The 67,198-nt window shown below is 50.2% G+C and overlaps 1 protein-coding gene across 2 annotated transcripts; it reads right to left on the reverse strand.

Moving 5' to 3' along the window:
* Positions 1 to 38,894: 38,894 nt before the first annotated feature.
* On the reverse strand, positions 38,895 to 60,651 carry LOC123343374 (mitotic-spindle organizing protein 2B-like). 2 transcript variants are annotated; one of them, XM_044978469.1, is made up of 3 exons: positions 60,358 to 60,651; positions 60,156 to 60,266; positions 38,895 to 39,916 (listed from the first exon to the last, which is right to left on the reverse strand). In XM_044978469.1, exons 1-3 carry the CDS (start codon positions 60,525 to 60,527, stop codon positions 39,757 to 39,759), a joined length of 441 nt encoding a protein of 146 aa, XP_044834404.1. In that variant the 5' UTR covers positions 60,528 to 60,651; the 3' UTR covers positions 38,895 to 39,756. The 2 variants fall into 2 exon arrangements, with proteins under 2 accessions (XP_044834404.1, XP_044834403.1); XM_044978468.1 differs by having other exon boundaries at positions 38,909 to 39,914; positions 60,139 to 60,266; positions 60,358 to 60,644.
* Between the last annotated feature and the right edge of the window lie 6,547 nt (positions 60,652 to 67,198).

A 67,198-nucleotide genomic window follows, 5' to 3' on the forward strand; every position in this document is an offset into this window, starting at 1 on the left:
TGGAAAGTTTTGCCGTGGCATATATTAACGACATCTGCGTCTTCAGCCAGACCTGGGAGGAACACGTGTCCCAGGTTAAACAGGTGCTGGACTGACTCTGAGAGGCTGGGGATGGCAGAAGTATCTTACCTGGGCCATCGGGTGGGGAGCGACTGCCTAGAGCCGGAACCAGCCAAGGTGGAGGTGATCAGAGACTGGCCCGCTCCCCAAACCAAGAAGCAGGTCCAAAGCCTTTATCGGGATGGCGGGGTACTATCGAAGGTTCGTGCCCCACTTTAGCGCCATAGCCATCCCCATCACTGAGCTGTGCAAGAAGGGGAAGCCAGACAAGGTGGTCTGGACCGAGGAGTGCCAGCAGGCTCTCCGGGCGCTGAAGGAGGCTCTGGTTAGTGGCCCAATATTGGCAAACCCAGATTTTGACATGCCCTTTATGGTGTTCACTGATGCCTCAGACACGAGACTGGGGGAGGTGTTGATGCAGGAGGAGGAAAAGGGGGAGAGACACCCCTTCGTGTACCTGAGCAAGAAGTTGCTACCCCGGGAGCAGAACTACGCGGCCATCGAGAAGGAATGCCTGGCCATGGTGTGGGCCCTTAAGAAACTGGAGCCATATCTCTTTGGGCGCCACTTCACCGTGTACACCTACCACTCTCCCCTGACCTGGTCGCACCAGATGAAAGGAGCCAACGCCAAGCTCCTGAGGTGGAGCCTGCTCCTGCAGGACTATGACATGGACGTGGTCCATGTGAAGGGAAGTGCCAACCTGATAGCGGACGCGCTGTCCCGGAGAGGGGGCCCTGAACTTCCCCGGGTCACTGGGCAGAGTGACCCCGCAGCGCCGACTTATATGGGCTCCTGGGGCTTTAGCCCCAGGAATATTCACAGACAGGGGCTCTGCTCCAGCAATATTTGGAGCTAGGTTTCTCCCCTGCTGTGCGCTGCCGGCAGCCCAGAGCCTTTTAAATCCCAGCCGGGGCAGAGAATCAGAGGGCTCTGGGCTGCCCGCCGCGGCTGGGATTTAAAAGGCTCTGGGCTCCCCGCGGTTGCAGGCAGCCCAGAGCCCTCTGCTTCCCAGCCGCGGCGGGTATATAAACGGCTGTGGGCTGCCCGCCGCGGCGGGGAGCCCAGAGCCCTCTGATTCCCGGCCGCGGCTGGGATTTAAAAGGCTCTGCGCTCCCCGCGGTTGCAGGCAGCCCAGAGCCCTTTAAATCCCTGCCGCGGCTGAGTTTTTAAGGGCTGTGGGCTCCCCGCCGCAGCGGGCAGCCCAGAGCCCTCTGATTCCCGGCCGCGGCTGGGATTTAAAAGGCTCTGGGCTCCCCGCGGTTGCAGGCAGCCCAGAGTCCTCTGACTCCCAGCCTCTGTCCGCTGATTGCCCCCTCCCCAGACCCCTGCCCCAACTGCCCTCCAGAACCTCCACCCCCTATCTAAGCCCCACTGGTCCTTGTTCCCCGATTACCCCCTCCCGAGACCCCTGCCCCTAACTGCCCCTTGGGACCTCAGCCCCTATCTAAGCCTCCCTTCTCCTTGTCCCCAACTGCCCCCTCCTGAGACCCCACCCAACTTCCCCCCCAGGACCGCACCCCCTACCTGTCCCCTGATAAACCTCTTAGACTCCCATGCCTATCCAATTGCTGCCTGTCCCCTGACTGCCCCTTCGAACCTCTGCCCCATCCAACTCCCCCTGCTCCTTGTCCCTTGACTGCCCCCCGGAACTCCCTACCTCTTCTCCAACCCCCAAACCGCTTACTGTGCCACTCAGACCAGCGTATCTGGCTCCATGCAGCTCCAGACAGTTGCTGCCATGCTCCCCCATGGAGCCCACAGCCCTCTCCCACCCCCAGCACCTGCCTTCCAGATTTGAACACCTCAAAATTCAGGAGTGCTCAAGCTCGGTTTGGGCAGCTTTTACTTCATTTCTCCCAAATCAGTTTCCCCTGCAAGGTGCCAACTGAAGGTGTTGGAGAACAGAGAGATCAGGTGGCCTCCTAATGCCTGGAAAAGAGACAAAGGCCGGAGGAGGGAGTGTCAGTGCCTGTGCGGACTTCTGGGAAGTGCACGGTGTGGAAGGGAATGCTGTAATGCTTTGGAACATCTCCATACAAAGCCAGTCAGGACTCTGGGGGAGCCTCCTCTCTCGGAGCATACTGTCTCCAGGGCAAGAAGCTTACACCTTCCTGGGTCTGACCTCGGAGCATTCAGCATGCCCTTCCACGTCATGCACTTTCCAAAGTGAGTCTGCCCAGGCTGGTCCTGGGGCAACCAGAGGTCGCTGCACCCCAACTCTGCAGTCAGATGTGACTCTCAGCCAGACAGTAAAACAGAAGGTTTATTAGATGACGGGAACACAGTTTAAACAGAGCTTGTTGGTACAGAAAACAGAACCCCTCTGTCAGGTCCATCTTGGGGGGTGGGGAGCCCAGAACCAAGTTCTGGGTCTCTCCCAATTTCCCCAGCCAGCTCCAAACTGACACTCCCTCCTCTGGCCTCTGTCTCTCTTCTGGACAAGGAGGCCACCTGATCTCTTTGTCCCCAACACCTTCAGTTGGCATCTTGCAGGGGAAACTGAGGCACCCACACAGTATTCAGAGAAAATATTAAGAACATTCCCACTTCATCACAACAGATGCAACAAAATATAATACTGTATATTGAAGTAGGCAAGTGCTGCTTCTGACTTTTCACTTTTAATTGACCCTTGTAATCTTGTGGCACTGACGCGTTGTAGCTTCATTTTATATCGGCTTACAGGGCGGGAGCGGGGGGGGCACCACCATTTTGGGCCCCACCAAAAATTATACAAACCTGCCGCCTATGACCCCGCTCAGTTCAGTCTCGAAGGGGGGAGAGATGTGCTGGAGTAGGGGCTGTCTGTGTGCGGGTTGGGAGAGACGGGGAGGACTTTAGGTGAGGGACAGGTATTCGGCCTGTAACCTGAGCTAGGCATGGGTGAGGAGAGGTCAACACCTCTGCCCGGGGAGCTAGACAAAGGAGAGAGCCGAGTGGCGAGGGGGAGTCAGTTTCGGTTTGGGGCTGGGTGGTGGGAGTTCAGGGAATCCTACACTGGGATCCAAGCACCCTGAACCCCAGAAGGGCCAGATTGAGAGGTCCTGGCTCTGAACACTAGCTCTGCTGTAGCCTGTGCTCCTGTTGTTCAATAAACCTTCTGTTTTACAGGCTGGCTGAGAGTCCCTGTGAGTCCCAGGAAGAGGGGTGCAGGGCCGGACTCCCCCACACTCCGTGACAGTCTCCAACACCTTCAGATGGCACCTTTGCAGAGGAGGGGCCCAGGCCATCAGTTGCTAGGAGACAGAGTGTCAGGCATTTAGGTGCACTGGTCTCTTGCTTTGCTAGATACTTAAGAACTGCATAGGGGACACTGAGGCACCAACACAGCATTCACAGACCCCCAGTAAGAACAGTCCCCCTTCATCACATCTCTCCCCCCTTCGAGACCGAACTGAGTGGGGTCACTTCAGCCAGTGACCTGGGGAAGTTCGAACCCACCTACATTCCCATGGATGCCCCAGGATCCCCCCAGTTATGGGGGAAGAGTTACCCCAGGCCATTCCAGTTTCCTGCCCCCATTTAGGTCGGGGGGACTCAAGGGCACTCGCAGTTGGCAGGTGGAAAGGCTTATGCAGCCCAGGGCTTTTCGTCACTCCAATACCCCTGGGGTTCAAGCTGGGCTGGGGTCTTCTCCCCGCGTTCCAGTCTGGGGGGCTGTGATTTGGGCTCTCTTGGTTCAGAGCCCGCCTTTTGACCCTTGCCCCCCTCTGGAAAGGCTCCTCTGTGCTGGGCAAGGGTCCTAGATGGGTAAAGACCCCAGGCCAGTAAAAGTTCCGTAGCAGCCTCTGCTGGGTACGCCAGGTTCCCTGGTGCCCTGAGAGGAGGATGTCATGGGCCCAGCACAGCAGTTGGCGGCGATACTTCCAAGGTACCACCAGCTGCCTCCTGATCCCTCCTGACTCCATTTTCCCTGGGTGAGCCCATTCTCGGTACAGGAACCCCTTCTCCCACAGGAACCTTTTCCGGCAACCTCTCCACATGGTTGGCCAGGTCCCTTATTTTCCGCAAGGAGGGATCTTTCTGCACCTCGGCCTGGAACTCAGCAGCTGGGACAGGGATGGGGATTTGCTCTCTCACACCGGCTGGGTCTGAGGCCGCAGCCTCTCTGAGCCGTGTCTCTGGGTGTTCCCTCCCCACCAGGTTGGGGCCTGCGCCTCGGGCAGAGTACCGTTCCCATTGTCAGAACGCAGTGCCCTGCGCCGACTCTGATTCCGGGTCACGACCAGGGCACCCCGGGTGTTACTTGGCCAGTCCTCGAGGTCCCCCCCCCATTAACACCTCTGTGGGCAAATGTGGGTGTACCCCCACGTCCTTGGGGCCCTCCTTGGCCCCCCCACTCCTGGTCCATCAACCACAGCCTTAGGTCAGACGGGCACTGCTCATACAGGTGCTCCAGTATGTATAGGTCAAGCATGTCCTCTTTAGTTTGGGCTCCAGCTGTTCACTTGTGGGCATACCCCTTCGCCCGGTTGACCAGTTGTACGTATGGGACCTCACGGGTTTTATGTTGTTCCAGACCCTCTTCCTGTACATCGCAGGAGTCAGCCCAAAGTCGTGGAGCAGGGCCAGTTTGAACAGTTCATAGTCCCCTGACTCCGCCCCTTTCATTCGGCTGTACACCTCCACGGCTGTGGAGTCCAATAAGGGGGTTAGAAACGGGATCCTGTCTGCAGGGTCAACCCTGTGCAGCTCGTAGGTATTCTCAAAGGCCGTCAGGAAGGTATCTATGTCCTCCCGCTCCTTACGCCGGGCCAGGAAGCCTTTAGCAAAGATTTTTGTACGCTTGGGTCCCACCTCGCTCACCGTAGCTGGGGCCCCGCTGCTCCTCAGCCGGGCCAGTTCCAGCTCATGCTGGCGCTGGTTCTCCTCGTGTTTATGCTGGTTCTCCCGCTCCTTCAGTTCTTGCCTCCTCAACTCCTCTGTCATATTCCAACCGCATCTGTTCCAGGGACGGGGAGCTCTGCCGGGACGATCCCCTGCTGGCCGCCGGGCTCAGGGTGCCCTCAGTATTCACTGGGCTTCCGCCAACCCCTCCCCTAGGTACAGGTGGGCAGGGTCTCGGGGTGTCCTCGGCTGCAGTCTGGCCCCTCCCAGCCATGTCAGGCCCCGCGGCCCACACTGTATCTGTTGGGCGGCTTCCCTCTGGGACAGGGCTCGGTTCACCCAAGCGATCCTTCTCCTCCAGCTGGGCAATTAGCTGGTCTTTGGTGGACCTCCCAATGCGCAGCCCCCTCTGCCTGCACAGCTCCACCAGGTCTTTCTTAAGGTGCTTAGCATATATCTTCCTGCTGGCCACTCGCCGGCGTGTGCTCTCAGCTTCCCACCGGTTCCAGGGAGTCCCCTCGTGCACCAGCCCTTCTTCAGGTCACTCCCTCTCGGCCAGGGTCGTGCTGCAGAGTCCTCCGCCCCTGGGACTGCTCCTGCAATCCCCCCGGGGACCCTGTTACTGCAAAGTCCTTTGCGCTGGTCACACGCTCCCGGGGTTAATTGCCTCCTGAAATCGCCCCTTCGTTTTACTGCTCCGTAGTCAGTTACTGCAGGAAGCGCTGTCCACGGGGTGCAGTACATTCCGCCCCTGCCACCAGCTGTCACGGAGTGTGGGGGAGTCAGCGTCCTGCACCCCCAGCTTCCTGCGATTCACCAGGGCAGACCGAGCAGACCCAACCCGCAGAGGTTTGACTGGGTAAAGACCCAGTCGGATGAGGGGCAACATTCCCAGGAAAGGGGGGCTGCCAGCGTTCCACCTGGGAAGGAGGGAGGAGGGCCCCAGGTCAGTTCCTCTTGGGGGGCTGGATGCTCCAGGCTCCGAAGTTTGGGTTTACAGGATGGGCACGGGGCTGCCCCTCCGGATAGAGTGCCTTGTTCCCCTGGACGTAGATGTGAGGAAGGTCACTGGGTACTGGGACACGGGCGCAGCCAGTAAAGCAGGTGGTTTATTCAGATGCCAGGAACACAGTGCAACACAGGTCTTGCAGGCACAGAGAACCAGATCCCCGCTGTTAGGCCCATCTTGGGGCCCCAGGAGCCCCACAGCCCCATTGCGAGATCAGAGCCCTGTCTGTCCTACCCTTCCTCCCCGAGCCAGCTCCAGTCTCCCCAACTCCCTCCAGTCCCTCCTCTCTGCTCAGCCCCTTTCCCCAGCCAGGAGGTCACCTGATCTCTTTGTCTCCACCACCTTCAGTTGGCACCTTTGCAGAGGAGGGGCCCAGGCCAGCAGTTGCTAGGAGACAGAGTGTCGGGCATTTAGGTGCACTGGCCTCTTGCTTTGCTAGATACTTAAGAACTGCATAGGGGACACTGAGGCACCAACACAGCATTCACAGACCCCAGTACGAACAGTCCACCTTTGTCACAAGGGTTGCGGAGCCCTAGCAGGGGTGATGCCGGGAGAGCAGGACCGCGGGGTTGGGGGGGGGGCTCTGTCCGGGGTAGCTGGGCTCTCTCCGGGGTGTCCGGGCACCGGGGCGCCGGAGTTGTGGGGCTCCTGCCGGGAGAGCGGGACCACAGGGTGACGGGATCTGGCTGGGGTGTCGGGGCCCTGGGGCTCCAGCGAGGAGAGTGGGCCTGCGGAGTTGCGTGGTTCTGGCGGGGGAGCGGGACCGCGGGCTTGCGGGGTTCTGGCCGTGGGAGCGGATCCGCGGGACTTGCCGCGCTCAGCTGGGACAGCCGGATCGCTGGGATGCGGAGCTCCGGCCGGGGGAGCGGGACCAAGGAGTTGCGGGGCTGCTGCCAGGAGAGCGGGGCTCCATGGTTGCGGGCTCCTGCCAGAAGAGCGGGGGTGCGGGGTTGCCGGGGGATCGCGGTTTTGCGGGGCTCCGGTCCGGCGAGTGGGGCTGCAGGGTTGTGGAGAGAGTGGTTGCTGCACTTGGTCTGGGGAGTGGGACCGCGGGCTTGCAGGGCTCCTGCCGGGAGAGCAGGACCCAGTGTTGCGGGGCTCGGTCTGCGTTAGCCGGGCTCTGTCCGGGTTGGCGGGGCTCTGTCCAGCGTGTCGGTGCCCCGGGGCTCCGGCGGCGAGAGTAGGTCTGGGGAGTTGCGGACTCCAGCCGGGTGAGCGGGACTACGGGGTGTCAGGGCTCTGACCGGGAGAGCGGGGCTGCGGGTTTGCCGTGCTCCGGTCGGGGAAATGGAGCCGCGGGACTTGCCGCGCTCGGCCGGGACAGCGGGATCGCGGGGATGCGGAGGTCCGGCCGGAGATGCGGGACCAAGGGGTTGCGGAGATCCGGCCGGGAGAACGGGTCTGCTGGGTTGCGGGGCTCCAGCCTGGGTAGCGGGACGCGGTGTTGCGGGGCTCTGGTCGGGAGAGCGGGGCTGCAGACTTACGGGGCTCCTGCCGGGAGAGCGGGGCTGCGGAGTTCCGGGGTTCCGGCCAGAGAGGGGGGCTGCGGGGTTGTGAGCCTCTGACCGGGAGCTCTGGGGTTGCGAGGTTTTGGGGGGTCGCGGAGCTCCGGCCGGTGGGAGCGGGACGAAGGGGTGGCCGTGCTCCCGTCGGGGAAACGGAGCCGCAGGAGTTGCCGCGCTTGGCCGGGACAACGGGATCGCGGGGATGCGGAGGTCCGGCCGGGGATGCGGAACCAAGGGGTTGGGGGCTCCGGCCGGTAGCACAGGTCTGCTAGGTTGCGGGGCTCCTGCCGGGAGAGCGGGGCTGCCGGGTTACGGGGTTCCGGCCAGAGTGCGGGGTTGCGACCCTCTGACCGAGAGAACCGGGCTGCAGGGTTGCCGGGCTCCGGTCCGGCGACTGGGCGTGGAGGGTTGCGGGGCTCCGGGACAAGAGAGTGGGGCTGCGGGGTTTCTGTGCTTGGGCGGGGGAGCGGGACCGCGGGGTTGTGGGGCTCCGGCTGCGAGCTCTGAAGTTGCGAGGTTCTGGCCGGGGGAGAGGGCCGCGGGGATGTGGAGCTACAGCCAGAGGAGAGGGAGAAAGGGGTTGCGGAGCTTGGTCCCGGAGAGCGAGACAATACTGTACCTGTCGCCTATGGTGAAGTCTTACTAATGTGGGACAGCCCGAGAAGAGGGTCTCTGCGACATTTATTGTGGAGATGCACGAAATAGATGTGGTTCTGAAGAGAGACAACTAAGAGGGTTTTGTCACCAAAATAGAGTATGGCTGAGAACGTAGCCGGGAAGAGTTCAGAGAGCGCCTGAGGACAAGAAGTCCATGTGTGGCAGTGACTATTTCAATGAGTCGCTATAGTAGTGTTTATAGCCTGCTCTGTTACTTCGGAGAGAATTAGAATGGATCACCTCTTTTGTAAAGTCTTTCTATGTTCTGGACCCCGCGGACCCACCGAGGGAGCGGGATCCACGCTCCTCCGGCCGGCGCGCGACCCTCCGTATGCGCCCGCTCCCCGGGCAGCTCATTTCGTGGCCTTTTTCTAGTCCATTTAGCAGAGCGCTCTTGAAAAATAAACTACTTCACCGGAGCTTTTTCAAAAGCCTCAAGGAAAGAGCCTTGACAAGGCAACAGCACCCTCTGCTGGTTTCTAGGAAAAACTCTCTCTGTCGTGCAATAAGACTGGCTACAGCAGGGCTCGGCACCGTTTCAGAAGAGGTGTGCCCATCCTTCATTTAGTCACTCATTTTTGAGGTTTCGCGTGACCGAAATACATATCAAGGTTTTCAGACGGTCTCTTTCTTTATGTCTAAAATGTATAACTAAACTAATTGCATCCGAAGAAGTGGGTGTTCACCCACGAAAGCTCATGCTGCAAAACGTCTGTTAGTCTATAAGGTGCCACAGGATTCTTTGCTGCTTTTACAGAACCAGACTAACACGGCTACCCCTCTGATACTAAACTTTGTTTGTATGTATAGTAAATAAGGTTTCTTAAATGATGAAGACGCTTCATCTAAATTGAAATTAAAATGGAGAGCACCCCCCTCCCCACAATCCTCTGCCTCGAATTTGGTGGCGAGGACCGGGCAGTGTGAGTGCCACTGAAAATCAGCTTCTGTGCAGCCTTCGGCACACGTGCCATAGGTTGTCTAGCCCAGGTTAAGAGGAATATGCATTCCAATTTTACTTCATACAGTTCCAAATTGCATAGTTTACTGGGTTTACAGTCAGGATTTCACTTAGTCTCCACTACCTAGGTGTCTGAGTTTGAGCTGTAACAGCAATCTATGTGTATGCCTACACAGCTATAGAGCCATTTTAATCTAGCTATGGCTAAGCTGCTGCTTGTAATATTAGCCTCTCTATCCAGGCCCTTGGAGCTTTGGAAAGAATTAGTCTCTGGAATGAAGTTTCCTAGGCTCATTCTCGTTCCTGACTTTTTAATGCCTTTATTGGAAAAGTCGTCTGTCTTTTTGAGTTCCCCCTTCCTAGTTTCAAAATACGGCTTATTACATTCTTTCTGTTTCTCGAATTCTTTAAAAACAACTTGAGGTATGGAATCTCAGTCGGGACAGGAGTCTTTGAGCAAATCTGCTGTAGAAATGAAGAGTTAGTCGGCCAGTGATCTGAAAGACACCCACGCTCGAATCATAGGGCCAGCTGCAGACTAGAGCAATGTCCAGGTACGAGGGGACAATTTGAAATGTACGCTCTTTCAGAAAAGGACCTAGAAATGGTTTCAAAGCCTGCAGATACCATCAGCCACAGGTATTGGCGCAGGGTTTTGGTTTTTGCCGTTCTGGAGACAGAGCTCCTCTGCAACTACCTAAAGTTTAGTGTGTGCAGATGCAATAGCTATCTATCTATCTAATCACGAACACTAATAAGCATCTTTAATTTTTCTTGTTTAAGCGTTTCCATTTGAGCTCCCTCTGTTCTACTTACAACTTTATTCACTTTTAACAACGTAGCGATCTAGCTAGCTGTCTAGCGATCTAATTATCTATCTAATCACAAACACTAATGAGCACCTTTTATTTTTCTTGTGTACGGTTTACAATTACAAATGGAACTTGCCCTGTTTCACTGACAGCATTTCTCAAGATTTATACAGTTACACTGTCTGTCTGTCGCTCTAGCTCGATCGATGGAGCTAACTAATCACGAACAGTGATAAGAAGCTTTACTTTTTCTCTTTGTAAGATTCCCTGTTTTCCTGATAGCTTTACTCAAGCGTTATTCAGTTACTCGATCTAGCAATCTAGCTAGCTAGCTAGCTAGCTACCTGAATACATAAGAAATTATTAAATAGAAAGAAGGCTCATTAACCTAAGACTTACACTGCTACCCCTCTGATACTTGTCAGTGAAACAGGGGAAGTTCCGCTGGAAATGCGTAAACAAGAAAAATAAAAGCTCATTAGTTTTAGTGATTAGAGAGCTGTCTAGGTTGCTAGACAGCTAGCTAGATCGCTAGATAGATCAATGTGGAGAAAAGTTGTAAGTAGACCAGGAGGAGTTCAAATGGAAATTCTTAAGCCAGAAAAATTAAAGATGCTCATTAGTGTTTATGGATAGCTAGATATGTAGATAGATAAGGTAACTGTAGAACTTTTCAGTAATGTTGTCAGTAAAACTGCCGCAGTTCCAATGGCATTGCTTAAACAAGAAAAATTAAAGATGCTTATTAGTGTTCGTGATAGATAGCTAGCTAGCTAGGTAGATAGATCCGTGCATCTGAACACCCTAAACTTTAGATAGTTGGCTAATCGCTGTCTCTAGAGCGGCCCCAAACCAACCCCCTGAGCGAAATACCTGTGAGCTGTGGGTAGCTGTAGGCTTTGAACCCATTTCTAGTTCCTTTTCTGAAACAGCGTACATTTCAAATGGACTGGGTCCCCTTGTAGCTAGACATTGCTCTTGTCTGTAGCTGCACTATGATTCGAGCGTCTTTAAAATCAATGGCCGACTACCAGTTTATTTCCACACCAGATTTGCTCACCTATATCAAAGACTTCTGTCTCGACTGAGATTACGTCCCTGAAGAGTAATTAGCAGATTAGGTTGTTTTTAAAGAATTCAAGTATAGAGAGTACCTGAAAGCCGTAGTTTTCTGCTAGGAAGTGGGAACTCAAAAAGGCAGACGATTATTAGGAGAGAAAAATCTATTAGTTATGTAGCACTGCCAAATTCTCAGCAGTGCATCAGAATTGCAGAAGGAGGACGATTCCATTAGACTTTCCTCGCTCGCAGAGATAAGGCTCGAAAGGGTCATGTTTTGCTATATTCACGGAAGGAGCTCTAACAAAGGGCTTAACAGTGCAACCGAATGCTATTTTGTGGCTATTTCAAAGAGAAATTCGTACCAATCAGTGAGCTGCAATGACTGGCTCATGTTTAGCAATGTTCACGAAAGGAATCTCTACCAAATGTCCAGCAGGGGATGCTATTGGCTTGTGAAAGACGATTCTCAGATAAATCGGTGCCTAGCAACGTTCCTGAACGAATTTCTCATATTTTCTCATATTCTCCTATTTTCCTTTTCTGAAACAGCGTACATTTCAAATGGACTGGGTCCCCTTGTAGCTAGACATTGCTCTTGTCTGTAGCTGCACTATGATTCGAATTTCTCATATTTTCCATTTTCACACACGCAGATTAGTCTTATGGCCAGCAATGCAACCGAATAGCATTTGGAAAATGGTTCCAGGAGAAAGTGTTGCCTAGCAGTGCTTTGCACTGAACGTCTCCTTTTTAGCAATTTTCACGAAAGGAACTCTGCCAAATAGCCACCAGTGCTTTCGAATAGCAATTGGAGGTTGGTTCAAGGGGAAAGTCGTGTCTAGCACTGATGTGGGCTTAATAATTCTTCATTAGCTCTTTTCACGTGCCTAGCTTACCTTTTGACTGAATTTCTGATGTTTAGCTATTTTCACAAACGGATCTCTGCCAAATGGGCAGGAGTGTAATCGAATAGCATTTTTAGGGTGGTTCCAGGAGCAATTCGTGCCTACGAGTGATTTGGAATGAATTGTTCATTTGTAGCTGTTTTCACAGCGTATCTCGGTCATGTTGTTGCTGTGCATCCGAATAGCAAGTTTAGGATGGGAACAGGAGGAATACTTGCTTTCCAATGGTGTGGAATTCTTTCTCATGTTTAACTGCTTTGAAACATTCGAACAAATCGTACATCTGTCAAATTGACAGCAGTGCATCTGAATAGCATTTGTAAGATGGGTCTAGGAGAAATTCATGACTACCATTAATCCGCAATGAATTTCTCACAGTTCGCTGTTTTCCCAAACGGATCTCTGCCAAATTGCCAGAAATGCATCGGAATATCATTTGTAAAATGGGTCTAGGAGAAAGTGTTGCCTAGCAGTGGTTTGCACTGAACGTCTCCTTTTCAGGAATTTTCACAAACGGATCTCTGCCAAATGGGCAGGAGTGTAATCGAATAGCATTTTAGGGTGGTTCCTGGAGCAATTCGTGCCTACGTGTGATTTGGAATGAATTGCTCATGAGTAGCTGTTTTGGCAGCGTATCTCGGTCATGTTGTTGCTGTGCATCCGAATAGCAAGTTTAGGATGGGAACAGGAGGAATTCGTGCTTACCAATGATGTGGAATCCTTTCTCATCTTTAGCTGCTTTGAAACCTTCGTTGAAATCGTACCTCTGTCAAATTGACAGCAGTGCAGCTTGATATCAATTTTAGGATGGTAACAGGAGAAATTCATGACTACCAATAATCCGCAATGAATTTCTCACATTTCGCTGTTTTCCCAAACGGATCTCTGCCAAATTGCCAGCAATGCAGCATTTGTAAGATGGGTCTAGGAGAAAGTGTTGCCTAGCAGTGGTTTGCACTGAACGTCTCCTTTTTAGCAATTTTCACAAACGGAGCTCTTTTAGGATTCGTGCTTCCCAATAATCCGCAGTGAATTACTCATGTTTCGCTGTTTTCACAACGTATAACTGCCAAATTCTCAGCAGTGTATCAGAATTGCAGAAGGAGGACGATTCCATTAGACTTTCCTCGCTCGCAGCGAAAAGGGTCATGTTTTGCTATTTTCACGGAAGGAGCTCTAACAAAGGGCTTAACAGTGCAATTCTGCTTTACGAAAGGGCTCTGAACCAAGAGAGCACAAATCACAGCCCCCCCAGACTGGAACGCGGGGAGAAGACCCCAGCCCAGCTTGAACCCCAGGGGTATTAGAGTGACGAAAAGCCCTGGGCTGCATAAGCCTTTCCACCTGCAAACTGCGAGTGCCCTTGAGTCCCCCCGACCTAAAGGGGGGCAGGAAACTGGAATGGCCTGGGGTAACTCTTCCCCCATAACTGGGGGGATCCTGGGGCATCCATGGGAATGTAGGTGGGTTTGAACTTCCCCAGGTCACTGGTGAAGTGACCCCACTCAGTTCGGTCTCGAAGGGGGGAGAGATGTGACGAAGGGGGACTGTTCTTACTGGGGGTATGTGAATGCTGTGTTGGTGCCTCAGTGTCCTCTATGCAGTTCTTTAGTATCTAGCAAAGCAAGAGACCAGTGCACCTAGATGCCTGACACTCCTAGCAACTGATGGCCTGGGCCCCTCCTCTGCAAAGGTGCCATCTGAAGGTGTTGGAGACTGTCACGGAGTGTGGGGGAGTCCGGCCCTGCACCCCTCTTCCTGGGACTCACAGGGACTCTCAGCCAGCCTGTAAAACAGAAGGTTTATTGAACAACAGGAGCACAGGCTACAGCAGAGCTAGTGTTCAGAGCCAGGACCTCTCAATCTGGCCCTTCTGGGGTTCAGGGTGCTTGGATCCCAGTGTAGGATTCCCTGAACTCCCACCACCCAGCCCCAAACCGAAACTGACTCCCCCTCGCCACTCGGCTCTCTCTTTTGTCTAGCTCCCCGGGCAGAGGTGTTGACCTCTCCTCACCCGTGCCTAGCTCAGGTTACAGGCTGAATACCTGTCCCTCACCTAAAGTCCTCCCTGGCTCTCCCAACCCCACACAGAGAACCCCTACTCCATCACGAAATGAGCTGCCCGGGGAGCGGGCGCGTACGGACGATCGCGCGCCGGCCGGAGGAGCGTGGATCCCGCTCCCTCGGTGGGTCCGCGGGGTCCAGAACATAGAAAGACTTTACAAAAGAGGTGATCCATTCTAATTCTGTCCGAAGTAACAGAGCAGGCTATAAACACTACTATAGCGACTCATTAAAATAGTCACTGCCACAAATGTCGCAAAGACTTCACCATAGGCGACAGGTACAGTATTGTCTCCTCACCCTTGACCATATTGTCACAACGCTGAAGAGCTGAACAATTAAGGGGAAGGAAAGTTTTGCTTCCAAAAGTTCCAAACAATTTCTACCAGTACTCTGGAGGTGCAAAGGGAAGGAGAGTGCTCCTGGAGAGAAAGGGGAGAAGAACATGAACGGATTTAATGTATGTCCCTCAAGACTGGAGGCTAAACTTTGCAACCTATCGTGATGTAGACTTGCATGTGTGTTTGACATCTTTATCACCTATTTAGAAAACTATTTAAACTCAATTGAAAGAAGTCATTTTCGGTGTCTGCATTGCTTTTTTCTCTTTACAAGTTTTACAGTTTGTTGAAAAGCAAAGTAGCTGCGTTTGTGCGCACTGTTTCTGCCTGCATGGGGCAAGCACTCAAATGTAAACATGAATTCAACTTCTGCATATATTGACGCAGCTGTAGGATGACCTGTTTCTTCAAGCAGAACTGTATTTTGATGTATTGTCAAATAAAGTAATCAGATTGTTGAGATTATTAAGAGAGAAAAAAATCTATTCGTTATGTAGCACTGCAAATAATTGCCAGGAAATCAGATGTAGAATTTTTTTGGTGAGACGCTGTTGTACTACCATCGAAAATAAGCACTTAGGACTGGTGTATACTAAAAAGTTAGGCTGATGAAGCTGTTTTCTGTCGACCTAGATGACACATAAGTGTCTCTCTCACTGATGCACGCACGCCATTACAGCAGCACAGTAACACCACCGCCCCAAGCGGCGTTGACCCATGGTCAATGTACCCAGGTCAATGCAGCACAAGTGTAGCTGCTACATTACCTTTGTCAGCCCTAACAATCCTCCAGCAGCTGTCCCCAGTGCCTGACACTGACAGCTCTAGTCGAAATGCAAACTCCATTGTCCAGGGAACACAGAGACCAGAATGCCCCCTGCCTCGTTAAAGTGCCACAACTATTTTTCTCGACTGTCTCCCTAGCATGTCTCCACTTCTGTGTGCAACTGCCTAGCCGAAGATACTGGCCACATTCACTCCAGCTTGGAGTACACTGGAGATCGTGGATCTCCTGGGCCTCTGGGAAGAAGAGGCCTGTGCCACAGAAACGTGGACAGCTCTGAGCAGATTGGGATGCAGGAGAAAGAGAAGCGACAGGAACTAGCAGCAGTGCCATGTCAAAGGACCACAAGAAACTAGGGAAAACACTGCATGTTAGAACTACACTTGCAGAGTATTTAGTCATAGTTGCATAGATTCTAGGGCTTCGTGGCAGGCCCAAATACTGTCTTCACCATCCCTGATAGACATTTATTTAAACTACTCTTAAATATTTCCAGCGCTGGAGATTCCACAACCTCCCTAGGCAGTTTATTCTAACTGTTTAACCACCCGGACAGTTAAGAAGGTATTTCTGATGTCCAACCTAAACCTCCCTTGCTGCAGTTTAAGCCCATTGCTTCTCGATATAGCCTTATTAGAGGCTAAGGTGAAGAAGTTTTCTCCTGTGTATATGCATGCGTGTTATTAGTCCTAGCAGTCAATGTAGTAATATAACATGGCGTACAAGTGAAATGCATTTATAACGCCACACCTATCTATGACCTCTATTTTGAATTACTAGGATCGCTGCAACCTTTTGGCAAAGAGGAACTACAGCTAAATAAACGTCTGTCCAACGCTGTGGAAGTTAAAAAGGTTTCTCTCTTCTTAGTGGCGGCATCTGACTTGCTGGATCCCAAATCTGCCATTCAGAACTCCGAACCACTGTTATCATTTTCTGAAAAATCCACAGTGCTCGGGTCATGCGAGAAATGTGATTGGGCTATTCTTGTTATGAAATGGAAGATGGGCTCAAGGATTTTTCTGGCGGTAGTTGTATATTTAATAATCGGAGCTGCTGTCTTCAAAGCCCTGGAGCAGCCACATGAACCTGTCCAAAGAGCCACCACTGTGATTCAGAAGCAGACGTTTTTAGCTGAGCCTTCCTGTGTGAATGCATCGGAGCTCGATGAAGTACTGCAGGTCATTCATACAAAAACTTAACTTGTTCCTATGTTTTAGAAGGATGAATAATGGGACAGCGCTGTATCAACATTTGAGCTGCAAATGTAGCCAGACGGCTAACTTCAGACAGAACGGTTGGCAATAGCATTTTTAAACGAGGCTTCAGCTGAAAAGTCATTGCTAATTTTTTGTATGTTCCCTGTGCGTTATAGTCAACTTTCAAACTGAATGCTCCGGTGCCAATTAAATGACTATTCATTAGCAATTTGTATAACATAGTAGTTCACAAAGGAATTGGGGTATTGATTAAGCAGAGCGTGGTCAACCATGGGAAACCGGGGCTGCGGGGCTCTGGCCGGGACAGTGTGTCCGCTGAGCTCCGGCCGAGCCCCTCAACCCCGCCCTCCCGCTACCCCGGCTGGAGCTCTTTAACCACGCGGTCCCGCTCAGCCAGCCGAGCGTGGCAAGTCCCGCGGCACCGCTACACCGGCCGGAGACCCGCAACCCCGCAGGCCCAATCTCTCCGCCGGAGTCCCGGGGCCCAGACACCACGTCCAGAGCCCCGCAACCCCTTGGTCCCACTCCCCCCGGCCGGAGCGCCGCATCCCCGCGGCCCTCTCCCCCGGCCAGAACCTCGCAACCTCAGAGCTCCCAGACAGAGCCCCGCAACACCGCGGTCCTGCTCTCCCGGCAGGAGCCCTGCAAGCCCGCGGTCCCACTCTCCCGCCCAAGCGCAGCAACCCCGCAGCCCCACTCTCTTCACTCACAGCCCCGCAACCCTGCAGCCCCACTCGCTGGACCGGAGCCCCGTAAAATCGCGATCCCGCGGGCAACCCCACACCCCCGCTCTTCTGGCAGGAGCCCGCAACCATGGAGCCCCGCTCCCCCGGCAGGAGCCCGGAGACTCCTGCTACCCCGCCAAGAGCCCAGCAACCCGCAGTCCCGCTCCCCCACCCAAGTGCAGAAGCCCCGCAGCCCCACACTCTTGGCCTGGAGCCCGCAACCCTATGTGATGGAGTAGGGGCTGTCTGTGTGGGGTTGGGAGAGCCGGGGAGGCCTTTAGGTGAGGGACAGGTATTCAGCCTGTAACCTGAGCTAGGCAGGGGGGAGGGGAGGTCAACACCTTTGCCAGGGGAGCTAGACAAAGAAAAAGAGCCGCGTGGAGAGGGGGAGTCAGTTTCGGTTTGGGGATGGATGGTGGGAGTTCAGGGAATCCTAGGCTGGGATCCAAGCACCCTGAACCCCAGAAAGGCAAGATTGAGAGGTCCTAGCTCTGAACACGAGCTCTGCTGTAGCCTGTGCTCCTGATGTTCAATAAACCTTCTGTTTTACTGGCTGGCTGAGAGTCCCTGTGAGTCCCAGGAAGAGGGGTGCAGCCTGGACTGCCCCACACTCCGTGACAGTCTCCAACACCTTCAGTTGGCACCTTTGCAGAGGAGGGGCCCAGGCCATCATTTGCTAGGAGACCGAGTATCAGGTATTTAGATGCACTGGCCTCTTGCTTTGCTAGATACTTAACTGCATAGGGGACACTGAGGCACTAACACAGCATTCACAGACCCAAGTAAGGACAGTCCCCCTTCGTCACATCTCTCCCCCCCTTCGACGGACTCCGTGACAACTGGTGGTAGCGGTGGGATCTACTGCACCCCGTGGATGGCGCTTCCTGCAGTAAGTGACTGGGGAGCAGTAAAACGAAGGGGCGATTTCAGGAGGCAATTAACCCCTGGGAGCGTGTGACCAGAGCAAAGGACTTTGCAGTAACAGGGTCCCCCGGGGGGATTGCAGGAGGAGTCCCGGGGTGGCCAACTCTGCAGCACGACCCTGGAAGAGAGGGGGGGTGACCTGAAGAAGGGCTGGTGCACGAGGGGTCTCCCTGGAACCGGTGGGAAGCTGAGAGCACAGGCCGGCGAGTTAAGGAGGCAAACACTGAAGAGCGGGAGAACCAGCGTAAAGACGAGGGGAACCAGCGCCAGCATGAGCTGGAACTGGCCCGGCTGAGGAGCAGCGAGGCCCCGGCTACGGTGAGTGAGGGGGGACCCAAGCCTACAAAAAGCTTTGCTAAGGGCTTCCTGGCCCAGCGAGCTGCACAGGGTTGACCCTGCAGACAGGATCCCGTTTCTCACCCCCTTATGGGACTCCACAACCATGGACGTGCACAGCCGAATGAGAGGGGCGGTGTCACGGAGTGTGGGGGAGTCCGGCCCTTCACCCCTCTTCCTGGGACTCACAGTGACTCTCAGCCAGCCAGTAAAACAGAGGGTTTATTGGACAACAGGAACACAGGATACAGCGGGGCTCGTGTTCAGAGCCAGGACCCCTCAATCTGGCCTTTCTGGGGGTTCAGGGTGTTTGGATTCCAGCATAAGATTCCCCCTGAAATCCCACCCCCCACCCCCAAACTGAAAACTGACCCAATCCTCTCCACTCAGCTCCTTTTCCTTTGTCTAGCTCCCCAGGCAGCGGTGTTGACCTCCCCTCCCCCCTGCCTAGCTCATGTTACAGGCTGAATACTTGTCCCTCACCTAAAATCCTCTCTGGCTCTCCCATCTCCCACACAGACACCCATCTCCCACACAGACAGCCCCTACTCCATCACAGGCGGAGGCAGGGGACTATGAACTGTTCAAACAGGCCCTGCTGCGCGAGTTTGGGCTGACTCCCGAGATGTACCGGGAGAGGTTCCGGAGTCAGTATAAAACCCCGGAGGTCTCATATCTGCAACTAGCCGTCCGCGGGGCCCAGACGAAGGGAGACGTGATTAAACTGCTGGTACTGGAGCAACTGTATGAGGGGTGCCCATCCGACCTGAGGCTGTGGTTGAGGGACCAAAAGCCAGAGAACCCACGACATGCAGGGCAGCTGGCTGATGACTTTGTGAAGAGCCGGTCGCGGGTGGCAGGGAGGAGTCCCAAAGGAACAGGCTCGCCACGATGCAGCGAGAGAGTCATCCTGGGACCTCCCAAAGGGGGAATAGGGAGAACCCCCCTCCCAAGGGGAACGCCCAGCGTCAGGGACAACCATCCGACTCGAGGGGACCAACGGGACATGAGCTGCTATCAATCTGGCCAGAGGGGGCCACATCTGGTCCCAGTGCCCCAGGCTCAAAGACAGACTGAGCAGACCGACCCCACACCGGGTTAACCTGGTAGAGACCGAGTCGGATGAGGGGCAGCGTTCGCAGGAAAACGGGGGCTGGCCACACGCCACCTGCAAAGGAGGGACGAGGGCCCCAGGTCAGCTCCTCTGAGGGGCTGGATGCTCCAGGCTCCGAGTTTTGGGTTTACAGTGTGGTGCACGGGGCTACCCCTCTGGAAAGAGTACCTTGTTTCCCTGGAGGTAGATGGGAGGAAGGTCACTGGGTACTGGGACACGGGCACAGAGGTGATGCTGGCCCGGCCCGGGGTGGTGGCCCCAGATCGGATGGTGCCCAACACCTACCTGACCGTGAGGGGTGTGAGCGGCACCCCATTCAAGGTGCCTGTGGTGAGGGTACACCTGAAGTGGGGGGCCAAGGAGGGCCCCAAGGATGTGGGGGTACACCCCCATTGGCCCACGGAGGTGTTAATGGGGGACGACCTCGAGGGCTGGCCAAGCAACGCCCGGGGTGCCCTGGTTCGTGACCCGTAGTCAGAGTCGACGCAGGACACTGCGCTCTGACAACGGGGAAGGTACTCTGCCCGAGGCGCAGGACCCTAACCTGGTGGGGAGGGAACGCCCAGAGACACGGCCCAGAGAGGTTGAGAGAGCAGGTCCCCATCCCTGTCCCAGCTGCTGAGTTCCAGGCCGAGTTGCAGAAAGATCCCTCCTTGCGGAAGCCAGGGGACCTGGCCGACCTCAGTGGGGGACAGACCATGAGGAGAGGTTGCAAGGAGAGGTTCCGGTGGCAGAAGGGGTTCCTGTACCGAGAATGGGCTCCCCCCGGGGAAGTGGAGTCATGGGGGATCAGGAGGCAGCTGGTGGTTCCCCAGAAGTTTTGCCAGAAGCTATTGTACCTGGCGCATGACATCCCCCTCGCCGGGCACCAGGGAATCCGGCATACCAGGCAGAGGCTGCTACAGAACTTTTACTAGCCTGGGTTCTTTACCCACGTTCGACAGTATTGCCAATCCTGTGACCCCTGCCAGCGGGTGGGGAAGGCCCGGGACAAGGGGAAAGCAGCTCTGAGGCCTTTGCCCATCATAGAAGAACCTTTCCAGAAGGTGGCCATGGACCTCTCAGCAAGGCAACCCGGTCAGGGAAGAAATACCTCCTGGTGGTGGTAGATTTCGCCACTCGCTACCCCGAGGCGGTGGCCTTATCCTCTATTGAAGCAGATACCGTGCCAGAGGCGCTGCTGACCATTTTCAGCCGGGTGGGGTTCCCCAAGGAAGTCTTAACGGACCAGGGCTCCAACTTCATGTCGACCCTGCTCCAGTCCCTGTGGGATAAATGTGGGGTCCGGCACAACTGGGCCTCAGCGTATCACCCCCAGTCCAATGGGCTGGTGGAAAGGTTCAACAGGACGCTAAAGATGATGCTAAAAACATTTATGAACCAGCACCCACAGGACTGCGACAAGTACCTACCTCACCTGCTGTTTGCATACATGGAGGTACCCCAGGAATCTACCGGGTTTTCGCCTTTCAAACTGCTATATGGAAGGCGGGTAAGGAGGCCCCTGGACCTGATGCGAGACGAATGGGAGGGGAAGGCCGCCCCTGATGGGAAAGACTTGCCGAATTCATATGCCTGCCCATGGAGAAACTGGTCCGAGCCCAGAGGAAGCAGAAGGTCTGGTACGACCGCACGGCGTGGGCCCGCGCCTTTGCCACTGGGGATCAAGTGATGGTTCTCATCCCCGTGAGGAAAAACAAACTCCAGGCTGCCTGGGAAGGGCCCTTCAAGGTTGTCAAGCAACTAAATGAGGTAAACTATGTGGTGGAGCTGTCTAACCGGGCTCATCACCGCCGGGTGTACCATGTGAATCTGATGAAGCCATACGATGACAGGGGAAATATGGTGTTGGCCGTGTGTGGACATTGGGAGGAGCAGGGAGAGGACCTTTAGTGGATCTGTTCCCGGGGACAAAAGCTGGTTCCCCCCTGGAGGCGATTCCCCTCTCTGATCAGCTGACCCTGGCCCAGCAGGCTGAGATCAGAGGTGTGCTGCATCTGTACCGACAGCTGTTTTCTAACCAGCCTGGATGCACTAATTTGACTGTCCACCGGGTGGAGACCGGGTCACACCCCCCTATAAGATGCCCCCCTTTTCAGGTCACCAGAAAAACTGCCCAGGACCTAGAAAGAGAGGTCAGGGACATGCTGGCCTTGGGCCTTGCCAGTGGTGCTGGTTCCCAAGAAGGACGGGTCGATCCGGTTCTCTGTGGACTATCGAAAGCTCAATGCCATCACTGTATTGGATGCCTACCCCATGCCCAGGAGAGCTTGGTACCTCACCACCATGGATCTTACTAAGGGCTACTGGCAAGTGCCGCTGGACGCAGATGCCAGGCTGAAATCGGCCTTTATCACCCCTCTGGGGCTCTACGAGTTTCTGACCCTGCCCTTCGGCCTCAAGGGAGCGCCGGCCACCTTCCAGCACCTGGTGGATCAGCTACTGAGGGGGATGGAAAGTTTTGCCGTGGCATATATTAACGACATCTGCGTCTTCAGCCAGACCTGGGAGGAACACGTGTCCCAGGTTAAACAGGTGCTGGACTGACTCTGAGAGGCTGGGGATGGCAGAAGTATCTTACCTGGGCCATCGGGTGGGGAGCGACTGCCTAGAGCCGGAACCAGCCAAGGTGGAGGTGATCAGAGACTGGCCCGCTCCCCAAACCAAGAAGCAGGTCCAAAGCCTTTATCGGGATGGCGGGGTACTATCGAAGGTTCGTGCCCCACTTTAGCGCCATAGCCATCCCCATCACTGAGCTGTGCAAGAAGGGGAAGCCAGACAAGGTGGTCTGGACCGAGGAGTGCCAGCAGGCTCTCCGGGCGCTGAAGGAGGCTCTGGTTAGTGGCCCAATATTGGCAAACCCAGATTTTGACATGCCCTTTATGGTGTTCACTGATGCCTCAGACACGAGACTGGGGGAGGTGTTGATGCAGGAGGAGGAAAAGGGGGAGAGACACCCCTTCGTGTACCTGAGCAAGAAGTTGCTACCCCGGGAGCAGAACTACGCGGCCATCGAGAAGGAATGCCTGGCCATGGTGTGGGCCCTTAAGAAACTGGAGCCATATCTCTTTGGGCGCCACTTCACCGTGTACACCTACCACTCTCCCCTGACCTGGTCGCACCAGATGAAAGGAGCCAACGCCAAGCTCCTGAGGTGGAGCCTGCTCCTGCAGGACTATGACATGGACGTGGTCCATGTGAAGGGAAGTGCCAACCTGATAGCGGACGCGCTGTCCCGGAGAGGGGGCCCTGAACTTCCCCGGGTCACTGGGCAGAGTGACCCCGCAGCGCCGACTTATATGGGCTCCTGGGGCTTTAGCCCCAGGAATATTCACAGACAGGGGCTCTGCTCCAGCAATATTTGGAGCTAGGTTTCTCCCCTGCTGTGCGCTGCCGGCAGCCCAGAGCCTTTTAAATCCCAGCCGGGGCAGAGAATCAGAGGGCTCTGGGCTGCCCGCCGCGGCTGGGATTTAAAAGGCTCTGGGCTCCCCGCGGTTGCAGGCAGCCCAGAGCCCTCTGATTCCCAGCCGCGGCTGGGATTTAAAAGGCTCGGCTCGGCCCGCCGCGGCGGGGAGCCCAGAGCCCTCTGATTCCCGGCCGCGGCTGGGATTTAAAAGGCTCTGCGCTCCCCGCGGTTGCAGGCAGCCCAGAGCCCTTTAAATCCCTGCCGCGGCTGAGTTTTTAAGGGCTGTGGGCTCCCCGCCGCAGCGGGCAGCCCAGAGCCCTCTGATTCCCGGCCGCGGCTGGGATTTAAAAGGCTCTGCGCTCCCCGCGGTTGCAGGCAGCCCTGATCCCTTTAAATCACAGCAGCGGCTGAGATTTAAAGGGTTCTGGGCTCCCCGCCGCAGCGGGCAGCCCAGAGCCCTCTGATTCCCAGCCCCGGCTGGGATTTAAAAGGCTCTGGGCTCCCCGCGGTTGCAGGCAGCCCAGAGTCCTCTGACTCCCAGCCTCTGTCCGCTGATTGCCCCCTCCCCAGACCCCTGCCCCAACTGCCCTCCAGAACCTCCACCCCCTATCTAAGCCCCACTGGTCCTTGTTCCCCGATTACCCCCTCCCGAGACCCCTGCCCCTAACTGCCCCTTGGGACCTCAGCCCCTATCTAAGCCTCCCTTCTCCTTGTCCCCAACTGCCCCCTCCTGAGACCCCTGCCCCTAACTGCCCCTTGGGACCTCAGCCCCTATCTAAGCCTCCCTTCTCCTTGTCCCCAACTGCCCCCTCCTGAGACCCCACCCAACTTCCCCCCCAGGACCGCACCCCCTACCTGTCCCCTGATAAACCTCTTAGACTCCCATGCCTATCCAATTGCTGCCTGTCCCCTGACTGCCCCTTCGAACCTCTGCCCCATCCAACTCCCCCTGCTCCTTGTCCCTTGACTGCCCCCCGGAACTCCCTACCTCTTCTCCAACCCCCAAACCGCTTACTGTGCCACTCAGACCAGCGTATCTGGCTCCATGCAGCTCCAGACAGTTGCTGCCATGCTCCCCCATGGAGCCCACAGCCCTCTCCCACCCCCAGCACCTGCCTTCCAGATTTGAACACCTCAAAATTCAGGAGTGCTCAAGCTCGGTTTGGGCAGCTTTTACTTCATTTCTCCCAAATCAGTTTCCCCTGCAAGGTGCCAACTGAAGGTGTTGGAGAACAGAGAGATCAGGTGGCCTCCTAATGCCTGGAAAAGAGACAAAGGCCGGAGGAGGGAGTGTCAGTGCCTGTGCGGACTTCTGGGAAGTGCACGGTGTGGAAGGGAATGCTGTAATGCTTTGGAACATCTCCATACAAAGCCAGTCAGGACTCTGGGGGAGCCTCCTCTCTCGGAGCATACTGTCTCCAGGGCAAGAAGCTTACACCTTCCTGGGTCTGACCTCGGAGCATTCAGCATGCCCTTCCACGTCATGCACTTTCCAAAGTGAGTCTGCCCAGGCTGGTCCTGGGGCAACCAGAGGTCGCTGCACCCCAACTCTGCAGTCAGATGTGACTCTCAGCCAGACAGTAAAACAGAAGGTTTATTAGATGACGGGAACACAGTTTAAACAGAGCTTGTTGGTACAGAAAACAGAACCCCTCTGTCAGGTCCATCTTGGGGGGTGGGGAGCCCAGAACCAAGTTCTGGGTCTCTCCCAATTTCCCCAGCCAGCTCCAAACTGACACTCCCTCCTCTGGCCTCTGTCTCTCTTCTGGACAAGGAGGCCACCTGATCTCTTTGTCCCCAACACCTTCAGTTGGCATCTTGCAGGGGAAACTGAGGCACCCACACAGTATTCAGAGAAAATATTAAGAACATTCCCACTTCATCACAACAGATGCAACAAAATATAATACTGTATATTGAAGTAGGCAAGTGCTGCTTCTGACTTTCCACTTTTAATTGACCCTTGTAATCTTGTGGCACTGACGCGTTGTAGCTTCATTTTATATCGGCTTACAGGGCGGGAGCGGGGGGGCACCACCATTTTGGGCCCCACCAAAAATTATACAAACCTGCCGCCTATGACCCCGCTCAGTTCAGTCTCGAAGGGGGGAGAGATGTGCTGGAGTAGGGGCTGTCTGTGTGCGGGTTGGGAGAGACGGGGAGGACTTTAGGTGAGGGACAGGTATTCGGCCTGTAACCTGAGCTAGGCATGGGTGAGGAGAGGTCAACACCTCTGCCCGGGGAGCTAGACAAAGGAGAGAGCCGAGTGGCGAGGGGGAGTCAGTTTCGGTTTGGGGCTGGGTGGTGGGAGTTCAGGGAATCCTACACTGGGATCCAAGCACCCTGAACCCCAGAAGGGCCAGATTGAGAGGTCCTGGCTCTGAACACTAGCTCTGCTGTAGCCTGTGCTCCTGTTGTTCAATAAACCTTCTGTTTTACAGGCTGGCTGAGAGTCCCTGTGAGTCCCAGGAAGAGGGGTGCAGGGCCGGACTCCCCCACACTCCGTGACAGTCTCCAACACCTTCAGATGGCACCTTTGCAGAGGAGGGGCCCAGGCCATCAGTTGCTAGGAGACAGAGTGTCAGGCATTTAGGTGCACTGGTCTCTTGCTTTGCTAGATACTTAAGAACTGCATAGGGGACACTGAGGCACCAACACAGCATTCACAGACCCCCAGTAAGAACAGTCCCCCTTCATCACATCTCTCCCCCCTTCGAGACCGAACTGAGTGGGGTCACTTCAGCCAGTGACCTGGGGAAGTTCGAACCCACCTACATTCCCATGGATGCCCCAGGATCCCCCCAGTTATGGGGGAAGAGTTACCCCAGGCCATTCCAGTTTCCTGCCCCCATTTAGGTCGGGGGGACTCAAGGGCACTCGCAGTTGGCAGGTGGAAAGGCTTATGCAGCCCAGGGCTTTTCGTCACTCCAATACCCCTGGGGTTCAAGCTGGGCTGGGGTCTTCTCCCCGCGTTCCAGTCTGGGGGGCTGTGATTTGGGCTCTCTTGGTTCAGAGCCCGCCTTTTGACCCTTGCCCCCCTCTGGAAAGGCTCCTCTGTGCTGGGCAAGGGTCCTAGATGGGTAAAGACCCCAGGCCAGTAAAAGTTCCGTAGCAGCCTCTGCTGGGTACGCCAGGTTCCCTGGTGCCCTGAGAGGAGGATGTCATGGGCCCAGCACAGCAGTTGGCGGCGATACTTCCAAGGTACCACCAGCTGCCTCCTGATCCCTCCTGACTCCATTTTCCCTGGGTGAGCCCATTCTCGGTACAGGAACCCCTTCTCCCACAGGAACCTTTTCCGGCAACCTCTCCACATGGTTGGCCAGGTCCCTTATTTTCCGCAAGGAGGGATCTTTCTGCACCTCGGCCTGGAACTCAGCAGCTGGGACAGGGATGGGGATTTGCTCTCTCACACCGGCTGGGTCTGAGGCCGCAGCCTCTCTGAGCCGTGTCTCTGGGTGTTCCCTCCCCACCAGGTTGGGGCCTGCGCCTCGGGCAGAGTACCGTTCCCATTGTCAGAACGCAGTGCCCTGCGCCGACTCTGATTCCGGGTCACGACCAGGGCACCGCGGGTGTTACTTGGCCAGTCCTCGAGGTCCCCCCCCATTAACACCTCTGTGGGCAAATGTGGGTGTACCCCCACGTCCTTGGGGCCCTCCTTGGCCCCCCCACTCCTGGTCCATCAACCACAGCCTTAGGTCAGACGGGCACTGCTCATACAGGTGCTCCAGTATGTATAGGTCAAGCATGTCCTCTTTAGTTTGGGCTCCAGCTGTTCACTTGTGGGCATACCCCTTCACCCGGTTGACCAGTTGTACGTATGGGACCTCACGGGTTTTATGTTGTTCCAGACCCTCTTCCTGTACATCGCAGGAGTCAGCCCAAAGTCGTGGAGCAGGGCCTGTTTGAACAGTTCATAGTCCCCTGACTCCGCCCCTTTCATTCGGCTGTACACCTCCACGGCTGTGGAGTCCAATAAGGGGGTTAGAAACGGGATCCTGTCTGCAGGGTCAACCCTGTGCAGCTCGCAGGTATTCTCAAAGGCCGTCAGGAAGGTATCTATGTCCTCCCGCTCCTTACGCCGGGCCAAGAAGCCTTTAGCAAAGATTTTTGTAGGCTTGGGTCCCACCTCGCTCACCGTAGCCGGGGCCCCGCTGCTCCTCAGCCGGGCCAGTTCCAGCTCATGCTGGCGCTGGTTCTCCTCGTGTTTATGCTGGTTCTCCCGCTCCTTCAGTTCTTGCCTCCTCAACTCCTCTGTCATATTCCAACCGCATCTGTTCCAGGGACGGGGAGCTCTGCCGGGACGATCCCCTGCTGGCCGCCGGGCTCAGGGTGCCCTCAGTATTCACTGGGCTTCCGCCAACCCCTCCCCTAGGTATAGGTGGGCAGGGTCTCGGGGTGTCCTCGGCTGCAGTCTGGCCCCTCCCAGCCATGTCAGGCCCCGCGGCCCACACTGTATCTGTTGGGCGGCTTCCCTCTGGGACAGGGCTCGGTTCACCCAAGCGATCCTTCTCCTCCAGCTGGGCAATTAGCTGGTCTTTGGTGGACCTCCCAATGCGCAGCCCCCTCTGCCTGCACAGCTCCACCAGGTCTTTCTTAAGGTGCTTAGCATATATCTTCCTGCTGGCCACTCGCCGGCGTGTGCTCTCAGCTTCCCACCGGTTCCAGGGAGACCCCTCGTGCACCAGCCCTTCTTCAGGTCACTCCCTCTCGGCCAGGGTCGTGCTGCAGAGTCCTCCGCCCCTGGGACTGCTCCTGCAATCCCCCCGGGGACCCTGTTACTGCAAAGTCCTTTGCGCTGGTCACACGCTCCCGGGGTTAATTGCCTCCTGAAATCGCCCCTTCGTTTTACTGCTCCCTAGTCAGTTACTGCAGGAAGCGCCGTCCACGGGGTGCAGTACATTCCGCCCCTGCCACCAGCTGTCACGGAGTGTGGGGGAGTCAGCGTCCTGCACCCCCAGCTTCCTGCGATTCACCAGGGCAGACCGAGCAGACCCAACCCGCAGAGGTTTGACTGGGTAAAGACCCAGTCGGATGAGGGGCAACATTCCCAGGAAAGGGGGGCTGGCAGCTCCAGGCTCCGAAGTTTGGGTTTACAGGATGGGCACGGGGCTGCCCCTCCGGATAGAGTGCCTTGTTCCCCTGGACGTAGATGTGAGGAAGGTCACTGGGTACTGGGACACGGGCGCAGCCAGTAAAGCAGGTGGTTTATTCAGATGCCAGGAACACAGTGCAACACAGGTCTTGCAGGCACAGAGAACCAGATCCCCGCTGTTAGGCCCATCTTGGGGCCCCAGGAGCCCCACAGCCCCATTGCGAGATCAGAGCCCTGTCTGTCCTACCCTTCCTCCCCGAGCCAGCTCTAGTCTCCCCAACTCCCTCCAGTCCCTCCTCTCTGCTCAGCCCCTTTCCCCGGCCAGGAGGTCACCTGATCTCTTTGTCTCCACCACCTTCAGTTGGCACCTTTGCAGAGGAGGGGCCCAGGCCAGCAGTTGCTAGGAGACAGAGTGTCGGGCATTTAGGTGCACTGGCCTCTTGCTTTGCTAGATACTTAAGAACTGCATAGGGGACACTGAGGCACCAACACAGCATTCACAGACCCCAGTAGGAACAGTCCACCTTTGTCACAAGGGTTGCGGAGCCCTAGCAGGGGTGATGCCGGGAGAGCAGGACCGCGGGGTTGGGGGGGGGGCTCTGTCCGGGGTAGCTGGGCTCTCTCCGGGGTGTCCGGGCACCGGGGCGCCGGAGTTGTGGGGCTCCTGCCGGGAGAGCGGGACCACAGGGTGACGGGATCTGGCTGGGGTGTCGGGGCCCTGGGGCTCCAGCGAGGAGAGTGGGCCTGCGGAGTTGCGTGGTTCTGGCGGGGGAGCGGGACCGCGGGCTTGCGGGGTTCTGGCCGTGGGAGCGGATCCGCGGGACTTGCCGCGCTCAGCTGGGACAGCCGGATCGCTGGGATGCGGAGCTCCGGCCGGGGGAGCGGGACCAAGGAGTTGCGGGGCTGCTGCCAGGAGAGCGGGGCTCCATGGTTGCGGGCTCCTGCCAGAAGAGCGGGGGTGCGGGGTTGCCGGGGGATCGCGGTTTTGCGGGGCTCCAGTCCGGCGAGTGGGGCTGCAGGGTTGTGGGGCTCTGAGTGGAGAGAGTGGTTGCTGCACTTGGTCTGGGGAGTGGGACCGCGGGCTTGCAGGGCTCCTGCCGGGAGAGCAGGACCCAGTGTTGCGGGGCTCGGTCTGCGTTAGCCGGGCTCTGTCCGGGTTGGCGGGGCTCTGTCCAGCGTGTCGGTGCCCCGGGGCTCCGGCGGCGAGAGTAGGTCTGGGGAGTTGCGGACTCCAGCCGGGTTAACGGGACTACGGGGTGGCAGGGCTCTGGCCGGGAGAGCGGGGCTGCGGGGTTGCCGTGCTCCGGTCGGGGAAATGGAGCCGCGGGACTTGCCGCGCTCGGCCGGGACAGCGGGATCGCGGGGATGCGGAGGTCCGGCCGGAGATGCGGGACCAAGGGGTTGCGGAGATCCGGCCGGGAGAACGGGTCTGCTGGGTTGCGGGGCTCCAGCCTGGGTAGCGGGACGCGGTGTTGCGGGGCTCTGGTCGGGAGAGCGGGGCTGCAGACTTACGGGGCTCCTGCCGGGAGAGCGGGGCTGCGGAGTTCCGGGGTTCCGGCCAGAGAGGGGGGCTGCGGGGTTGTGAGCCTCTGACCGGGAGCTCTGGGGTTGCGAGGTTCTGGCGGGGAGGCGGAGCTCCGGCCGGTGGGAGCGGGACGAAGGGGTGGCCGTGCTCCGGTCGGGGAAACGGAGCCGCAGGACTTGCCGCGCTTGGCCGGGACAACGGGATCGCGGGGATGCGGAGGTCCGGCCAGGGATGCGGAACCAAGGGGTTGGGGGCTCCGGCCGGTAGCACAGGTCTGCTAGGTTGCGGGGCTCCTGCCGGGAGAGCGGGGCTGCCGGGTTACGGGGTTCCGGCCAGAGTGCGGGGTTGCGAGCCTCTGACCGAGAGAACCGGGCTGCAGGGTTGCCGGGCTCCGGTCCGGCGACTGGGGGTGGAGGGTTGCGGGGCTCCGGGACAAGAGAGTGGGGCTGCGGGGTTTCTGTACTTGGGCGGGGGAGCGGGACCGCGGGGTTGTGGGGCTCCGGCTGCGAGCTCTGAAGTTGCGAGGTTCTGGCCGGGGGAGAGGGCCGCGGGGATGTGGAGCTACAGCCAGAGGAGAGGGAAAAAGGGGTTGCGGAGCTTGGTCCCGGAGAGCGAGACAATACTGTACCTGTCGCCTATGGTGAAGTCTTACTAATGTGGGACAGCCCGAGAAGAGGGTCTCTGCGACATTTATTGTGGAGATGCACGAAATAGATGTGGTTCTGAAGAGAGACAACTAAGAGGGTTTTGTCCATTATTTATCCAAAACTAATTTAAAACCTTCTACTTTATAATAATCTAACTCAGCACCCAAGGTTGTGGCCCGCCCTAAAGGAATTGCCAGGGAAGTAAGTTGGCCTTGAAAGACACGGATACAGTCCTCCGATCAAGACTAGACAAGCAAGCAGTAAATTTTCAAAAGCAAAAATAATATTTATTTAGAAGTGAGGAGTTACAATAAAAGATAGATAGAAGTAGGAACAAATACAATTAAAGTTATAGTTACAGGAATGAAGTGGCACAACAAATAGAAGATGCAAACACTATACCATATAACAATATAATCATTCACTTAATATTCTATAAGATATAACAATTAAACATTCAATACTAAACACTTAAAGCTAAACATCCAGTAAGCGCTGACTGGGAGGTTACTAGATGGACAGACCACAGACACCCAGCTTTATTTCCAATCAAAACCCATAGGCTCTTGGATGGTAAATCAACGAAGATTAAACTTACAAAGGCTTTCTAAAAACCCCTCTGAGACCATCTTTGGTCCTTCTGCTCTGTCAAAATTTGTGACCATTGACCAGTAAGCACTGGCCTTATGGTTATTGAGCAGGTAGGGAGAATCTCACTCAAACCACAGGCATCCAGCTTTATTTGAAACCCATACACCTCAGGATGTTAGAGAGAAAGAGATTTTCACTTACAGAAGCTTCTTTAAATTCCCTCTGAATTGTCACAAATGGTCCTTCTGCTCTGTCAAGTCTTTCTGAGAACGGTGGCCGGGGAGCGTTGTTCAGAGGTTGGCTGTTGGGCTGCCCGCTGCTGGCTCCTCAGGTCAGGCAGAAACCCGTTGGTTGCTGCTGCGGTGCTGCTGCAAAGGCCTCCTGCTGGCCGGGTGCCAGGAACAGCCATTGCTCAAGGCAACCCTGGAGCTTTGGGGTGGGCTGCTGCTGTTCTGGCTTTTAAGCAGCTCTTCAGTGCAGCTTCTCAGGTGGCTTCCCTTGCGCAGGTGTCTTCTGGTAGGTGTCTGGCAGCAATCTGCTCTCTTGCTGGTCCCTAGCCCTACAGAGATTGAGCCTGCTGGCTGCCGGTCTTATCTACGGTTTGGTCACTCAACTTCAGCCAATCAGCTTTCAGCCCCTCCCTTAGATGCTATCTTTAGAAAGTATTTTTAGCCTGCTAGCTCCGCCCTCATGATGCTATCTTTAAAAGGTATTTTTAGCACAGCAGGGCTCCTATTTTTAGATGCTATCTTTAGCCTATGGGTCTTTGCTCTGTTGATCTTTAGATGAACCCTAGTGGAATTTACCATTGCATCATAAAAAGTAAACTTATTACATAATTTGGAATTGACCCCTACGAGCCCTAGAGATGGAATCTCCCATTCTATGACATCACCCTATAACTGCCATTACAGGATTTTCTAATTTAAACTATTCTTAATTTGTATTTAATTAAAGCCTTGTTATTAACATTAATTACTGTTCTAAGCATATTAAAGGGTTCTGACACTACCACCACTCATTTTATGTTCAATTAAGAGAATTACAACTTTGGCAAATTTAAATTCCTCCCAAGATTTTTCTGCAGATTTTCCCATTCAGAGCTTAATAAGACATTCCGGGCAACTGAGGCAAAATTCTCTCATCACAGCTTCTCTGCTGTTATTAGCTTTCAGCTTGTTCACATGCAAAGTCTGTGGAGTAACCTTGCTGCAGGGCTTCTGCATACTTTAAGTAATATCATTAACTCTTTCCACTGCCTCCTAAGGCCCCTCCCATGAGTTCTGCATCTTGTGCCTTTCCCAGGGAGTGACTTCAGCAAATGACTAGTCACAAGCATTATGGTTATACTAAGCTTCCTGGACAGCTTGAGTTTTCAGGAGGTTCAGCTGAACCATTTCCATCAGACTAATTCTTTCCAAGAATTTAGTACATCTCCAGCCATTGGTTACCCTTTAGGGACTTCTGGAAGTGTGACACTTAAGCTGATGAGATCCAGGGGACCTTGAACGTTTCTGCCATACAGGAGATCAATTGGGGCAAACCCTGTGGCCTCTCAGGATAACTCCTATAAGCAAACAGATAGGGTAGCATTACATCCCAGGCACTTTGGCTGCATCCATTCCCAACATAGATGTAAGGAGGGGCTCTAAAACCTGACAGACACTGGGAATAGAATTCTCTGGAGCCTCATGATGTCCAGGTTTGGAGGCATGTGGCTCCTGCCCAGTTAACAGAACTCTGGAGGTGCTTCCCTATCAGAGGCAGCATTAAAAAACAACTCTGCGAGGTGACTCTCATGCCTCTAAATCCTTGGCCTCAAGGATTGTATTCCTCTCTGGAAATAGGGTGACCAGACGTCCCGATTTTATCGGGACTGTCCCGATATTTGCTTGTTTGTCCCGCGTCCCGACCAATGTTAGGTCGGGACACTGGACAAACAAGCAAAGGCTCCGGAGCCCGAAGGGCTCGCGCCCTCCCCTGCCCCGACTCCGCCCCCTCCTTCCCTCATTGGATCCTTCCCCAAATCCTCGCCCCCATCCCCGCCCCCTCACTGCCCCATTGTCTCCCTCCCCAAATCCCCACCTCTTTCCAAGCATGCCATGCCCAGGAGACTCAGGGGAGTGCGGGGCCGGGGTGAGTGTGAGTCTGGCCTGGCCCCGAGCAGGCAGGACTCGGGCGCGGTACCTGGAGGGAGAGTAGGGGGGCGGCCCGTGGGGCTAGGTGGCGGCTGTTCTCCCCACCTGGGCAGGGGACTCGGGAGCAGCTGCTGCTGCAGCTCCCACTGCTGCGGGGGGAGGAAGTGGCCAAGCACGTGGCGCTCGGCGGCTGCGGCTTTGGTGCCCGGGCCCGAACCCCCCGAGCCCGGGCCTGCTGCGGGGCAGCGCGCACACTGCGCTCAGCCCCTGGCCAGTCGCGTCTGGGCTGGCTGCCCAGCTGGTGCAATCCCGTGGCGGAGGCATCGGCAGCCCAGCCCCGTTCGTTCCCCTGCAGGACCCGAGCGGGATGGGGGGGCTGGGGCCTGCTGCCCCCACTCCGAGGCCGCCCGCAGGATTGCACCAGCTGGGCAGCCAGCCCAGACGCGAGTGGCCAGGGGCTGGGTATGCGCAGCGTGCGCGCTGGGTCCCCGCAGCAGGCCCGGGCTCGGGGGGTTCGTGGGCGCCAGAGCCGCAGCTGCCGAGCTTGGCCAGCGGCCGCTTCCTCCCTCTGCGGCAGTGGGAGCTGCAGCAGCGGCTGCTCCCGAGTCCTGCTGCCCAGGTGGGGAGAACAGCCGCTGCCTGGCCCCGCAGGCCACCCCGTACTCTCCCTCCAGATACCGCGCCTGAGTCCTGCCTGCTCGGGGCCAGGCTGGACTCACACTCACCCCGGCCCCGTGCTCCCCTGAGTCTCCCGGGCCTCCCTCCAGCGCTTGCAGAGGGAGGAGGAATCGGGGGTGGGGGATTTTTTTTTTTTTTTGCTCTGCCGCCATTTTTTCCCCCTCTGCCCCCGCCCCGCCCCCCCGCGTCCCGATATTTGACCTGGGTGATCTGGTCACCCTATCTGGAAACCAGTACACTGAGTGGGTAAGAGCCTATGGTGGCAGAGGGCAATTTCCTGCAATATCCTGGAGAAAGCTTACTGCAGTCAATTTAAAATGCAGATGTTTATATCCTATTGTAGAAGCAGCAAAGAATCCTGTGGCACCTTATAGACTAACAGACAAAAGTAATTTAGGTGGGTATTCACCCACGAAAGCTCATGCTGCAAAACGTCTGTTAGTCTATAAGGTGCCACAGGATTCTTTGCTGCTTCTACAGAACCAGACTAACACGGCTACCCCTCTGATATCCTATTGTGGGATCGTATGCAGCGTTAGGAAGAAGACAGGATGCAGTATATGGGAAGTATTGTGACTTCAAGACTTTATGGAACAATGTGGCCATTTAGGGAAGTGGAGAACTGGTTGGGTGGCTCCCATGGTAGATGAGACCTACAAGTTAATAGGTATAGAGCTATAAACTCTGCTCCCCCATCTGAAATCATGGTATCTATACAAAAGCCCATGTGATGTGACCAGTTGGGAAATGGGCCAATCAATATGCAGATAGTCAGCCTGGGACAAGGGAGATGGTAGAAAGCTGACCACAAATCAGGATCCCTACCCCCCTCAATGGGAGAAGAAGGACCCCCTTGGAAGGAACACTGGGCTGAACCCAGAGGTGGGTGGGAGACAACAGTGGGGAGCTGGAAGGCTGAGAGCAGATGCCCTTGCCGGACCACTGAAAGGAAATCCAGGTGCAGTTGCCCTGAACTGTGACATACAGGACCAGGTCTCAATTTGCAGGTTTTGGGGTAAGAAGAGGCATGTGAGAGCTCAGCTGCAGGGGATCTAAAGAGAAATTATACAGGAAGGTTGATAATCACCTCTGCATGGATTTTTGAAGTATGGCTACTAGCAGAATGGTTGTTATCTGAACAGGTGAAATGTGACAATAAAAAAGGTAATGTAAGAACCACCATTTACAGAATAAACCTGTCCAGGCAATAAGACAAAGTGTTTCCCTCGGGTGCCAGTCAGCATCTGAGATATACCCAATATTTTAGGGGTGGGTGTGGATGGGGAGGTGGCATCTCCCACCTAGTAGTTAGGGCCCAAGGCAGCAATCACACCCAGTGGTTCATCTCTGGTGACAGCCTCATCTAGTGGGCACAGCTATTGAGCAGCAGCCCCACGTGATGGGTACCGCTCCCAGGCAGGGTGCAGGAATCCAGGCCCTCCCACTCCACCAGGTTCTGACTCAGGTCCCTGGGAGCTGGTTTTGCTCACCCAGCAGTGCCTTGCATCAGCCGCAAGTCAGAGTCCCTGGGTCATTTCCTACCTCCCTCTGCATCCTAGCCGGCTGCCAGCTATCCCTGGAGAGTGCTGCCTTCTGGGCTTCCAGCCCTGGTCCCAATTTACAGGTACTAAGGCTCTCCCTGTTCTTGGGCTTGCTGTGGGTTCTGCACATGTCCTTCCCTGGAACTCCCAAAGCACATCCTTCTCCCTGGCCTGCCAATCCCTGAGTGAGGGTCTGTCTGCCTTTTAAATCCCATCCCCAATCCGAGCATGCTCAGCATGGGCAGAGCTTCCTTAACCCAGAGTTGCTCCTTAACCCGCTCCTGTCCAGTGAGTGGTTTATATACCCTCTCACAGGGGGAGATGTGGCAGATGGCAATTTCCTGCAATATTCTGGACAAATGTCATTGAATTCATTTAAACCTAATGGCATCGTTTCAGTATTTTAGAAGCCCCATTGTATTAAAAATGTAAATGTTTAGGTATTATTGTGGGACTGTATTCAACCTGTGTAGGAGGAAGCCAGGATTATTGCACTACCTGGGAAACGCTGTGAATTTGAAAAGACTCTGTGGAGCAATGTGGTAGACACGCCTAATCTTTTGGGACAGTATGTGGGAAGTGGAAGTACTGGGGAGGACAGGATTGCCACCCATGCACCTACGGACTCAGCCTTACAAGCTTCGCCTTAGCTGCTGATCCTCTCTTACAAGAGGACAGTTCAAAGATCCAAACTGGGACCACCAGGGACCAACAGACAAAGAAAGGACTTTGGAATCAATAGCCTGAGTTTAAATTGACATTGGGCCATCATTCTGATCCAGTAAACAGAGAGTACCTCCAGTCCACGCAGGGCCCAAATCTGTAGGGAAGGAATGATACTGCCCAGAGCCCTTGTGGTGAGGGAAGCTTATTACTAAACATGTAAGTTCTTTTATTATTTTTAATATGTTCTCTGTAATGCTTTCCTGTTCAGAATGAACTAGGCTTGCTCAGGACGAGCTGCGTGGTAACTTAGAACTGTGGGCAGTTACACTGCCTCTGAAGAGGACTGATTAGGCAAGCTGTGTTTTGCTGGGAATAACACAGTGAAGGCAGGGAACTGTTCAGCTTGAAAAAAACCTGGTTAGGAGGGAGAGAGAGAGAGAGAGGGTTTGAGTCCCATCAGTTACACTCACCTGGTTTGGCAGGCCAGTCAAAGCCGTTGCCTGGGGTGTGGCCGCTGCATGCTGCAGCTACTTGGAGCCACAGGTGAGAGCTGAGTGACAGGTGGGAACCAAAGTGGATGGACTACCCCCGCAGGGGTACAAGTCCCTCCATCAGAGGTACTACCCCTCCCTGGCCACCGCAAGCAGCATAGTTAAGCCAACCTAAATCCCCATGTAGACATTGACCTAGCTACTGCCTCTTGGTAAAGTGGATTAACTATGCCTATGGGGTATCCTCCGTCGGTATAGGTGGTGTCTACACTGAAGCACCACAGTGGCACCGCTGTAGTGTTTTACATGTAGACATACCTTTAGTAATCCAACTGTGTGGTCATTTGAGCAAAGGGTTCTCAAGCTACAACTCACAGAAAAAACAGCATTTCATTAAATTCAGATTCTAATGACCTTGAAGTTTGAAACCCACCCTGGACAGAAATCTGAGCATGAAGTGTAAACATTTGGGGAACATCTTAATTTGGGCAAATTTTCTTTTAAAGAAATGTAATCTAAGAAGGCACTGAAACTATTTTTTAAAAGGAAACAAATTATACATGTAAATGCTCGCTGAGAGAAGTGATTGGCAAGAGTAAGAAGGGTTTGGATCTGAAGCTGGGAGTATTATAGGGATGGGGAATGGGTAGTGGGGTGCAGAGGATTGGGGAGCTCAGTTAAATGGGAGAGGTGGGGGTTAGGGGACATGGGAGGGAAGAAGACAGGAGGGATTGGAGAATGAGAGGGGCAGTGCTGGAAGCTGGGGGTTTGGGTTGGTGCTGTCAGCCCGGGGCTTGTGTGTGTGTACACACACGTGCACTTTGGGATCTGGGGGAGCCCTACCCCTCTGCATGAGTGAATAAGCATTATTAATAGAAGTGACTCAAGGCATAAACTTTGGCCATTGGGTAAATATTTTTGTTTTAACTGGTTTCAGTGAGTGTGGTAGGGGAATTTTTGGATGTTTTGTAATAATGGTAACTGCAGAATTTGCATGGTCACAAATGGTAATTAGAATGATATTTATTAATAGCCAATTAAAAAGTAGAAGATATTTGGGTTTGGGGGTACAGATTTAATATGGTAGCAGAATAGATATGGTAAAACACAGATTTAATGTTAATTATCTTATAATTTACTATAAATAGGGTAACTCCCAATTGAGGATCAGAGGGGTAGCCAACACTGGTCCGCCACTTGTAAGGTAACTCCTTTCTCTTCATGTGTCAGAATATAATGCCTGCACCTGTAATTTTCACTCCATGCATCTGAAGTGGGGTTTTTACTCACAAAAGCTTATACCCAAATAAATCTTAGTCTTTAAGGTGCCACTCATTGTTTTTCCCAACTGAGGGAAAGTTCTATGCACCACCATACACAGCTTAAAAGAAGGACCCTTCACATTCTGTCATCAAGGGACTTGATATTATTTCATCTTCGGAATGCGAGTATAAATGTAGAGTTAAGTGGCTATACTCTGATTGTTTGATGCACGCTTGCTTTAGTGCTATCATATAATAAAATTTTGAATTTCACCACTCATTGTATCACTCAAGGTTCTTAGACAATTAAAGTATCTGGAACCAAATCAAGGACCAAACCTTGGGCTTATTTTATTTTTAAATTATGCATTTAAACATATTAATGGGAATAGCTACATCAAAGATTACAAGGGGTCTGAGCCCCCCTCCCTGTGTGTTCTGGGATCTGGGGGACACTGCTACTCTCAGGGTAACTGAGCCGCTAGCCCTGCCCCTCGATGTTAGCTGGGATCTGGGTTGGAGGAAATGAAGATAACACAAATGTAAACATCAGAAACCCAGATAATGAAGTTACAATACACATCAGCTGTGTGGGGGGGTTGGAATGTGTGTGTGTGTGTGTGTGGGGGGAGTCTTGTTTGGAGGGGGAGGTTGACTGGACTGAGGCACAGCTGGGAAAGCCCAGCTGAAGCAGGAACAGGAGTCCCAGCCGGGAGTGGGTGGGGAGTGGGTGGGGGCATAGCTCAGCATGCAGCTTGGGCTACATAAACAAAGCCATGTGCGGCCTTCCAGTTAACTCTTGCCTGTAATCTGTGTACACAGCAACATAGGGAAAGAGATATCAAGGAGCAACTTCTTACATGTTAATGGATTTTACGGTACCAAATAACAGCTTACTCAGCCAGGAAGGGGAGAGGAGCTGGAAATGTTGATGGGGGTGAGGCTACATGTTCTGGGAAATGGTGTGGCAGGGGGTGGAGAAGAAGAGAAACACCAGTCTTCTCTCACACACAAAGTTACTGTAACCACCATGTATTGCTGTCAAGGTTTTGGGACATAGACCATGGATGAGATGTTGCTCACTGGCTCTTAGCAACTACAATTGCAAACATTTCAAAGCACAGCCATTATCCGCATTCACTAGACCAAAATGTACAGGAGGGGAGAGGAGCTTTGAGGATTCACATAGGAAGCAGGTGAGCTAGTGGAAAGGCCATTGGACAGGGACTATTTCTAGCTCTGCCACTGGCCTGCTGGGAGATGTTGGACAAGTCACTTCACTTATCTTTGTGCCAAGGTTTCCCATATGTAAAATGAGGATAATGATATGTTCTTTGAGCGCTACTAATGAAAAGCACTATATAAAGAGCTAGGTATTTGGATTATTACCTAACCACAGTAGCACATCAATTGCAAACCTAGGTGAGATCAACAACTGCCTAAATGACTTAATTAACTACCACCACCAAATGTTTCTATTTTGTTTAAAAAAAAAACAACTAGAAAATTAAAAGGCAAAATGCTTTATAATGCACAGTTAAGGTTGTCTGGTGATAGTTGTGCCCTTCCAGAACACTGAGTTCAGCAAAACTCAAACGTCAGAAAACCAGGTACTGCTGAGTTCAGATAAACACCCATGCAAATGTAACTCTGCACTCTTTGAGTAATGTTCAAAATGCCCATAACGCGCACACACTCCCACTAAGGTGCAACTGACCTGAGGTAAGTGACTGATCCTTTGGGACTGGGAGTAACCGGAATATTGCCATGATCCTTAGCGTAAGGCACCATCTATCACAAAGGTAAGCCCACCTGGGTGGCAAGACAGATCGCTGTACCAAAGGGGACGGTCTAATGACTCCAAGTTAAGGCTGTTATAGCCCTGAGGAGTTTACACATGATAATTTCAACCACCAATGTATATATAAACTCCAATTTATGGTTTGTGCCCTGGCTCATAACAGTCTGCCCTGAGGTTGGTATTCATGTTCTTGAGCCATTGCAGGACAGCTTGATAGAGGTATCTCTAGCTGGTGAGTTATGAGAGATTGCACTCTTGCACGAGCTAGACTACTCATAAGGCATGGAGCAGGCCAGACACTATGAATAAGAATGAAGAATAACATCTCACTAATTTAGTGCAACGCTTTAAACAGAATTCTAATTAAAAGCAATTCCAGAAGAATTCATGTTCTTTATTAACGGATGTATTCCAAAGAAATTTAAGAAAGGAAAACAGTAACTGACCCTTTGCATACATCACCTGTGATATTCTACAGCATTCATAAATACAAAATACTGGAGCAGGTTCACAATCTTGGATCATTTGCATTTTTACATGTTGTGCTACATTGCACTTATTTTAATGGAGAATTTACAAAGGCCCTCAGTGCTCTATTTTGAGTCTCTATGTACTGCTGCCTCCACTGCTCTTTCCAGAAGTTCCAGTCTTCTGGAGCCTGCTAGTGCTTGGCTGCCGGGGCATTCTTTGGACCGATCCTTCCCGGCTGCAACGTTCTGCCAGACCTTGGGTCCCGCTGACTGAAGGATTGGTTTTATTTCTCCCTGGATGGACAAATAAATATGTTAACTCTAAAGTTTTAATCTGACATAACTGCACCCAAGCTGCTAGTGTTCCTCAAGAATTCATGTTATAGGTAGGGTTTTATTAGATGATGAAATTTTACCAGCATCCAATACAGATACAAAATTCGTGAACTGTAATTTAACAGATGTCAGGTAGCATAAATCCTAAACAAACTGCAATAGTAGGACTAATCATATTCATCACAATTTGTTCCTCAGATAAATCAAATAGCATAAATCACTTTGTTTTTTAAATGTGTGAACACATTATGCGATTACTTACATTTAGCATAGGAACACCAGCACTGCAAATTGCAACTAGGGAAGAATTTAAATAGCATCTAACATGTCATGGCTAGGACAAGTGAACCAATGTTCAACAGTTGATTCCTCTCACAAGTAACAGTGACAGGGTCCAACCCTGCAGAGCCTCTCCTGTTTGTCACTTTGTCAGACTAACAGACCTCTCAACTCTCCTGGGTATTCTGGTCATGCTCTGGGGTTTTCTGGCAGCATTTGGATTCCACACAGGAGCTGCCATTCACAGATTGTCTTGCTGGGCTCAGAAGGGAGCCATCCTACTCTTATCCTACCACTGCTAGCTGTGTCTATGATGCAACACAGCCGCAGGGCAAACCACTGGGTAGCACTGTGCAAGCTGGAAGGGGAGAGGGCAGGAAGTGTGGTGCATCCAACTAGCAAGAGACCTGGAGGGGACCCCTTCCACATTCAGCAGGAGGAGAAAGGGGACAAACAGACTTGCCGCAGGCAGGGCAGGTGAGGGGGAGAAAGAGACCAATTGAGGTGTGGGGAGAGCAGGACCTGACACACCTCCCTTCATTGGGAGAGGACTCTTAGAGGAGGCACATCATGTAGGGTAAGGAAAAAGGGTAAGGAGAAAATTACGCTAGTGAAAGGTCAAAAAGAAACATGGGAGAACAATCTACCCTAGGAAGGGATGAGAAGGATGGAGCTAGCCAAACGAACAAACTAACGGCTCCAATGCTTTAAAGAGTTTTAGAAAAACACATACCAGTAAAGAGATCAGAGCAAAGGGCAGGCATTTGATAGGCTAATTTAAATATTTTCTCTGCACAAATTAGTTATATTAATTACCTGATTAGGATATTGAGGTGTTTTGTAAGACAACTGACTGATGGCTATACAATAGGGGTCAGCAACCTTTCAGAAGCGGTGTGCTGAGTATTCATTTATTCACACTAATTTAAGGTTTCATGTGCCAGTCATACTTTTTAACATTTTTAGAAGGTCTCCTTCTACAAGTCTATAATATAGAACTAAACTATTGTTGTATGTAAAGTAAATAAGGTTTTTCAAAATGTTTAAGAAGCTTCATTTAAAATTAAATTAAAATGCAGAGCCCCCCGGACCAGTGACCAGGACCCGGGAAGTGTGAGTGCCACTGAAAATCGGCACGCGTGCCATAGGTTGCCTACTCCTGCTATACAATATATAGTAGCAACCCACTTATGTTGTTTAGAATCCATCATCTCTTCAATTTGCATGGCCAATAGAAGAGTGAACTGTAGAAACTTTATTCCATTACTTGCCAAAAAGTCATTCCTATGTAGCACCTTTCCTGCCCCCTGAAACCCACTACTGCCAACAGCACAGATTTACAGCTTAGTGCACTAGAGAAATATTCAAATGGCTTCCAAAGAATTAAAAAATAAGTGGCCCATTTGCATCTGTAAATAGTTTAACACAATAAACAGCAAATGCATTAATTTGCCTCAGACATGTCAACTGTTTTTAAAGAAAAATCTACTACTGTAGACTTCTCATCTGTCAGCCCAAAGTCAGCCAGACAGCTCTGCAATTCTCCTTTGCTGAAGCTCAGAAGCACTCAAGCAACTTTATTAATGCAAGTGCTGTCAATGAAAGCGCACAAATTGCAGAGGAGAAATTTAACTTTACTTCATCAAAGATGACAACAAAATCATCCCCAAAGATTATTTGATTTTTTTTTAGCAAGCAAGTAGGTGCACATTTGTGCATGTAAATACCTTCCTCCCTTGAATGCACATGTCCAGTTACAGTGCAAATCCTTCAGTTTGTGTGGGCACAAAGTAATGTATCTCTCTCTCACAAAAAGGGGATGCGGGCCCACAGGATAGGCACACAAATGCCCAACTATCTGGCTACTGGAAATCTGGCCCTTTATCCTCTACATTATATTAAACTCCTCAGGAAAAAAAGAATGAGCACTCTAAAGACCATTTTATGTATATATAAATAAAGGTATGTCGTCAGTCCTCCCATTTTGATCAATGGCAAAGCTCCCACTGATTTCAATAGGGAAGGGGCAGACCATGTGCGTGGAAGCACCACCACAAGGCCCAACAATCAGAGTTGGTGTGCTGTGTGCACTTCTGCCTCAACATTTGTATTAAACAATATTGAACATTAGGGAAATCAACGCACATTAGTGCAACCCATGAAAGGAAAGGATTTCAAGAGACTTCCCCCTACAGTAAAGAAACTAATACTGATGCTAACAAAAGGCTCCCCCACTTAATTGAATTGACACATGATGTCCTACTACTTTGAGGTGCATACTTGGTTGTTTTTCAGAGACCCGGTGTTCTGTAAATATGCAGCATGATACAAATACAAGTGATATTCCACATGAGAGACTTCAGTTGAGTACCTCAAAAGCTCAGAGAAGATGACTGCAATAGGATCAGTCAAGTGTGTGTCCTACAAATGGGCTGATGTAGGTTCATAAGACCAGGTACATACAACTACATGCAAGGATACATACACAATGAACTTGTGATGTTCATTCTTCCATCTGAACAATACTGAGATGGGTTTAAAACCTAGTTGGTTTAATAGCTAGATGTATTCAGGAGGCCTGCAAGGCTGCACGGTGGCACTACGGAGTGCACACTGGCAGCAGACAGGACACTGCAGTGGCATAGAAGCAGTGTCACAAAGGTCCATCAGGCCCCAGGGAAAGCTTCCTGTAGTCCTCAGGCGTTTTTAGAAGTAGCCACCTACAGCACCGTTCTCTTTGCCTGCTCTCTGCCCAGACTGATGTTGCTGCCCCCTTCATTCCACAGTAGCAGAAAAGACAGTGGAGGTTCCCCCTCCCCACTAGAGCAGTGTCTTCTTCCCACAGGGAAAGACCCAAGGCTCAGACCCTGCCTTTAAGGCTCCAACTTCTCTTCTTACTGCTCCTGTTTGTAACACAGTGAGGGCAGTGCTTCGAACCAGACTCCAGTCAGGAAGTGGACATGAGGACTGGGAGACACTAGTCAATCTGAAAACCAGAGTTAAAAGCTCACTGTTGCTGCCCAGACCTGAGCCCCTGCAAGGATCAGAGGGGTTCACAATCACACACACCGATTAAAAAAAAAAAATTATCTCACCCTTGTTGTGTGAGACCCAGACAAATAACCAGGGAAAGCGACAGACTAGCCTTAGTGGGAGAACAGTAACACTGCCTCTACATACAGGCCCGGCAGAGAGACAGAAGCCATTTTTTTCAGTCCCTCCTTTCAGTTATATTAGCTGTCCCTGGTAACAATAACAGGCAGTGGGATGATTTCCAAGGGACGGTGTGCCCTTTATGCAATCTACATGTTAATGCAAAAAGGTGTGCTCCAGTTAGAGGCTTCTTATGATTCATGCAAAGAAAGGAAATTAGCACAAACCTTGCTTGAATCATTGGCAAGTTTTGAAAATAAAATAATAAATAAATCAAACGTGTCCTAAGCAGAGAGTTTAATTCCTGTGGCCCGGCTGAAAAGCACCGAGGGCTGAGTTCCTCTCCTGTCTCTGGCCCCACAGACTACTAAGGCTCCCCTGGCTTTTTCTTCCAGCAGATGCTTTACAGCCCACTCCACCCACAGCTGTAACAAAACTCATCCTAGGCTCCTTAGCTGGGAACACATGCTCTAGCCCTGACCCTTGTGCAGTGCAATCCCGGGGGGAGTGCTTGTGCCTATGTAGAGAAGCCCTGAAAGGGAAGGGGCTGGGTAACAGAGGTAGCGGAGAGGGAAGGATCCAGCTCTCCCCTTACCTCCTTTCCTTAACTCAATGACTCGTAAGAGATCAGAGAGCACGCCAACAAACCACCCTGTCAACGGACACAGGGTGTTCGGACATGAGTGCTTAACAGCAGCATGGAAAGAATCATAGAATCGTAGGACTGGAAGGGACCTCAGTGGGTCATCTAGTCCAGTCCCCTACACTCATGGCAGAACTAAATATTACCTAGACCATCACTGATCTCCAGTGACGGAAATTACATAACCTCCCCAGGTAATTTGGTCCAGTGCTTAACTGCTCATACCATTAGGAATTTTTTCCTCATGTCCAATCTAAAGGTACGTCTACAATACCCGCCAGATCAGCAGGTAGTGAGCGATCTATTCATGATAAATCTATCGCATCTAGTGTAGACGCGATAAAAATTGATCCCCAATCGCTCTGCCATCGCCTCTGGAACTCCACCATGGTGAGAGGCGAAAGTGAAGTCGAAGTGGGAGCAGCAACACGGCCAGGTAAATCGATTTGAGATACACCGTTGCGTATCTTAGGTTGACACTCCCCATCCAGCCTTACTCTCCCGTGGTATAATTTAAGCCCATTACTTCTTGTCCTGCCCTCAGTGGATAAGCAGAACAATTTATCACCCTTCTCTTCATGTGCCTTTTACATATTTGAGGCAGTTGTGTGATCCCAGTCTTCTCTCCTTCAGACTAAACAAACCCAATTTTTCTAATCTTTCATCGTAGGTCATGTTTTCTAGACCTTTAATCATTTTTAATGCTCTCCTCTGGACATACTGGACACAGAACTCTGGCAGAGGCCTTATCAGTGCTGAGTAGAGCGGAATTATTTCTTGTCTTGCTTTCAACACTTCTACTAATACATCCCAGAATGAGGTTTCCTTTTTTTGCAACAGCACTATATTGTTGACTCATACTGAGTTTGTGATCCACTATAACCCCCCGACCCTTTTCTGCAGTACTCTTTCCAGTCATTTCTCATTTTGAATGTGTGCAACTGATTATTCCTTCTGAAGCACAGTACTTTGTATTTGTTCTTATTGAAGTTAATCCTATTTAATTCAGACCATTTCTCGACTTTGTCAAAATCATTTTGAATTTTAATCCTGTCCTCCAAAGTGCTTACAACCCCTCCCGGGCTGGTACCACCCACAAACTTCATAAGTGTACTCTCCATGCCATTATCCAAATCATTTATGAAGATATTGAATAGAACCAGACCCAGGTCAGACCTGCTGTGTTGCTGAGGAGATATGCTGCAGTGTTCTGTAACTGTTGGAGGATCCTAAGAGCTGAAGGTTTCATGCCCAGATATATTGCATTGTCACCTCTGTCAAACTGCAGAAAAGGCATCGATAACTGAGGCCAGGTCTTTGGCTGTCAGGATGGAACAGTGTCTCCCAGACAACTGGAGGTGTTAGAAAGCATTTCTTGTAATTGTTGCTATGTGAGAGATCACCAGCAGCTCTACCATTTGATAGGCTTCTGAAGCTGACCACTGATGATGGTTCATATTGGCACTACTAACACTGCATCACTGGATAACTAACAATAACAGATGACTCCAGGGAACTCAGAAATGTGCTGCAGAAGAACGGCCACACAATCGTCTCTGAGATCTTTCCTGGTTTACGAGTGAACGAAGACAGAGGATTCTGAAAGTGAAAGACTGACTGGGTAAGTGGTGTAGGACTTTGATTCTGTGGATCACTGGTCCACCTTCTAGGAGAAAAGGAGGCTGTATAGTTTGGTTCCTTTTCTGCTGCACTGGAGACCATCCAATCTCCTTGGGGACAGACTGGCTAGAATTGTCAGGAGGGGGATAAACTATTTACAAAAGGGGAGGGTAAAGGGAGGGAAGAAATGAGCACTCAGCACAAAAACTGAGAGATTGAGAACACAATTAATCAAGGAATCAAAGGACATGAAGAGGAGAAATTCCTGAACTGCCAATACAACAATGCTAGGAGCCTGGGTAACACCAAGAGGAATGGGAATTGCTCATTTATAAAATGTAAATTCAACCTAGTTGGTATTATTGAAACCTGGGAGAATTTGCACTACTGGAATGCTAAAAATCAATGGTTATAACTAGGGCTGTCACGTGATTAAATTTTTTTATCATGATTCATCGCAGTATTAAAAAAATTAAACATAATTAATCGCACTGTTAAACAATAATAGAATACCATTTATTTTAAATGTTTTGGATGTTTTCTACATTTTCAAATATATTTATTTCAATTACAACACAGAATACAAATTGTACAGTGTTCACTTTATACCTGTATTTGATTACAAATATCTGCACTGTAAAAAACAAAATAAATAGTATATTTCAATTCAGCTAATACTAGTACTCATCTCACTTTCAGGTGATATTGTAAATAAGAAGCAGGAAGCATTATCTTCCGTAAATGTAAACGAACTTGTTTGTCTTAGCAACTGGCTGAACAAGCAGTAGGACTGAGTGGACTTTTGGGCTCTAAAGTTTTATATTGTCTTGTTTTTGACTGCAGTTATGTAACAAAAAAAATCTACATTTGTAAGTTACACTTTTCACGATAAAGAGATTGCACTACAGTACTTGTATGAGGTGAACTGCAAAATGCTATTTCTTTTATTTTTTACAGTGCAAATATTTGTAATAAAAATAATATAAAGAGAGCACTATATACCGTATTGTCCCGAGTATAGGCCGCACTTTCCCCCCCTAATTTAAGTCTTTAAACTAGGGGTGCGGCCTATAAGCGGGATCTTGCAAAAAAAAAAAAAAACAATAAAAATACTTTAAATCCCAGCCGCAGCGGGGAATCAGAGGGCTCTGGGCTTCCCGCCGCGGCAGGGAGCCCAGAGCGCTTTCAATCCCAGCCGCGGCCGGGAATCAGAGCGCTCCGGGCTGCCCGCCGCGGCGGGGAGCCCAGAGCGCTTTAAATCCCAGCCGCGGCGGGGAATCAGAGGGCTCCGGGCTGCCCGCCGCGGCGGGGAGCCCAGCGCCCTTTAAATCCCAGCCGCGGCCGGGATTCAGAGCGCTCTGGGCTGCCCGCTGCGGCGGGGAGCCCAGAGCGCTTTCAATCCCAGCCGCGGCGGGGAATCAGAGGGCTCCGGGCTGCCCGCCGCGGCGGGGAGCCCAGAGCCCTTTAAATCCCAGCCGCGGCGGGGAATCAGAGTCCCAGGTTTTCTATGGCTCCACCCAAGTCACCTACATTCAGACCCATTCCAGGGTAGCAGAAACAAGTCCAAACAAAAGTCCAAATTAATAATTCTTCTGCCCTCTTGGGCTACCGTTCTCTTCTCTACTTAAAAATCCTGTCTCAGGGCTCCCTCCCACAGGAGCCTACATTACTCCCGCTGTGAATTTCCCTCTGTAGAAAAGTCCTGCCTTCCCCCAGTCTCTCCCTAGATCTTGCCCCCATTTTTTCCAGGGCCCACCACGGGTACCAATCCTGTCCCTCTGGCCTTCCTTAGTCTGCCTACCCCAGGCCTTTCCCGGGGAGGGAACTCCTTACCTCCTCTCTGATGGGCCTTCCCTCCACAACTGAGCTCCCTCAGTTAACTTATTAGGCCTTGCTCTGCCTCTTCTGGCCAGGAGGCAGTTAATTAATCAGCCACCCTACAGATGCAGAGCATGACTAACTGGAGTGTTTGTCCCTTATCTTGCAGGTGATGGGGATTAAGCCCCATCGCACCAATCTAATCCAGGTTTTTAAACTATAATTTGAAAATATGAATTTTTTGGTGAGTTTGCACACAGCCTAAGATTTTAGTGAGAAAAATAGGCCTTTACAAATTGCATGTGTATATTTTCTTTAAGTTAAAAAAAGTTAAAAATTTAATTTTTTTAAAATAGCACCAAACTTTAAGGGTGCGGCTTATAATCAGGAGCGGCCTATACTCGGAACAATATGGTACTTTGTATTCTGTGTTGTAATAAATATATTTGAAAAGTAGGAAAACAAAGGAAATACATTTCAATTAGTGTTCTATTGTTTAACAGTGCAATTAATCAAAAAATGTTAAATCATGTCTTGTAGTGATATGCTCAAAGAGCTCAATCTATTTAGCTTAACAAAAAGAAAGCTAAGAGGTGACTTGATCACAGTCTACAAGTATCTACATGGGGAACAAATTATTTAATAATGGGCTATTCAACGTAGCAGAGAAAGGTATAACACGATCCAACGGCTGGAAGATAAAGCTAGACAAATTCAGACTGGAAACAAGACAAAATTTATAACATTGAGAGTAATTAACCATTGGAACAATTTACCAAGGGTCACGGTAGATTCTCCATCACTGACAATTTTTAAAGCAAAACTAGTTTATTTTTAAAAAGATCTGCTCTTGGAAGTATTTTGGAGCAGTTCTATGGCCCGTGTCACACAGAAGGTCAGACTAGATGATCACAATGGTCCCTTTTGGCCTTGGAATCTATGAACCTTTCCTAAATTGACATTTACTTAAGCTAGATACACTTATCTCCTTTTATAATAAGTCAGTCCCTCCAGTTCCCTAATAATTTCTGCTATTTCAAACTCTCCCTCCAATATGTTAATATATTTCTGGTAATGGAGTGCCCAGAGCTGTACAGAAAAGCACCTCCCTTAACTCTGTATGCTGTGAGACAATTGTTTTGCATACGAAAAGAAATTATTTATCTTTTATAACTGGGAGTTCAAGATGTGTTGTTTTTGTGTGTTCTACTTCTAGTGTGAACGTGCCCCATGTGCTAGAGATTGGAACACTTTAGCCGACGGTGTATCTTGTAGCACCAAGTTCACTGGGGTGCAGAGTTCCTCCTCCCCTAGAGGCCATAAAAGAGGCAGAGTGGCCAATTGAACCTCAGTTCCTGCACCACTATCAAGTCCAGGTCATTAGACTTAGCAATAGTGAGGAAGAGAGGGTGGGGCATATAAAAACACCTATACTAAATGAAGTTTTGAGGTGCAAGTAACTTTCCTTTCTTCTGTACATCAACCATTCTTCCCCAAGTCTATTAGCCAGACAGTTTCCATGCTGTGAGGTGTAGTGACAAATCCAGATGATATGTTGTCCCACTGCTCTGAGTAATTAAGTCTGTTAGAAGAGGTAGAGATATTGGAGAGGTCACCGAGAGTTCTGGTTTTTGTGAATCAATTTGTTCTGAGAAAAAAACATCTGCTTAGATTGTCTGCCAGAGTGTTGTGTAGGCAGGTGAATGGCATTTAGTGTTACATTGTGCTGGATATACCAATTCCATGCAAAGACTGCTTCCTTGCACAACTGCATTGATCTGGTTCCTCCCTGTTTATTTACATAAAACACCGCGTGACACTGCTGGTTCTTATCTGTACACTCTGATCTTTGAAGTGAGGTAGGACAGAAAGTTTCCTACTGATAATTTCCTTTCGTCTCACAGCATCTCCCACATTTCACCACTCTGCTGCTTGTGAGGCCAGATCAGTGTTTTGGCTCTACATGGTCTGGTCATGTCCCCTCTGCTCCTGCTTGCTGCCCAATAAACTATTCCCAAGCTGTAAAATTTGCATAACATCACTAACAAATATTCCAGAGATAGCATAACTATGTATGTTAGACCAAAGAAGATGGACATATGGTAAAAATTCCATTTAATATCTGACCTTGACCCATGAGCCATCCAGGGTGGGTCGAACTATAGGAGATGCTGCTAGCAGAAAGGAAATTGTTAAGAAATTTTCTGTTCTGCAGTCCAGTGTCTCCCATAATTCTGGACATCTGGGAAGTAGCAAGCAATGAACAGATGTAGGGAGGATTATGAAACAAAAGTTCTGTAGGAAAGTACTACCCGCTCTGTATTATTACTGGGCTATTGCCTGCAGCAATTTCCTTCCAAAGGAGGCCTCTGCAGAAGACAGAAGGTCCATCTTGTAGTGCTTAAGGGGTTAGCTATAGACCAAGAGCCACTTTGCAAATTTCCAAAGTGGGCACACTTGTTCTGCCCAAGAGATTACTCAGGATTTCATGTGATGCGCCTTAATCCCTTCTGGGACAAGAGGCTCTGATGATTTATAGTCTTCTATAATACATAATCTAATCCATCTACAGATAGAGGATTTTGAAAATCTGAGTCCCTGGCATTTTGGGTGAAAGGACACAAATAAGGAGCCCAATCTTCTCATGGATTCTGTCTGCTTGAGATAGGTGTTAGGTGAGAGATGAAAATCTAAAGGTGTGGTGAGTTGGATATTGTTGTTTTGGACAGAACAAAGGAAGTACAACTTCTTGGGAAGTGTAGAAGGACAAATCTACCTTAGGAAGAAAGGATTCTAGTGTCCTGAGCATGACTTTGTCCTTGTGGAACAGGCAGTAAGGCTCCAGTACAGATAAGGCTGCCAGCTCTAAAACTCACCTGGTGGCCGTGACAGTAAGAAACAAGCCTTAACAGATGAATGAAAGGCCAACGCTGAAATCAGAATCTCAAAGGGATGGTTTTTCAGAGCCATGAAAACTAACAGAAAGTCCCATTTTGGGAAGAGTGGCTTGTTCATCAGTCTGGCTAATCGGACTGCCCAAAGGAATCTGGCTACCTATGAATTAGTCTGTCAGGGAACCTGAGGTTCCTGAGAATAGCACACTACTAAGAGTGGACACCTGACATATAATGATACTGGATTGAAGGCCTCTGTCTATGCCTTCTTGGAGAAAGTCCAAAATGATTAGAATGCCAGGATTTCTGGGATTTGCAGTGTGCTCTTGGTGCTAATTGAATCTGGACCAGATACAGAAGTATGCTTTTAGTGTCCATACTCTCCTAGATGAAAGCAATGTCTTAATCACTCTGGAAGACAGACTAAGACCTTCTAGTGCTTCCTTCTCAATAACCAGGCTGTTAGTTGGAGCTGTTTCAGGTCTGGACAAAAGATGTCCTATCTCCACAGAAGCTGGAGTGGTGGCTCCAGCATCAGCTCTATCAGGGCTGAGAACCAAGGTCTTCTCAGACAATTAGTATCACCATTGTCTGTTCTCATTTTATTTTCTAGACCACCTTCCCCAGTAATGGAAATGCATAAAGTAGGCCCTGTGGCCAACAATGTGATAAGGCATCTGTCTGGATTTCTGGATCAGATAGCATTTTATCGGGTAACTGGAGCTGGGTGACTGGATGAAGAGTGGATGGGATGGAGCCCGCAGCTCAAGCAAATATCCCTAGCTCACTATTTCCCTGACCCACTTGTCTGTGGTTGATAAAATACCCTTCACTGGTATCTCTGTGACGACAGGGAGTGAAAGGAGCACCTCTGTCTGACGGCCAGTCTATATTCTCTTCCAAGGGCACTCAGTGGAGAAGAGATAGATTGTTTGCATTTGCCACCTTACCAGCCACCACCTTATCCAAGTTTTCTCCAAAAAAGAGGGTGCCTGTAAGGGCTGCTTAGAATGAAGATCCACCTTCCAGAGTTGGAACCACATGTGGCGTCTGGCTACTGCGCTAGAAGCTATGGCTTGGGCTGAGAATCTCATCACATCCATTAAAGCATCAGCTACAAACACTAACGCTAGGGAGACTCTTTAAAGTAGAGCCAAAGTCAGCATGATCTCTGTGCTTAAACGCTTTGAGATTGTCCAGACAGGAAAGAGATGCTCCTGCAATGCACACAGCTGCCAGGGACGATCAGAAGGTGCTGGAGGAGTCTTCAAAGATCTTTTTGAGAGTGGCCTCCATCTTTCCATCGAGTCCTTAGGATAGAACTCTACCATATCCCCGGCGAGGGATGCTAGAGTGGCATCAACCTTCGGTATCTCAGCAACAGAGCTTTTTGGTACTGACTATTTACAGAGCCTGAGGTTGCTCTTGTTACAATGCTTGTCTTCACCAGGTTTGTTCCATTAAATAATAAATCATTTCTTGAAGGAGGCATGAAGGGGTATCAGAGCCTCAAGGGAGGATTTTAAGGGGAGAAACTTACTCTATGGCTTATTCACAGGAGCCTGCTCAGGTTTCAGAGCCAGACAGCTTGCCTTCCTCAGTGGAGGAGAGAGAGGATGACGAGGAGTCAGATGACGTCTATCTCCTGGATTTGTTGTGCCTTTTCTTTCCTTTTTTAGAGCACTTTGGGAGCACAGAAATTCTGTTGAGGCTTTTGCACCTTGCCTTCCTTAACGCCTGGAGCCCTCTCGAGAGACCTGTCTTAGATCTCTGGATCCCGTTTCCTCTGGGAAGTGGGAGCTCATTGTCAGAGCCCTCCTGGTTGACTTGGGAGGAAGGGGGTGTTGATTAGAAGCCCTGTTTCCTTCCCCAGGGCACTTGAGATCCACTTTAAGATTTAAGAGGGGAGGAAGAGTACCTGTTGCCCCACAATCCTTCTTTGTTTTGCAGGGGCCCCTGGAAACTTACCACTAGAGTTGAATGGTCAGGGTCCACTTTGTTTTTGGAGCCTCTTCCTGCTCTGCACTGGGGCTCATGGTCCACTTTTCCTGTTGGAGTCACTGCTGCCTCAGTGGGTATTGCAATTGATTTACCAACACTAGTACGCTGTCGAATCTGATTTGCTGCAAGTATGCTCAAGCTGTGAAATCAACAGAGCCCCCCAAAAGTCCCTCTTTTGTGTTGGGTTCAAAATTAGACTTTCATGTTCACTCAGTTCCAGGCTGGAGAGTACGTATGACATACTTGTGACAGCCTTACAATTTCCTCAATACCCTGAAAGAAGTTTACTAAACTAAGGCTTGGGCTACACTAGTGGGGGGGTTCGAACTAAGATACGCAACTTCAGCTACACTATTTGCATAGCTGAAGTCAAAGTATCTTAGTTCGACTTATCAGGTCATCCTCACAGCGGCGAGTCGACTGCCGCGGCGCCCCCGTTGACACCGCTTACTCCTCCTGCCGAGGTGGAATACGGGCATCGATTAGTGGATCGATTTATTGCATCCAGACGAAACACGATAAATTGAGTCCCAATACGTCAAACACTACCTACCGATCCAGTGGGTAGTATAGACGTACCCTAAGTTAAACTTTACTGAATTGGACTGAATCCTTTGGGCAGTGGGGATGTGTGCGCCACTTGTATTAAAAATGAAATTGTGTATGTGTTATTGTGGAATTGTATGTACCTTCTCTAGTAGAAGGGGGATGCTAATGTACTTCCTCTGTTACCACCCTTTGAAGCCACCCCCTGGAGAGGTGCCCATATACTAGTTCAAACTGGATTCTCCAGGCACCACCAGACAAACAGATTTCTTGAATAAAGAGCCTGGTTTTAAACTGGCTTGGGGCCTTCTTCCTGGAGCAGCAAACAGACAGGAGCCATGGTCCACAGAAGGCCCCAATTTTTAGAGTAGCGTTGGAAGGACTAGACCTGCTGAAGCCCCACAAGACAACATTTTTCCTTCTGAAGCTGTGATTAAATTGTAACCCCAAGGAACCCTCATGGGTGAGAATCTGAAGGACTGTTCCTACAGAACCCATGTTGGGGTTGAGGTGAACCCTGGTAAGCTTATTACCATGCATATAGGTTCTTTTATTACTTTAAATGTGTTTTTTTTTCTGTAGTGTCTTAACCTAAAGAATAAAATTGGCTTGCATAGAAAGAACTGTTTAGTAGTTTACTTCTGTTGACAATCACTCATCAGTTGCTGAAGAGAAAGCAAGCAGGTGCACTTGGGCAGCCTGTCTCTTCTGGGAATAACACAAGGAAGGCAGGGAACCGTGCAGCATGGAAATACCCATCAGAAAGCAGAGAAACGCAGGTCTGCACCCAAAAAGGCGATGGCTGGGGAGCTGGAAGCCTTAGAATAGGTGTTTTTGCTAGACCACTGAGAGGAAATACAGGGGCAGTTGCCCTGACCCGTGACATTTATGGTGTAATCGGTGGGATCTGCAGCAGTGTGAACTGCATAAGTGTCAACAGCAGTGAAAGCAAGTTACCTAGAAGGGAAAACCACACAGCAAAAAGTCTCAATAGTCTTTTTGGGAAAAGAATGACGAGAGCTACAGAGTGACGAGAGAGACAGAGAAAAATGAATTATGAACAGCTGAAGAAAAATCAGCTGGCTGAGGAATGCAGAGAAAGGCGGCTTAACACTGAAGAACAGACAAAATGACAGCTAGTAGATCTGCAATATTCTAAATGACCAGTCAAGGAATGACAGCCCAGGTTTGCAGAGAACCTCCAGCTTGCTGGCAAAAGGCCCACCATACTGGAGAGAAACAGGGAACAAACAGACTGATAGAGGAAGCAACAATGTTCTGTCCTGACCAGCACACCATTGTAACAGGAGCAGAAGACAGCCCAACAGGAAAGGCACAGAGTGAATCTGGAAACCCAGCACCTTGGAGACCGGGAGCAAAAGAGGGCAGACCAACAGCATCAGTACAAGAGAGAAGGTCAAGGAGTGTCAGGAGCGGCTTCAGATGGAGAGACTGCACCAGCAGAACCAGAAACGGCAGGATCAGCTTAAGCTGAGAGAGACTGCGCCAGCAGAACTGTACTCTGGCTGACCTTGCCTCCAGGAACGACCATAGCAAGAGGCCACTTGATCCTTGCAGGCTGTAGGATCGAAAGCCCAACAGACATCGCATGTGTCCAGCAGATGTGCTTCTCTCAAGCAGAGATGCTGGGCCCATGACTTCAGACTACCCTGGGATAGGAGACACACTGCTTCAGGGATGCAGCAGCACCAACCTAGATGGATCCAGAGGGCAATTTAACTAAGGCCCCAAAGGGCAAAAGAAAGATTCTGGCAGCTTGTGGTGCAGATGCCTTGATTCCACAAGTGGGAATATGCAAAGGACATCTCAAAGAGTAACTTAATGCTTCGGGGCTGAAGCCAATCTTGGGGACAGCTTATCCTTGCCATGGGATTTCTTACACCTTCCTTGTAGTTTCTAGTGCAGGCCACTGACACCCTTGGGTCTGATCCAGTCCAGCAAAGTCCTATAACTTGAGGTGAAATTGACAGCCCAAAAGGGAAGACCTTGTGTACTGGCAATAGTTGAGATTCTGCATAGCATCAAATAGTTTTGATAGAGCGCTCAGGTACTTACACGAAAATATGCACAACTCCAAAGCGGTCTAGAAGTGATAAGTAAGGGATTCTGGAGACCAAAAACTGGGGGAATGGGAAACAAATCGTGTCTAAAGCTGGGTTGTAGCTCTCGAGCATACCATCACATCTGACGCCCCAAAGATGAGGAGGTAGGATTACAGAAAGAGGTAGAAGAGTTTTCAATGTCTCTCTCTTCTGCTATTGGTGTTGCAGCTAAGTTTCTGTTTAAAGCTGAATTTTGCTCCCTCTCTAAAACCTACCAAAAAAGTCAGCTCAGCATGCAAACAGGTAGGTCTGGGGCCCCAGTGGAGTTTGTGGAGAAAATCTGAGCTATAGGTAAGATGAGAACCCATCAACCATCTCCCAGATGTATTGGGGCCAGATACAGAATGGGGAGGATAAAAGGAATATTGAACTGCCTCATTCACTATAATGCCATCCATCTTGTGCACTGATGGAGGCAGGGGTCACGCAGGACTGCCCAGAGGATTCAGGGGGCCTGGGGTCTTCGGCGGCGGGTCCCGGAGTAGAAGGACCCCCCGCCGTTGAATTGCCACTGAAGACCCACCCTGGGACCCGCTGCCGAAGTGCCAGAAGGACCCCCTGCCAGCAAATTGCCGATGACGACCCGGAGCGGAAGAAGCTCCGGGGGCCTGGGCCCCGCAAGAGTTTTCCAGGGCCCCCAGAGCGAGTGAAGGACCCCGCTCCGGGGGCCTGCAAAACTCTCATGGGGGCTCCTGCGGGGCCTGGGGCCTATTGCCCCTCTTGCCCCCCCCTCTGGATGGCCCTGGGGTCACGTGGGGAAAAAGATATGACAGCATGAAATTGGAGACTACTGTAATACATAGTCAGAGGGGAAGAATTAAGGTTGAATGGGATATCTTCACTCTGGCAGTTCCTGACTTGTGCATTTTTAAAAAGTTAATATTCTTGTAATGTACTTTAAAAAAGTGAATTGGACAGTATCCCTGGGACTAGTCCTTCATTCAGGAGGTTTCTGCTTGCATAATTTCAAGAACTATGGAAGACAGAAATCTCAACCCTATGCTGTTCTGTAGCAATTCTCAAGATGTGCATGTTTAAAACAAAATTGGTCTGTGAGAGTTTTAAGCTCTAAAGGTTTAGAGTGGTCATGTTCTTCCTCCAAGATATCCCAGCTCAAAAGCAAGCAAGCATTTCTCACCTATGTATGCACAGCAGCATATACTGAAAAGGCTACACTACAACTTGTTTGGAAATGGATTTTAAACATACAAAAATCACACAATGGTCATAGAGGCATGTGCACATGCCATATTTAGGTGTGTTGGCTTCCTTACCTCAGCCACAATGTTTAGTTTTTAAGGCAGAGTGACAGAAGTCACCCCATCCCCACTCAAAAAAGAGCTAAAGGGATTTTACTCAAGCTTCCAAAGACAATTTACTAGAGACAGAAGAATGGAAGACTTCAACCCAAAAAGATAACTTTCCAAAACATACATGGAAATCAGAAAACACGAGCCTTAAATGGAAACAGGTTTGCAAGCCTTAAGCCTAATGGCCAATGCATATGACCAATATAAATTCAAGCATTATTTGTCTTTATAGCGAGTCATCTCCACACAAGCTCTCCTGTAGAATGCATGCCCCAGTTTGCGTTTATAAAAAGTCACTGATAAAAACCTTGACAAAAATATCCACCATGCACAGGAAGTTCTTAGGTTCCAATCCTGCAATGCATTAAGAATGGACAGCCTTTGGGGAAGCTCTGAGCGAGCAAAGCAGCCCATCCTCACGCAACAGTCTGCAGATTCTGGGCCACAATATGTAATTCCTAAACTTACTTCTCTTGGTTGTCTATGCGTATGGCACTTTCTAGTCTAAGACAGAGAAAGAATTTTTCACAATAGATTTCAGTCTCTTAATTTTAACAGCTAAGTGGATCAGTTTTCATTTTTAAAATAAGATTTACATTGTATTTTTAACCTGTAAATTTTAATTATTTTTAAAAAGTTACCCATTCCTGACAGTTTGTTAACATAAGAATGTATTGTTTAGAGGGTACACCGGTTCTTTTAGTCTAAGCTTAAAGGACTCACAATGCGAATATGACTCTTAACGTCCTAATAGACTGCACCAACCCCCGTAGATAAACTAATAAACACAACCTGTAAAAGGAGAGAACAGGCAGCAAGAAAACTGGAAGGAACGAGGGGGACCTTGAGAGAGAGGCGAGCAAGCATCAGCAGGACTGTAGACCACAATCTTAGGGGCTGTTAGTCTTGGAGATCGAAGGGCAGAGGAAAAGGAGAGTGGTGCAGGGATTTTACTGTTCTTGGCAGAGAGAAATGAGACCTCTAATTCAAAGAGAGACATAGAAACACATTAAAAACACCATATGTCTATTGAAAAAAAGAACAGAGTCGTGAATGTAAATGAATGCTCAAAACCCTTAAAGAAAAAGAAGAAAAGTTGTCTATTGAACAATGGTAACATAGCTCACATGCTTTCTTAAATACATCAATTCCATAATCTTGTCATTTGAATAGTCTACTTTTATGGTGCCCCTCTAAAATTTTAAAGTCCCCAGATGAACAGCTTAGACTTGAATAGTTATTACATTAAAGTGCTGTTAAACAAAAATCATTTCGTAGTAATAAATGTACCAATATTTTTCTCAAATGTTTTCAAATATAATTTCATAATTGCACTTTCCACATTGCTTGCCAGTCAATAATACAGTAAAACAAGTCTTTTAAACACACAGGGCATTTTCCTGAAGTACTTAATTGGTATTTTGAGTTAATAAACCCCAACATTAAATGAATGTTGTAAATAAATGTACAAGTGTACACCATTTCCTAGGCAGTATCTAAAAGTAACTGTGATGCTTTTCTTTGAAGGAAGTACGCATCAAAGATGAAAAAAAACAAGGCGTCCAGTGGCACCTTAAAGACTAACAGATTTGGGCATAAGCTTTCATGGGTAAAAAACCTCTCTTCAGATGCATGGAGTGAAAGTTACAGATGCAGGCATGATATAATGACACATGAAGAGAAGGGAGTTACCTCCACTTGTGAGGTAACTCCCTTCTCTTCATGTGTCATTATATCATGTCTGCATCTGTAACTTTCACTCTATGCATCTGAAGAAGAGACGTTTTTTACCCATGAAACGTTATGCCCAAATAAATCTGTTAGTCTTTAAGGTGCCACTGGACTCCTTGTTGTTTTTGCAGATACAGACTAACATGGCTACCCCCGATAGATGGAAAAAAGTTACTTTAAATACCAAAATGACTGTTTTACTATTGTTTTAAATACTTAAAATGTGATCCTTTATTCTGGTACTGAGATCTCTGCATATTCATTTCCATTCTGGCCAAAGACAAGCCATGTGGAGTCCTGCGGAGCCACGCCACAATTGTGTCTCCTTTATACAATCACCCACAGCCGCTCACTGTAGCCAGGTGGGGTGAACTGGAATTGTATTTTGGCATCTTTTAGTTTTGATCAGGTGTCACATCCCATCTACTTACACAGCACTTTTAACTGCTAACAATTCAGACTAAAAATAAAGGCATTGCCAGAAACATACAAGTCTGTATCATTCACATGATAAACAGCTCTCATTTTGACTTTCAGCATCAAATGCAATTTTCTTTTCCTATGATTTAATAGAATTTGTTTCCAATATTAAAGGCTCCCAGACAGCTACTTCCAAACCAGCTTAAATTTGGCATGCTCAGTTTTTGTAATCCTTCAGAAGCAATGCAAGGGAGGCTCAGCTGGTCTTCCCTAGCAAGGCCAATAGAAGCAACAGTCTGTTTTGCTAGTGATTCTGAGGGTATGATCAAGACGGATAGGACAGAAGGAAAACCAAGGAAAGAAGGGGAGAAACACTAAAAAGCAGAGGATGAAAATTGCACACCAAAAGGCCCTGCACCTAGAGTACAGTTTTTGGTCCCAGATAACCATAAACAGGTACGAACATTTGCTTGCATTTGCAGTGGAGTTAATCAACTAATATTAACTGGTAACTGATTAACCCAAATTACAACATGTCAGAAACCTCTTGTCTAGACAGGACCATAGCAAGAACATGTCAGAGATCAGACTAAAGCTAAGGGGCCCAGATGAACCAGTGCTGTGACAGTACATACTGGTTTGGTACAGAACCCTTGCTGGCCAATTACAGCTTTGAACTTTCAATCCCAGGCTTCTGGTGGGGAACTCCTCTCTAACATGCTCCTTCTGCTTGTCACAGTATCTATAACACACTTATCCCTGTAACATGAGTGCCTGCTGAAAGCCTGGTAGGACTAATGGAAAGAACATTCACTAGATACAGAGGAAGATGCACCCAGCCCTCCTCAGCAGGAAAGCATGTCACCTCCACCTGAGACGGGAAACTGTGATACAATAATATACTGTACTTCCAAAAAAGAATGGAAAGGGAGAAAGAGCAGCAACAGAATGTACATATTTTTAAAAGAAAAATAGGTCTCGTGCCTTTTGCTTCTTTATTGTGAAAAACTTGAGCCTGATGTTTTTAATCAAAAAAGGTCTCTTCCTACTTCTTACAGTGTTAGAAATCTGACAGTCTAGAATGGAGGTGATGAAAGCTGGGGAGCTGGAGTAAGGCCTGGTCTACACTTAAAAGTTTTACTGGCACTGCGTTCTCAGGTTTGTGATTTTTTTGTTTGGCCAACAAAACTATACTAGTTAAAGCCATAGCGTAGCTACAGTTATACGAGTATATGAGATCACGCTACGGTTTAGGTTATTTGTTTTTGACATTTTCAATATGGCTAAAGGGGCTTAAATGATGACACAAACAGCAACAAGAGAGTGCGAGATGAGCTAGGAAGAGGGCGAGATTTTTATTCGCCTTGTTTAAAAATCCTCTTAGTTAACATACATGAATGTCTAATTGGCATCTTGCATAAATGAGGCCCCCAGCCCTTTAATTACGGCAACAGAGCTCTCCTCCGTCCCGCTAGTCCTGCGGCGGAACCAGCCGCGGCAGCCCAGGCCGCCGTTTCTCGCCGCCCTGCCCAGCAGAAAGCAGCAGCAGCAGCAGCCGCCGCGGGCCCAAGCCCGGGCACCTCCCCGCAGGCTCCCCCAGGCCCAGCCCGGCGGGAGGGGCCCCACGAACCCGCCGCTCCTGACCTCTGGTCTCGGCGGGGCCGGTCTCGGCGGGGCCGCTGGGGGCCGCTCTCTGCCCGGCGCACAGGGACTTCAGCATCTGGAACACGGCCAGCGGCGCCACGTTCATGCGCAGCAGGTCCAGCAGCAGCCTGCGGGGAGAGGGCGCGGGGTCAGCAGCTCGGACAGCGCGCGCGCGCGCGCGCGCGCGCGGCCCCCCCCCTCGCCATCGCCCCCCCCCACCTGAACACTTCCGGGTCGAGGCCGATCCCAGCCGCCTGCGCCAGCTCGAACAGCTCCGCCTCCTCCGCCGTCGGCAGCTTCCGCCGGGACCGCACCGAGGCCCCCACTTTACCCAGGGCCGCATCCAGCCCCGAGTCCGCCCCGCCACCGGCCAGGCCCTGGTCAGACATTCCCGGCACAGACCGGAAACGGGCTCAGCCACAGCCGGCGCCTGTCTCCTACTGAGCATGCGCCCAGGTTAGCGAGCGCCGGAAACAGCCGCGCGGGGACCAGAAAATGCACACCCCGCTTCCGGTTCGACTGGGCATGCGCGCTATTCTGGAGCATGCGCGGTTCTGCCTGTGCATTCCCTAGGGCGTGGCCTCCCAACAGGGAACCTCGCGGTTGGCGCATGGGCCGTGGCTGCCCTGGATGAGGCTGCCAGTGCCGGGGCGGAGCTGCCCTGCGGTTTCAGGGGGTCTCCGTAGTACCGGCTCGCTGCCGAGGCGGCTGCTCGGTACCGCACAGGGCCAGCCTTAGGGGAAACGGCCCCCATGTCGTCCCCCCCCCATGCTCCTGGCCTCCAAGGGCCGCCCTGCCTCCCCCTGTGCTTAGTGTGTATTGAAAGAGCTGCTGGGCTCAGCCCCGCCACCGATTAGTACTGGCGGGGGGTGCCCCGCTGTGAAGGCTGCACTGCTGTCTGCAGAAGTAAGGGTGGCAATGCACCTTCCAGCCACCCAGCCCTGAAGGCAAAATAAAATACAGAGAACCATTAAGTTACAAGAAATTTGTCACAATACGCCAGTTGGGCCAAACCAAAAAAAAAAAAAAAACCAAACAAAAGAAAACCCCACTCCCAACTACTATACTGAACAACAGATCTGTCTGTATGCCATAAAAGACACCACTTCTTAGAGCTTGTCTCTTATCTGCTCAGTCTGGCTGGTTTAATACAATGCCATGAGAAAGGATCATTTATAGATCGGCTTTCCTTCGTGCTAGTTTGTTATTGCCAAATTAATATTTTCAAACGAACAGGATAAAGACTCAGTGTAATGGTTTTGTTTTTGTATTTGTAATTTTTTTTTAAAGTAGGGGACAAGTAATCTCTTTCACACATTCCTGTAAAACAGGACGGACACTGCATCATCTACTACAGGAATTCCATAATGCATAGGTGTGGAAATAGAGGCTCAAGAGATTAAGGTTTAAAAAACATTTACAATAGCCAGTCAAATAGAATACAGAAGACACAGCGCTTGCTTCACCAGGATTCTGTAATTATAATTGCATAATTTAGCAACCAGGGTTGGATTTAGGGCCAGGCGACTGGGACGCCAGGCTCGGGATGCTGTTTTTATTGCCACAAAAGGGACAATAGAATGTTTGAAGTAAAATGTTTCAGGTATTCCATATGTGGATTCATTTTTCATTAGCCTAGAATTTTCTGGACCTTTGTAGACTCTCATGAAAACTTGCAGACTTTCTGAGAACTACATTTTCCTTGAACCTCCTAGAATGTTGTGAGCTATGCCACTGCATAAGGGGGGGGCGTCACCAGTCAGTGAGATATAAGAACGAAGTGAAGTGAGCCCAGCTGCAATATTGTGAATCTTGTTTTATTGTGTAATTGTGAAAGTGTACTTGTGCTTTAAAATGTGAAGACTGTAAGTATCAACTTATAAAGGACATATTTAGTGAGACGCCAGAGGTATCTATCGAACCTCTATTTATGCAACAATATAAAAGAAATACTGTTTTTGTATTACCTTAGTAAGCTTCCAGCAGACAGGAAAACACTCTTGAACAATAGTATGGACCTTCACGGGCTGCTGACACATGGGGAATGTTTGGACATCAATGATAAAAACCTCAATTCAAATTGGACAACATCTGTCACATTTTGCAACACAGGAAGCACTCTCCACTCCAAGATCTCCATTGATGTTGCAGAGCTGAAGGACACTTTTCCAATGTGTGGATAACTTTGAAGGTTCTGCTCACATTGCCGGTCAGAGTCGCAAGGGGCGAGTGCAGCTTTTCGGAGCTAAGGGTCATCAAAACATATCTTCGATCGACATGGCCAACAAGAGATGACATCACTTGCTGTTTTATCGCTTGAAAATGCCATTGTCCAATCTTTGGATCTCTCTGATGCTGTGCTTCAGTTTGTGAGACCAAAGGCAAGAAAAGTGACCTTTTGAACTAAAGGACAAGGATCAACATGCTAAGGCTGCACCTACTGTAACACTGTTTAATACTGGTCCACCCAATGTTAGTGCACAGTTCAATTTCTTCATGTTAGTACATTTCAGTTGTTCTTAAAATTAAAAAGTTTCTATAAGCTTAGAGGAAATGATTTTTTATTTGCTTATATATGGCATGAATAAATACAGATTCATGGATCCTAGCATGCAAATTTATTGTTTTATGTGACAGGAATAAATCATGCCTGCAAATTGTTCATCAAAGTTGGGAAATGGACTACAAATGTAATAATAAGGTATTCAAAAGTTTTAAGAAATGGAGGGGGCGGTGCCGAAAACAGTCCTTATGTGGGGTGCCATTTGGTCTAGGGCTGGCCCTGTTAGCAACTTCTATGTTCACTAAAAATAAAAAGCAATAATATATAAACAAGTGCAAAAACTGTGGCATAAAGAGTATATGTGATGGGTTGGATCACAGAAGCCCCCTGGGGGCTACCAACTGATATGCCAAGACTACTTCTGCCCTGCTTTCTTGGCCTCACAGCTTGGGACTTCAGTGCCCTGCCTGGTTTGATCCAGACCTGCTAGCCTGCTGCAAACCCAGACTCAGGTGTGAACCACGTCCCCTAACAGCTGAGGGCTTAAACTGAAAGCAGCTTAAGAAGCGTTCCTGTCTTTAACACTCAGATGCACAACTCCCAATGGGGTCCAAACCCCAAATAAATCCATTTTACCCTGTATAAAGCATATTCAGGGTAAACTCATAAACTGTTTGCCCTCTATAACACTGATAGAGAGCTATGGACAGCTGTTTCCCCCCCACCCCCGGTACTCTGGGTTAATTAATAAGTAAAAAGTGATTTTATTAAATACAGAAAGTAGGATTTAAGTGGTTGCAAGTAATAGCAGACAGAACAAAGTGAATTACAAGCCTATGTCTAATACAGTAAGAAAACCTAATGCAGATAAAAGCCTCACCCTCAGATGAATTCCAGTAAGCTTCCTTTTACAGACTAGTCTCCTATCTGGGTCAGGTAATTTCTCACACCCCCTGTAGTTACTGTCCTTTGTTCCAGTTTCTTTCAGGTATCCTTGGGGGGCAGAGGGGAGGCTATCTCTTTAGCCAGCTGAAGACAAAATGGAGGGGTCTCCCAGGGGTTTAAATAGACCAGGGGTAGGCAACCTATGGCATGTGAGCTGATTTTCAGTGGCACTCACACTGCTCGGGTCCTGGCCACCGGTCTGGGGGGGCTCTGCATTTTAATTTAATTTTAAATGAAGCTTCTTACACATTTTAAAAACCTTATTTACTTTACATACAACAATAGTTGAGTTATATATTATAGACTTCTAGAAAGAGACCTTCTAAAAACGTTAAAATGTATTACTGGCTCGCGAAACCTTACATTAGAGTGACTAAATGAAGACTCGGCACAGCAATTCTGAAAGGTTGCCACCCCTGAAATAGACTTTCACTTGTGGGTGGAGACACCCTCCTTTCTCCTATGCAAAGATCAGCTCCAAGGTGGAGTTTTGGAGTCACATGGGCAAGTCACGTGTCCATGCATGACTCAGAACTTACAGGTAGAAGCCATGGTTCACATGCTGCCTTGAACATCCTCAAGTAGACTTCTTATGTGGATTGAAGCCTTCCAAGATCCTTTGTCCATTAAGTGCTTCTTGATTGGGCACTTAACTTGCACATTCCTTTCTCAAGAAGCTGACCAAATTCTTTACTAAGACTACTTAGAAATCAAGCAGATACATAGCCAGTATTCATAACTTCGAACACAAAAATGATGCATGCATACAAATAGGAGGAATAGATTTGGTAGATCATAACCATGACATAGATATGTTACATGGCATATGTAGCATAAAACATATTCCAGTTATGTCATATATACATTCATAAGCATATTTCCATAAAGCCTTATGGGGTGCACCGTCACAGTATAGATTTTGGAGTTGGACATACGTTATCTGCTATTAAACAGTAGATCATAACCATGACATAGATATGTTACATGGCATATGTAGCATAAAACATATTCCAGTTATGTCATATATACATTCATAAGCATATTTCCATAAAGCCTTATGGGGTGCACCGTCACAGTATAGATTTTGGAGTTGGACATACGTTATCTGCTATTAAACAGTCTTTACAAAAACTAATAATTTGATTAGGCTAATCAATATTGCAAAAGTTGATTCCAATGCTTATGCTGAAGAAATTATCTCTGTTAGGAATTAATTTGTAGGGCAATTCCTCCGGTGCAAACCCCATACATTCTAGCTTTAACAACATTACACTTCTGCAATGTCTGTCTCAGAATCAGCAAGAAAATATGCTTTCTCTCACAACACGTGCTATATATAGCCAACAGGAGTCTGCCATATGTGATTTTACTTCAGGAAACAAAGACTGTATGGTAGAACATAGAATCATTCTTTATTCCTCATGACAGAAGCAAAACATTAAAATGTTTGCAAACAAATCAACACAAATATAGTGATGCTCCAAAACTTTGAATTGCTAAGCTACAGCAGGACCTGGGGAAAGATTCTGCAACCTTCATGAGTTCAATAGGATTAAGTGTCTGAGTATGGACTCCTTGCTGAGAAAAGGTTTCAGAATCAAACTTTTGGCTCCTGCTGATAGGTTTCTGCATGCTCCCAAGAATAAAGTAAAGGAAGGCAAGAACCCAGGCAGGTGGAGCGGTAGAGACCCATATTAAGATAGAGCAGAGAAGCTGAGAGATGGTGGGCACCATTGACCATGATATCAGGCATCTAATCTGATATGTATGTGAAATTATTTGTAAAATACACAACAATAATAATGAATAACCCCTGCTGCACCTCTTCTCCACAACCCCTCCTGCTGTTACCCCAAAATTCAGCCACAAGGCACCCCACAATGGCCTTCCTACCCTAATAACCTAATTGTACACATTTTTCTTCCTTTTGGTATGTAACCAGGAGGTGGCCTGCCCTAGAGGAATTGCCTGACTTATACCAGGGAGTTTGTCTCTGACTTGCAGAGGACTCCCCAGAACAGACTAGCTCTGTTAACTCTTGGGAGAATATGGATACAGCCTTCCATTCAAAGGATTTACACACAGGCAGTACTTTCTTTTAAAACAAAATAACTTATTTAACACAAAATATTCCCTAATACAGTAAGTCTAATGCATATACTAAAAGAATAAACCATAAACCTTTTACCATAACAAGCATATATTAGAATACAAACAAATTCTAATAGCCTATGTGCATATCCACATACCCAATATTCTGCGACTATACAATTAAACACAGTTTTAAGTTATTACACTCTGTATACAATGGCCATTCACATGCAGAATGCTGACAGCAGTGCTTTCAAACATCATAAACAATGAACACACACATGTTGGTGCCACTAGGCCTGAGTAAACCAAAGTTGTGACTTTGGGCCTATGTGACCCAAAGTACCTTTATGTAAAGTGCTTTTGTTAGCCTTACTAAACTTTTGTAACCTTTTGTGTTATGTGCTAATTACTGGCAGTGGCAAGGTTGCTTGATACTAGATGTAGCCAATATTAAATAAGATAGGCGGAAAGCAGGTGCTGTAATTAAAGTTATATGCATGAGAACATAGCCCCCACGGTGGGAAAGTACAGATAACTGATCACAGAAAAGTTGCTAACGAGCTAAGGTGGTTTTTTGCCAAGTATGACTTAACTGCTTCATGTGATTGCTATTGCAAAGTGTATTTGCTGCATGGGAATGAAAGGTGGGGGGAGAGGAGGAGTGTGGGGGTAATGGGAATGCTTAGCTGAAGTTCTGTATAAAGAGAGGAAAACCGCTTGTATCGGTGTGCAGGATTTGAGAATGCTTTTCTCCCTGGCACCTATTTGGGCTCAAATAAACCTGGTTTTGCTTCTCCACCCTGGTGTGATAATTAGTGCGACGCACACCGGGCAACGAACCCTGCTGTTGCTCCGCCTCGGGCTCTTTGAGCCGGCAACAGTTTTGGCGTCCCTGGGTGGGCTCGAGGCAAAATTGTGCCTTGCCCGGACTCCTCCAATGGCCGGTGGACGATGGTCACAGCCGATGCCTAGCGCGCACCGGTGCCTTTACCGGGGGCCTCGGCAGAGACGCGTCAGGCTGACCTTGGAGGACACAACGGTGCAACGCACTCAGATAGTGGAGAAGCAGCTGCGGGCGACGGTGAGGAACCGGTCCTGTGGATAAGGTAGGAACAGTCCAGTGCTGTTAACCTTTTGTTTGCCTGTTAAGACCTGGGGACGCCCAGTGTCTTCCCATAGGTATGGGGCAGGAACAGAGTACAGGCAGGGTATGGTGTACACCCTTAGAATGCATTCTGATGAATTGGAGAGTGTTTGAATCAGATCCATTGGCTAAGAGTAAACTGAAAAGGTTCTGTACAGTAGACTGGCCTCAGTATCAGCTAGAGAGCCAGGAAAGGTGGCCACCGGAAGGATCACTTAATTACAACACGATCCTTCAATTACTCCTGTTTTGTCAGCGAACAGGTAGCTTCTGAAGCTGTTTGTATGTAGAGCTCTTGTAAAAATCCCTCATCATATGCCCCAGAGCTGCACTGGGAGGAGAACTGTCCGTGGGAACGTCTGTCTCTGCTGGGC

The sequence above is a fragment of the Mauremys mutica genome, chromosome 10, assembly GCF_020497125.1.
Source record: "Mauremys mutica isolate MM-2020 ecotype Southern chromosome 10, ASM2049712v1, whole genome shotgun sequence".
NCBI classification, from domain to species: Eukaryota; Metazoa; Chordata; order Testudines; family Geoemydidae; genus Mauremys; species Mauremys mutica.

Excerpts from the sequence above, each read along its gene's own strand:
- LOC123343374 (XM_044978468.1), bottom strand. The coding sequence starts at position 60,527 with ATGTCTGACCAGGGCCTGGCCGGTGGCGGGGCGGACTCGGGGCTGGAT. Across the intron at positions 60,267-60,357 it reads CTCGACCCGGAAGTGTTCAG|GCTGCTGCTGGACCTGCTGC; the intron begins GTGGGGGGGGGC and ends CTCTCCCCGCAG. Across the intron at positions 39,915-60,138 it reads CGGCCCCGCCGAGACCAGAG|GGAGAAATAAAACCAATCCT; the intron begins GTCAGGAGCGGC and ends TTGTCCATCCAG.